The following is a 72089-nucleotide window of genomic DNA, read 5'->3' as shown; positions in this document are numbered from 1 at the left end:
CCTTCCAGCTTTAACATTCAATGAATCCTGATCTTTTTTGTAAAGCTGGATTTTTATGTGTGGCATCTGCTAAAAGTCGAGGCACACCATAACTGAGAATGGCCCAGACTGAAGATCACATGATCAGATTGATACAGTTTCCTGACCTCACATTAGCTCCCTGGAGTATTTGTGTCCTGAACTTTAACCCTTTAGCTTTTTTTGGTTATTAATTTAATTATTGCCCCAGATAGATCTATCAATAGATAGATAGATAGATAGGTAGGTGACATATATCTAGATATAGCTATAGATGCATATCATATATATGTAATTTGTTTTTCTTTGTTTGCCAAAATATAAAAATAGGTATACATAGACTGTAGCACTTAATAATAATTCGTATGTTTTGATTTTTTTTAAGAAATAAAATTTACCAAATGGGATAATCAGTCATCTTGTTTGTTATCGTTTAATTTTTTTTTCCTGTGTCTTTATTGTTTTTGCATATTTCTTTCAACATTCAAAGTTATTCTAGCCCCCAATAACTGATTGTGATTATTTACCATAGTTTTAAATCAATGATTTCTGGGATGACGATTAAACAAATTTTAAAATTTATTTTTCACATCATGATGCATGTCATGTTTTCAATAGGGAAATGGTATTGCTTTTTATGGCTCACAGGCATGTGGTTAAGATAAATTATTTGATGTTCTTGATCATGGAAATACAGAAACAATAATTAAAGAAGAGGAACTTAGGAGGTATTTTTGCAGTACCATCCTTAGGATGAGATGACTTTTTCTAACCTGGCAAATATTCTAGAGAGCCCATAAACAGATTTTTCTTTAAGTGTGGTCCCCAGACCAGTAGCAATGGCATTGAACAGATTCTCAGGTCTCACCCAAACTTAATCGGAACTTCAAGAGATGGGGCCCAGGAGTTTGTGACATAACAGCCTTCCAGATGATACTGAAGTACCTTACAGTTTGAGAACCACGATCATAATACGGGCCTGCCAACGGAATAGAATAGACGGTAAATCGTATTGAATGATTATCTTTTCCTACACCAAAATGTGATCTTTCCCTTCCACAATGCCCCAGCCCCTCACCGCCTGTGCTTTGATTTCCTCTCACGGTATATTGTATTCTGCCTTGTGCAGTCAGTGTTGTCTAATTTCTTTGATTAGACTGTAAGGAGAAAGGGGCGGCATCCTACTCATCTTTCTGCCACGTGTGTCACAGTGTCAGACACATAATAATAACTCTGTCAGTAGTTGTTGAATTGTAGCATTTGGTGGCAGGCCTGCCAGCCAAGCTCAGAGTCATCAGATCATTTTTGGCCAAAGTTATTAACTGTATGAGTTAGGTGTACATTGCATGCCCGTCCCAAAATAGTCCCTTGCAGGTGACTGACATTCATACTTTTAAGATTTATTGAAAGCATATAACCCATGTTTAAAATACAAAATCCACCTAGGAGGGATTAGGAAATAGAAGAAAGATCTAGAGGATGAGTTTAGCTCCACCCCCCCCACCCCCCCACCCCGGGCTGTCAAAGGGCAGCCTATAAACACTAGAAAGGAACAGGGTTGGGAACTGGGAACAAATCTTTGATTTCACAGTCTTGCCCGGGGCCTTGACTGACAGTAGCTGCTGCTTAAACCTCCATCTGTGGCTTCACGCCTTTTTAGAAGAGACTCAAGGAAATCTCACTCCGGTCTTATAGGGTATATTTTCAGCCTATGAGGAAAATTGTGAGCCATGAGAAACAAGTTCATCTCCCTTTCCCACACCCAAAGACAGAGGCTCGGAAGACAATAACATTCTGGAAAGAATCTGAAGACACACGGTACGAAACATATTTAGTTGATTATGTTAGGTGCTCTTAATACCATTGCGTGAAAACAAACAATAAACAGACCAGCCCTCTCCCTCCAAACAATGTTTATATTTATGTATGTGTTAGCCACTCATGTCTTGAAATTCTTTCTATACCATAAAACCCATGGCAAATTCTGAACAGATAAATTCATTGTAAGGAAATACAATTTAAAAAAGATATGGTTTATGTGGATAAAACCCCCCAATTTTTCATCCATATTTGTGATTTCATCTGGATCACGTTTTATCTGCATTGGCTCAGATTGTTTTTTCCCTGGGATACCGCAGCTGGCTTTACAGGTTCATTTACCGAGGAACACTTCCATCAAGTGGCTGGACGTGTTAACGACAGCTCATAAAAGAGGACGAGCAGCATGGTTTTAATTTTGAGTCTCCAAAAAAAACCACTTTTGTGGCTTTAAAATGTGCTTTGTTGTTTAAAGCTGCATTTTTTTTTAGCTGAGCCATCCTGTAAAGCTGCATTTTTTTATTTCTTTCTAAAACAGCATCCTTAAAATATTTGCAAAAAGACGAACTCGGGGTCAGCTTTTGAACCCCCCCAAGTATATATAGTGGCCACATCAAAAACATCACATATATAAAATAATTGATCACTGCTTATATTATACATTTGTAAAATTTTCATAAATGTATCCACTTTAAAGAAATTGGGATACCTTTTTCAGATATACCAACGCGACTGCCTATATTTTCTTCACACTGATAAGTCAGTTTGTGGAGGGGAGATACAGAAGAACTGGCAGGAGGTAGAATAATGTAGTTAAAAAAACTACAGTATGAAGCTTGACACCAGGCTGGAGTCTCCACTTTGCCACTAACTGTCATCTTGAGCAAGTCGCATAAACTCTCTGGCTTCAGCACTTTCTTTCTTGAATAAGTAGTTTTGATACGCTTACATTAAAACTGTTTTCCAGTTCATGATTCTGTGATTCTACTCGACAAGTGAACAAGTTCTTTAAAAAGGAAAAAATGTTGTTTTTCTTGATGTAGATTATTTTCCTGTGGTTTTCCTGTAAATATGCTTCCCCTGCCTCCCCACACCCTCCCCCAGCTCTAAGTGAAGCTTTGTTTGCATGACTCATCATGCAAAATTTTCTCTGCAAGAACCCAGAGATTAGGTGTGGAGCTCAGCAACCCTCCAGCACAAATGGCTTTCAAGCATTTTGTGGGCATTCACAGTTTAGGTATCTCCACAAATATGAAGTTGACGAATCTTTGCAATTGGTAAACAGCTTCCTGGCTCTGAGAGCTGTTTGTCTTAAAGAACGTTCCAGAATATATTAGAGAAAGATAATTCAGAATAGTCTGATGTCTGTAACATCTGAAAGGGATGGGCAATTTTCTTCCTTAACTACACCTTCTGCTTTATACATTTGTCAGAAATGAAAAGAGGGTGCAAATGCTGCTGGGAGTACAGTCGTGAGGTTAACGTTCTGCTGAGACAAAATTATGGTAAATTATTCCCTCGAGCTGATTTTGTGAAGAGTGAGCGATGGAAATACAAGCTGGTGTTGATGTTTAAACCGCACTGGAAGGACATGTAAATTCAGGTCAGTTGCTAGGCGACCTAGAGCACAGAGCTAATGCCCCCTCTCCCCTTCACCTCCCTCCGCCGTGTGCTCAGTGATGTTTCATCTCAAGAAACCTTGTCTTTCAGTCAACGATGACATTAAATGTATATATAGTCTGTCACAATTCAGGTGGACCAGTGCTTGGTTATTGCTTGGATCAATCCAGCTATTCTGTCATCTGCCATCTACACAGGGAGCAAGGGAAAGACAATAATGTAACGGTGCCAGTGACCAAGATGCTACAGGAAAGCTCAGAGTGGATCACCAAAAATTCAGTTTAAATACTCTTACTTGAAAGGCAGCTGGTTTGTTTGCTGATTTTAGTTCTAAGAAGGGTGCAGTAGTGGCTAACATCGCTTCAGCATGCGGAAGAGAGGGATGCCAGGCCCCAAGGAGAATTCTCAGGGAAGATGTACTTGAACAGGGCTTTGGACCCTGCTGTTCACAAAGCAGCCATTGCAGCCATTTGTGGGATTTCAAAAAACAGATTTTATGCTAAACACACACTTCTGGTTTGTAATTACCACGGAGAATATAAATTTGCATAACTGTAGAACTGGAAGTGTTTTGAGAGTTCTTCCGGCGCCCCCAACTGGTAGAAGACGGAACCTGAGCCTGTCTGTCTGCAGGGGCTATGGGCAGCCGGTTCAGAAAATCACGGCAAGGACTACTGCCTTTGTAAACACTGTCAAGCTTTGCCAATATCCAGGAGATGTGATATTCAGTGAGACAAAACAAAACAAAATAAAAAAACTACAGGCTGAGGAGTGGGTACAGTAGGTCTCATTTTACTTAAAAGAAACTCAGTCAACGAGAGGTATTTTGAATTATTTGAAACACAGCTAATTATCCAGAGCAGGAACACCATCCCGGGTTCCCAGTCCAATGCTCTTTTACAGCAACACCGTCTAGTCTTTCTCAGGAGGGTTGAGATGTTTTGTTAGCCTCCTGTTACAAACGGCCGCAATCGTAATCTTGTAATGCTTCCGGAATATTTTACAATATGCAAAGCACGTTTATATACATTGTTTTATTTGATTCTTACAAATGTGGGAACTATTCTTACCCAGTAGTATACTTAGCAAACAGAATTGATCTGCATTGTTATAAAAGTATAGCTCTAATTGTACTAGTTTGCTAGGTCTCTAGTATAACCTTGTGGCTGTGCCCCAACACCAAGGGCGATACAGTGACCTTGGAGAATAGAGAATTGAAACCTTAATATGGTTTGGAAATTTTTTGTTTGCTCCACTTCAGTGCTGAATATCCACAAATAAAATAAAACGTGTACTTTACTGCTTATCTATGGAAAATATAATAACTATAGGAGTTATTTTTGAGAAACTACTAGGTATCAGGCCAGACACACAGCAAGTTTGAGGACACTGTTTTAGGCTTAACTTGGAGTGAATTGGACTTGGGTTCAAAAAGTAGAAGAAATGAAATAAATGGATATCGATCAGTTCCACTCTTGAGGTTCACTGAACTTGATGAATATCTGAAAAGAGGTGGAGATATCTGAATGAGGAGGGCCTCTTAGGGTCGGTCACCCTTTCTCTATCTCAGGGCCTTAGCCTCTTCTGCTCCCGGGGTCTAGAAAGCTCTTTCCCTGGATGTCACTGTGACTTGCTCTCACACTTCTTTCAAGTGTTTGCTCAGGGAAAGTAAGGACTTCTCTGACCATATATTTGAAATTGCAAGGCTTTCTGGGGCTATAACACCTTCCCAGGACCAGCCTGGAAAGGGAGGAAGCTTTTTCTTATTTATTGGCTCAGAGGAGCACACCTTTTTCTGCTCTGTACAAGGGTGACTTATGGGCTGGCTGCGACACTAGACCTTCCCTAGTTTATTTTACTCTGTGGCACATATTATCAAACTAACCAACTATATATTTTGTAGTCTGTTTTTTTGTTTGTTTGTTTTTAAATTATCTGATTCCCCCACAGCCTCTCCACTAATATACAGGCTCTATAAAGGTAGAGATTTTCTTACATATCTGCAGAGGAAAAGCACCTGCAGTAGCTAAGATGGATCCCAATGATTTTCACTTCTTGGTATTCATGTCTTCTTTTTATCGCCTTCTCACACTGAATCAGGGCTGCTCAGTGGGACCAACAGAATATGGTGGAAGTGGTGGTGTATGACTTCCTAGGTTAGGTAATAAAAAGCATTGCATCTTCCAACGTGTTCTTCTGGATTTTTCATTCTGGGGGAAGCCAGCTGCCATGTCATGAGGACATTCAAGCAGCTCTGTGGAGTACACAGACAGGAACCAAATTGCTAGCTCCAAATTGTTAGCCAAGTGACCAAGCCATTTTGAAAATATATCTTCTAACTACCAGCCTTTACACCTTTCAGCTGAGACCTCAAATATCATGTAGTGTAGACAAGCCTTTCCCATAGTGTCCTGTCTGAATTCTGGACCCACAGAAACCATGAGAGATAATAAGTCATGATTATTGCTTTAAGCCAATACATTTTGGGGTTATTCGTTACGTAGCAAGAGACAACACATAGGGTGCTTGCTCCATAGTAAGCTCCCAATAAATATTTATTGAGTGAAGGGATAAATGTAAGCAGATTTATTTTCCTAGATTACTCAGTGGTCACAATATAATTCTGTTATTAACCTAAACAAAACTGAATAAAAAGCCTTTGCTCAACTGCAGCATTGGTTTGGAGTCTCAAGATGTAGGCTTGAATCTTGGATCTCTTATTCATTTGCCATTTGATCTTGTATAATTCACTTGTAGTCTTTGGTTCTTAGTTTTCCTAATCTGTAAACCAGAAATAATAACAAATATAATTATATTACTAACGGTACCACCAACCTGGAAGAGCCCTGTTGACATTGGCTACCCCTGGATCCGAGCTGTCTCGAAACCCATGCTACAACTCGCCTGATCCATTCTGTGAACCAATACATCTTTCCCATTCACGTCAGTTCCAGTTGTTGGTGTTAACCACCACAACAAGTATCTTTATACAAAGCATGACCACTCACATATGAAACAATAGCCAACAAAACAAAATGACATGCAATGAGTAAGATGCTATATGACAGGCTTAAGCATAACAAGCTAAGAAGAAAGAGACATCAGACCACCTTATCAGCTGATGTCAATGACGTCCTAATTCATCTGCCTGGGGAAGTCAGGGGGGCCCAAGAGATTCTCTCTTCACAAAACTTGTTTTCTATAGGTATGTTTTAGAAACCTTGGCTTCTGATTTTTGTCTCTATGGTTGCATTTGATACGGAATTGCTGGCTTACTAGCATGGAATTCATGTTTAAATGCCATAAGGGACCAAGGAACTGTTTGTGTCCCAGAGAAGATATTCCAAGTGGCTAGCCTGTGTTGTACACAGATGTCAAGAACACAAGCAGCCGGGCTTCTGAGCTTGCTGCCTCCTCCACAGGTCACCAGAAAGTACAAAAGGATCTTAGGGGACACTTGCCACAATATCATAGCCTTGTCAGCAAGCTCTTCATTTTGTTCCAACCGCAGAGGACACTGTCCTGAGCATGTTGTGAAACACTATTAAAAAAACCCATCTTTCAGGATGGAGAGTTTTTATTTTTAAGAACTGAGGATATGGGAATGCCTGACAGGCCTGAATAGACAGTGTGAAAGACGGCCACTGTGTAATTTGGCCTTCAGAGGCCTAGAGAGGCGGTGATTTGAAGCAGCGGTCTAGATAATGTAAGCAGGCCTCAAATCTGTTTTATTAACATTGGTCACATTACTTCTTATATGTTAGAATAACTTTGATGGGCGATTTAATTATGTAAACTGCTATTTGTTTTATAACGACAAATAATAATCTCTTAGTGTTATCTTCTGCTGTTCAGTTTTAGAAAGAGTATAGTTGTGAAAATCAGGTATTAAAAAAATAAGGATTTTTCTAAATCACTTTATCTCCTTTGTATCAGGAACCATGCCTGGAGGATTCAGATCATGGAATTTATTCCACAATGAAAAGATGCCAACTCTTCCACCTGTGGAGGGAGGTCAACAAACTTGCTGACCTAGGGAGGAAAAGTTAAAGAGGAAGTAAAAAGCCTCCAACTGGACCTTCTAGCCAGGAAGTCTTGAGCGGTTATGAGAGGAGCTGTCAGCTGATTGAGGAGTTAGATGCCATGTTCTCATCCTTGTTCATATACTTCTTCCAGGGCTGAACTTCGGCGGCAGCGAAGGGCAGAAGGGACTTAGAAACAATCAAATATGCCTGAGAAGGTCTGAGGACACTGAGATTAGTGGTCCAGCATCAGGTAAAATGTGGACCCATTGGAGAACTCCAACCCTCAGCTTAGGTCCATGTCCATTCTGACCCTAAAAAGACGGCAAGAAGGCAGGTATAGAAAGCTGCTGGTTCTTCATGGCCTTTATATGAAGCATGCGGGATGGAGGACATAGAGCTTCTGAGTGTAGATTGGAATAATATAGCCAAGAGGCTACAGTGTTCAAGGATATCAAAATTGGAAGCACATGACCAGGATCATGTGCACTGGTGGTGGGAGCCAGAAATCTGAATGCAGCCACATAGGACCAACTTAGAGGAGCCACTCTGCAATGGAAATTAGGGATGGCCCAGAGGACAGTAAGTCCACCTGAGGACCCCTGTCTCTCCTCCTGTGGTCCTGTAAGCTGCATTTCTGCCCCTGACTGATATTTACCTGGTATACACTGGTCTGGCCATGCTGGCTATTTATGGCCAAAGGCTCTTCTAATTGATACTGGCTGTTAAATATTAGTATTTTGAATATTGCTTCTATACTTGTCCCATATTTCCAGAAACCATCTTAGAAGAAAAGTCAGAACTCTCAAAGACAGAGAATTTTATCCAAAGAGACTGCTAAATATTTGAATCAGACTACACATGTTAGGTTGGACTACAATGAATTTGTCCTTTGTCACTAAGTAAGGTGGGGAACTCATATTGGGAGGGAGAGCCAGATCAATTAATTGGATATAAACAAGCTATGGCTTCTGTATGAAATTCAGTGAATTGCAACTTTGTGAAAAATTTTAGTGTACAGGAGACTGGAAAGATCTGGGGACTTCCATTCCCACTTAAATCCATTAGCATGTTAATGGACAAGGGTTTTGTCTGTTGGGTTTGTTGCTGTATCTCCAGTGCTCAGAATAAGTGTCTGGCACATGGTAACTCCTTGATAAGTATTTATTAAAAGAACTACAACTACAATGTGAGGCAGACTTGCAAAGCTCCCCCTAAGAATCCCAATACAATTTCAACAAAAACAGTGTCCCTAGTGTCAACCAATCTATAGTTGTCAGCTCGTTCTAGAAATGTTATGTTCCATTTTAGGCACCAAAATTGAAAAGGGGCACTCATCAATAAACTAGAGAGGACCCAGAAGGGAGCAGACAGGACAAAACAATTCTGAAAACCACCTCCAAATAGTGAACAATTAACACTACTTGAGAAAAAAAGTAATAATTGAGAGATATGATGCTATTTTCAAATGTTAGAGCTGTATGGAGCTGAGATAAATGTGTGATTGCATGTTCATAATTAGACCCAATGGAAAGAAATTATGGATAGGCAAATTTTGACTCAATGTAACAAAGAAACTTCTGAATCTAATTTTTCAATAATGGAATGGGTTCCTTTGTGAACCATCATGTGAGATTTAATTATATATTGTCTTGTGTTTTCTTCTCTATATTCATCAGTATTTGCTTCCCTTCTCCTCAATTCATTCGTACATTCTTGAAAGCAGAAGATGTTTAATTTGGAATGGTAGGGTTAGATTTAAAACTTTATTACTGTGGAAAATGATGGGGCCTGTTAACTGATTATCCGTAATCTCAGTCCCTAAGGTCCCAAGATGGCAAACTCAATATGAGAACATATCCTTGACTGTTGAGTCCAAATCTCATCTAATTATCTGATGTTCATCAAAAACAGAAATTACAAAATTTGCAAATGAGGTAAGATGTCATGAAGTTGATAAAAATGATGGTGAACTGCCCCAGTCACAAGCAAAACCATTTACCAATGAGGATTTGACAGGATTATTTCTGTTAATAATTGAATAAGGAAAGTTTGAAGACATGAGAACTTCATGTGTTTCAGTGGGAACTCCAGCCCCTGAGTTTAAATATCATTGAAATATCAAAGGATGAATTGAGGCCCTTGGTAAAACTGATGAAGCTCTTGAATACTTTTATTAATATGACCCCTTTTATATTAGTTTGACATAAGTCATTCACAAAGGGAAGGATATTGCTTTACGTTATTATGAAATTGGATCAGAAAAATTATCTTCCTTAGAAAATAGTAAATATTTTATTTTGTGGTTCTATGACTTATACAGTGCTATCAACCTAAATGTTGATAAATATTTAATGCAAGAATGTTCTCCATAATTTTTGCTTTCATTTTTCAAGATGAATTAAAAAAAGAATTTCCCCTCCCCGATTTTGTGAAATTTGGTCTTCATTTTAAGGAGAGTCAATTTTAGTTACCTTGTCTAGCTCTAATTATCCTCCACTAATGGAGAACTCCTGGATCTCTCTGTTTCCTCTACTGGAAATGCATTTTTTCTCTTAGTTTTGTCAAAAAGGAACAAAACATGTCAATAAATGCTATATGTCTACTTGTGTTGCCCATGTGGACTTCAAAGGAACAGGGTCTTATTTGCCGCCAAGTACTGTGTGGTGCTAAGGACATTATAAATAAAAACGAATAATTCTTTATTCATTTATTATTCATTTAGGCTGGGCATTGAGAACATGAGAACGACTCAGTTCCTTACTTTATGGACTCTACAATTCTGTAGTTATCCTGAGTTAACAAGTTATCTTTATTAATATGTTCAGTACAGAAATACCATTTTATCACAAATGTAATATTTGCTCATTGTAGATGAACTCAGAAAATAAGAAAGAGTTAAAGAAATCAGATTTAATCTTACCACTAGGAGATAAAAAAGCTGATGATATTTGGGAATAGATGCTTACAGGTTTTTCTTCCTATGTGTATGTATAGTACATACATTTATACATTTGTACATTATATAAATATATACAAATGATATAAGTATATACAATTATGTAAGTATATACAAATATGTATTTGTACATTATATAAGTATAGACATGTAAAGAAGATATTTATACTTTACATACTCTTTTATAAACTGCCTATCTCACAGATACTTTTAAATAAATATAGATCTACCTAGTCATAATGACTGAAGGGTGTTCCATTATGTGCTTATGCCATTATTTACTAACAAATTTTCTACTGTTGATCATTTAAATTGCTTCTAATTTTTTTACTATTATTAATAATGTAATCATCCACACATACCATATTTCCCCATGTATAAGATGCACCTTAATTTTGGGGCCCGAAATTTGAAAAAAATATATTACATAAAGTTATTGAACTCATTTTATTCATCATAAAATTCATACAACTCCTCATCACTTGCGGGAAATGCAAGTAAAAAAGTCTACAACCACTGTATAAGACGCACCCAGTGTTTAGACCCCTAAGTTTTCGAAAAAGGGTGCGTCTTATACATAGAGAAATACGGTACCATTTTATTCATTTATCCATCCTTTTCTTTTCAGGACAAATTTTTTGTGCTATGCTAAGCTTGAAATTTTATCTTCTCAAGACTTAAAAATTAAGAATATTAACAAATATGTTAAACGTTGAAAAAAACAAGCAAAACGAATCTACATGTTAGAAGTCAAGGTAATGGTTGTCATTGGGGGGTCAGGTGTGTATTTTGATTGGAAGGGGTCGTAAAGGGAGTTTCAAGTGTATTTGAACTACAGTAGACCCCTTTATCCACAGTTTCACTTTTTGGGGTTTTAGTTACCTACGGTCAACCGCAGTCTAAAAATATTAAATGGAAAATTCCAAAAATAGATAATTCATAAGATTTAAATTGCATGCCGTTCTGTATAGCGTGATGAAATCTCCTGCCCTCCCATTCCATCCCGCCCAGTACAAGACTCATCCCTTTGTTCTGAGTATGCACACTGTATATGATCCCTGCCCATTCATCACTTAGTAGCCCTCTCAGTTATCAGATATTTTGAGAGCAATCACATAACTTTTATTACAGTATATTGTTATAAATTTTCTATTTTAGTATTAGTTATTGTTGTGAATCTCTTACTGTACCTAATTTATAAATTAAAGTTTATCATGGGTATGCATGTATAGGAAAAAATATAGTTTGTATATGGTTCAGCATGATCCACAGTTTCAGGGATCCACTAGGGGTCTTGGGATGTATCCCCCACAGATATGGGAGGAATACTGTATTTTATGGTTTGCCTGGGGGTTGGTTACACAGGTATGTTCTTTGTAAAAATTTTGACACGCTGTATACTTATGACTTGTCACTTTCTATTTTCTTTTTTTTTTTAAGAATTAATTGGGGAGTTGGGGGAGCGGAACAGCATTCGGGAATCAGGGAAGGGGAACAGACAAGTTGCTGTCCTTTTGCTCTTCAGTCTAGTTGTGGAGGACGCCGCTTCACTGGCCAATGTTGGTATTGTGATCATTGTGCTCTTCCTACCTCAGTCAGATCAGTTGCCGCCCATTGGATGGCTGCTTATGGCATCACAAAAGCTCATGCTGGCTGCCAGCCACTCAGAGTAGCTTACCTCAGCCCACTGCAGCCCCACTGCATCCTATGCCATTGCCTGCAACTCACAGCAGCCCAGCTCCAGGTCGAGCTGTTGTTCCCCATCTTAGCTGTAGAGGGCGCAGCATCACTGGCTCTCATATGTGGGCTCCAAACCCAGGCCCTGCTGCTCAGAGCTGGCATCTAAAGCTAACGCCTAACAAACGTGCCACTCTGACGGCCCTCTACTTTCTTGTGTTTATGTTACACATCAGTGAAATAAGTTTAAAAATTATGTTATAATTTGTATCCATCTTTACATCCTTAGGTAAATTCTAAGAATCAAATACTGTTATATTTTAAGTTTTTTTTAAATTCATGCTGCTAATTATTCTGCAGAAAGTTTGTACCAGTTTTGACTCACCAACAATATCAAAATGTGATGTCTGCATTCCTATTAATATTTACTATCATAATTTTTCTAATTTTTAGTGATTTATAAATTTCAAAAATTGAGTATTTTCCTTTCTAAATTTTTATTTGGAAAATTTTCAAACATATAGAAAAGCTGGAAGAATAATGTAATGGACACCCATAGATCCTTCATTAGATTTGTCAATTTTTAGCACACAAACACACACAGACATATATGTGTGTATGTATACATTTATTTTTATATTTCTGAATTATTTGAAAAGAAGTTTTAGACATCATGACAATTTACCCTTAATCCATCACTTATGAATAAGAATATTCTTCTATATAACCATTATATATTACCACACCCTAAAAAATTAATAAGTCATAGTATTAATTAATATCTAGACCATATTCATATTTTCACAATTGTCCCAGTATAGACTATTCTAACAGATTAAAAACTACATGATTAAATAAAATTCATTCACTCCTTGAATTTAGCTGTTTTGTTTCTTTAGTCTCTTTTTACCTAAAATAGTCCCTTGCCACCATCATCCCACCCCGCTTTCTTTCATGACATTGACATTTTTCAAGTCTAGGTCAATTGTAAACCTTCTGTTTTTTTTCAAATTGTGTGTGACCTTGCTTGATTTTGCAGGCTCATATTGCAAAATTACTATAGATTTTCAGAAGCACGTGTATCAGCAACTGTAACAAATTTTTATTTTTGGCTATTGGTTAATAACAGCAAGATGCTAGATCTCCAGTTGGGCACCAGATGTTTTTACTGAGGGAAAAAAAAAAGCATTAAGCACTTTTAAAAAGCACTTTTAAATTTTACATTATTACTTTGAACATATGAGAAATAATAGCGATAGTTCCGTCTGAAATGTATTGTGAGGGTTTTCCTTCATATTGGCGTGGTACATTATTCAATGAATCAGTTGGTATAGAAGTAGTTTAAAAGATTTGAAAATGCAGTGACAGCCAAGAAGGATATTTTGAAGTTTGAAATGATCCTTATATAAATAGAACGGATCAGCATAACTTTGGGATAAAATTAGCCGACAGTTTGTGGGCTCTCCAGCATGTGCCTGTTTGCTTGGTGCCGCTCTCCTGATAAATCACAACAAAGCCTCCGGAGGAAGAGGAAGGATGGACGCCACCGCCACCCCTATCACTAAATCGGCAGCTGCCAAGTTAGTGAAGAGAAATTTCCTTGAGGCTCTCAAGTCCAATGACTTCGGGAAATTGAAGGCCATTTTAATCCAAAGGCAAATAGATGTGGACACAGTTTTTGAAGTTGAAGATGAGAATATGGTTTTGGCATCTTATAAACAAGGTAAAAATTATCGGTGGAATTGGTAAAATCGATAGAAAATGGATTTTCTATTTTTTTTTAATGCACAGCGTCAGTCACTTGAAACCAGGAACGCTTACTGTTTCTTTAAGTATGTATTTTAAAAATATTTCTAATTTCATCTTTTCTTTCTTTCTAAACGAGACCACATCACAGATTGATATATATATATAATATATATGTGTGTGTGTGTATAAATAGTTTTTCTTTTCTTTTCTTCTCTGACTCTATCTTTTCTTCCTTTTTCCTATCCTAGTGCCTGGAATTTGAAATCCCGGATGATCATATTTAGTAAAGTACTTTCCTTCTATTTCTAACTTTTCTTCTGTCTTTAATGACGTAGAATAGAGAAAACGTCTCTAGATTATGGCTAGTCAGACTGCTCAGATCTAACCCAGGTGGTGTGAGTGGCTTGGGGACAGGCTGCTAACTCTGTTAACACAGCTACTTAAAGATATATCATCTTGATGTTCATCTGTATGAACAAGAGGGGTTTTGCCCCCATTTGGAGGGTTAATGAATGAGTAAGGGTGTGTCTGGGGCACCTTGATGGGCTTCATCATTTTAATGCGTTTTCAGTGAAGGCAGAAAAGCTGAAACCAGAAAAACCAAAAAGTTAACTTTTTCTCCTTGAATAATGGATCCAAATGGTAGATATACTTAACACACATTATCTTCCTTATTAAAAAAAACTAAGGATAACAAAAATTAGAACCGATTTTTTTTTAATCAAGGGATTTTCTGGAACACATGCTTAATAAATTGGAAATAAATGAGAAGGGTGCAGATTCTGATTTCCCAAATCAGCTAGTTAACAGGGGAACTTGAGTAGCGAGGCCATCTGGTGAGCAGACTGCAAACAAACACCATGTTCAACATCACTTCTGTTTAAACAAAATAGATGAGAAGGTCTTGTGTATGGCATTTAGAGAGAGATAGCCATATGTTTTTTCATGTTTAAAATACTTTCCATTCATATAGAAATCATTGGTACCATCAATTTTCAGAAACTAATGCTAATGGTATAGATTTTTACATTAATTTACTATACTCTGATTTTGAGTTCTGAAGGAAGGCTAGTTGAGACTGTAGTTATAATTTTTACTTGAGGGCTTTACAATAAATTAGCATTGCTATTTTGACTAGATAATAAAGAAGAGGTCTATTTTTTAAAAAGCAGTTGATGAGAGACTGTTAAAAAGAGTGTATATACCATACAATTAGGTTACTTTTATTGTGTGGATTTGTTCAGTGAAAGACTGTCTGAATGCTAAATGCATTTTTAAGTTTTTGGTTTGTTTTTTTTTTAACTTCTATTTGTGCTCAATGTAAAATAACTTAGGTCCAAGTCAGTGGGTAATTTGTTTGACCCTGAGTTGTGAAGCCTGCCTTTTCTCATCTCCTGAGCATATGGAGGTTCTGAAAATGAAAGTTTTAGGGGCAGGCTCCAGGGAAGAAGGGTGTTGTTTCTCTTGCTTCCAATGGTGTCATCACCCCTGAAGGAAAAGAAAATGCATTTTAAATTCTTCATGTCAATATAAGCCAACTCCTATGGTCCTCCTAGAGCTCAATTTTCATTCATGCTAATGGCTGTTTTCATAGTGTTAGGGCTGTGGGCTGTGGCTTTCAATTAAAGAGAGAGCAAATTACCCCCTCTGGGAAAGGAAAGGAACTGTTCCGTTCTTATGCATGCCAGGTGGGTGTATGCACAGAAATAATAGGACCTGTGGTCATGTCTTCAGGGCTGATGCAGAAAATCGTATGCGTCTGTGTGCCGGTGCACGAGCACGCCTGTGTGTATAGAGAGTAATACACTTACTCTCTGTTTAATATGAATATGGCTACAAGAACCTGTCTCTTTAACCTTAAACCTAGATTAAATCCTCATCTTTCTTCAAAGTTTCCTCAAACTTCTTCAAGTCATCCAGCCTAATCATCAGATCTTTCAATATTTCAGTCAGAAATGGAAGTGGTAAATAGAATCCTAGTTGCTGGCCAAGCAAAATAGATCTAAGTGGTTACACTAATGTCTTAAGTCACAGAGGAATCCCCAGGGAACAGCTGTGAGTGAGTGAGTGAGTGACTGGATGAGTGAGTGAGTGAGTGGGTGAGTGAGTGATAGTTCCTTTTTGAATAATTCTAAGAAATGAGACTCTTTGTGTGGCCTTGAAGGGTACGTAGCTGGATTAAACTTTGTGGGACTTTATTAAATCACAGCAGACTTCTGGACTTTGAATTCTTACACACTAGCTTTTTATTTTTTCAAGCATTTTTGAACAGCTGTCTATACAGTATACAAAAATTATACAAATCACTTCAGTGTGCAGCTTGATTAATTTTCATAAAATAAACAAACCTATGTAACCATCATCCAGATGAAGAAACAGAGCATTACCTATTTACTTTTAAGTGGGGGAATCCTCAGGTTTCAGTTATTTTTTACTTAATAAGCAGGGCAATGTGTAAAACTTATAACAGATGCCATACTACCTTTACACTTGCTGCAGTCAACATGTATTTGCCCTGCAGCAAATCAACAATGGTACAATTAATCCCAAACCATTTTTTTTCTTTTAGGACATACCATAGTACTTTTCACAGAGTTTCTAAGAGCGACCACAGTTTTCCCCTAAGGATAGTATGCCTAAGCCAGAATGAAAGTCTGTTTACAATTTTTGGAAAGGCAACTTAGAACTCTATTGGTGAAGAAATCAACTTGGAATCTAAACAGTCCTCCCTCAGATCCACAGTCTTAACTGGTACACCAGTAATCGAAAGTTGAATTTCTAAGCAAACATAAAATGTGGCTTTTGTGAGGAAGGGAGAACGAAGCGTCTGGAAATTCATGCCTGCTTTCCCATCTCATTGAGCAGCTTCTCTTACCCATGTGATAGAGAACAGATTTAGAAGCCAGCATCCAGAGCTCAGTTTCAAACCTTGGGTCCTGCCTAGTCCCAGCACCTCATAATGATTTCTATAGTTAAAGAGATCTCGCTTTATTTTTTCAAATTATTTTAAACTTCATAATCGAACCTTCAGATAAAATTATACTTTATTAATTAAAAAAAATACCTCACACTTTATAAAGCAAACATTCAAAACATTCCAGTTGGCACTGGAGACATTTCCTAGAGAATGGCAGAGACATGGGTCTTAAAAGCCAAAATAAGTCAGCAAAATTGCATCTATCTACTAGATGATCACTTTAAAACGGGAATGATGTGAAGAAAAGTTAAAATAGACGAACAACTTTTTAACTGCCAAATACAATAAATAGTTAAATAGTCCAGGGATGTCAATGATATGTTTATTATGAGCCAAACATGCAGTATTTAGAGTGAAAGCAGGGTCTCTAAGAAAACTCAAAGCTATTCCGATTGGTTCTCAGAATATTGGAAACTGAACGTCCATAGAACTGTTTCCAACTACACACCTCGATTCTCCTTCAGATGTGTGAGTCCTGGCTTATTAGTGATAAAGGCAGGATATCATACTTACCTTTTGGGATGAAATTCCCTAGTCAGCAAGATTAGTCAGAATCCTTTTATTAATCAGTGTAATGTACTTTAAGTCTTTGTTTATGGCTCAGAGCCACAGGTTCTTTGGTTAGTAGTCATATTTTTAATTAAAATAACCAATGAATGATTTCACTGGAAAACTTGCTGGCAGGTACTCTATCTACTTTACTAAGTAGCAACTGCCATCCAAATATCTTGAAAGCTCTTACTTCTACCTTTTTAAGAAATAATCTCTTTTTCACCTAATTTTTCTCTTTGCCAGAAATTCGCTCTCCTGCTTTCCTATTACCATCCTAGGGTTCGTTTCCCTTCCTTGATGTTAATTTTTTTTTCTTTTATATTTTACCTGGGAGGCTTACTTATTTTCCCTCTCCTGGGAAAACTCTGAGATTTATCCTGAAAATATTAGCTATTAATAAATAGCCAAGGATTGTGCTGCAGTCTATAATCCTTCAGGACTGTGTAAATACGTGGACACAGGCAGAGCAAATGTCTGCTAATCCAGCCATGAGCAATGTGTGTAACCTTTGTCTGTAATAACAGAGGCTTCTCGGGTGTGGGTTCTTTGGACTCAGATAACATTACAGCTGATAACTGTGGTAGAGCCCCGGCTTAGCTGGAGGTTTACCAGAGATGTGTACATCCCTCAAACACTGGAGCAGGGTCAGTCCAAAAGATGGCCCAAACACTTTGCTCCTTACTAAATTTCGTGAGCCAGGGTGCTTACCACTCAGTCACTCAGGCGTCTCTCATTGGTTTCCGGTTTAAATTGAACACTCATACAGCATTAGTCTGCATATTTTCATAGGGGTAAACCTTCTAAAATCCCTTTAGAACTTTTGCCTACAAGTGATGTTGGTTTGTAAGTGAACTGCATGTAGCCTTCGGATCATCAACGGTTACTTAAAGATTTGGGGGAGACCAGAGAGTCTGAGTTGACCCCTGTGTACTTGTTACAGAAACATGGGCACTTTATGCTTTCATGCCTCTTAATCCCTGCAAGATATTTATCCTCATTTGTAAAGTGAAGGCTTTGTCAACACCCTCTCTAAATCCTATGCATGCTGATAATCTCTGACGTTGTAAAGGGTGGATTACATACACAGATTATGTGTTATGATCTGAAGAAAGTAAAAAGCAACTGTAGATATGATAAGTCCACATGGGCATGGCCTGGATTTGGGAGTTCTCTCTGGGGTTTCTGCACAGGAGAAAGAATCTGTGTTCTCTTTTCTTCTCAGTTAATCTCCTTGCTCAAGCAGAGATCTGCAAGGAGCCATCACTGCACACGGAAAGCAGACCTGGGGGAGCGTGTGAGTGGTTTGCATTAGGGGGAGGCAGTAGCTTCTTCACTCCCCTCTTACAGGCTTAGTGCCCAGCTTCCGCTCCACCCCTGCCCTCGGTGCAGTCTGAGCACAGAGTCAGAGGGCAGCCTGCCCTCAGCCGAAGTGAGCAGAGGGGTTCCTTTGAAAGGTGAATGCTAAAAATAAATCACATTCTAGGTTCTGAAGCTCTGGGACAATTCTGCTGTGGAGAGAATGGAGAGTGTGAAACATGCATCTTTCCCAATTAGTTCATCGTATTTCTGGCATGCTATGACTGCTGGTGGCTATATTTTGGAAAGCAGATTCAGGTCTCTTGACATATCAGCCTGGACACAAGTATGTTAACAGGAGCTGCAGGGCTGTGATTTCTGAAGATGGCTTTGCCTCAGGTTTGCTCCTCAGTGAGGGCCAGGTATAGTGGAAAGGACACTTTGGCTCATTTCCACACTTGGTACACAGTGACCTGTGGCCACAGCCTCATCTTAATGTGTCGGTTGTAGGTGGGTGGCCTCTTGGCTCTGAGCTGCTCCTGTCTCGGCAGCAGGCTCCGTTCCTCCCCCCACACCACCACCCAAGTTCTGCAACCCAGTTGCAAGATACACTTCAGTAGACCCTATCTGTACCTGCCAACCTGCCCTCTCCTATTTCTCCATTCAGCTCCCTAGGGACACCAGCTGAAGTGTCTTGCTTCCACCCACCTCCACACATTCCCATGTAGGTGAGATGCGATGTAGGCACAGTTCCCTTCAGGGGTTGGCTGGATTCCAGGACCTTGTGCTCTCCCAGCCCAATCTACCAGTTAATTATTATGATTATAGGAGACACAGATGAAATCGACTGAGAGGCTAAGGATGGCCGATTCATGTAATAAACAGGCAGGATACATTCTCTAGGTGCTCTTTGGAATTTAGGAGGAATTAAAAAAAAAAACATCAACAAGCAAATGCATTTGCATATCAGAGATGTGACCTATTATAGATAAATTGGGAATCTTTCCTTCCTCGTGATTTGTGAAACAGGCTTGCCGCTAAACCGATTCTGCTTCCACAAAGACAAAGACAGATGGAAACCCTGCATTGCAGATATCCATTAACTTATGGCTCTAGCAGGCTGAAAAAGTGGCAGTTTTCTCATCTGGAAAATGAAAGACTTGGACTGGATAATCTTCCCTGTAGCGCTCACACTCTGTGTACCTTTGATTTTACATCAAAATGGTGTTTTCTTAATCAGCTCTCTGCGGCTTCCTTTCTGAAATCAGTTTTCTTCCCATTGCAGAAGCAGGCATGAGTTTCCAATCAGTGGCTGCGCAGAGCTGCCTAATCCTTGCTACTAATCGGCAGGCAAAACGCACTCCGGTTTTCAGATCTGGAACCAGCTTCTTTCCAAGACGGTTAGAAGAGCCTGTCTTTGCAAATTGTTTGTTGAGGAAGTCTGAGGATTAAAATGACTGATTAAGTATTGGTGTTAAAGGTGATTCACTCATTATCAAAAGTAGGTTGCGTATCATATAGCTTAACAACTCTGCTTGGAATCCAGATTCAATATACATAGATAGAGAGGCATAAATGTATATATACACATATATTGTGTGTGCATATCTATTTACACACACACACACACACACACACACACACACACATTATAGGCACAGGGTTGATACTCTCCAGCCCAGGTGGTCTGTGATACTATTTGTCTCAGCCAGGAAAAGTCCATATCACCAAATTACCTTCCATTTTCAGTGTCTAGATTCTTAAATTAGAACCTTAGAATTTAATTCTATTCATTGAATGCAGATGTTTACTACATAAAGTCAAATAATCCTCAGAGGGTCACACTGTAAACCCTCTGTGGTCCATTAAAACTTAGTGTGGATTAACTTTGGATTTCTTTTTAAAGAACAGATTTGGATAATGGGAAAGTTGGGAGAAAGAGAAAGCAAAATGGCTCTAGAATTCTGATGGGATGAAAAAGGGATTAAAGTGTGTGTGTGTGTGTGTGTGTGTGTGTGTGTGTGTGTGTGTGTGCGCAGGTTTGATGGTGGGCTACAGAAAAATAAACTTCAGTTGGGTTCATTCATTTCCTGATGATTAATGAACATTATGCATAACCTTATCAATAGCCTTTTTTTTTTTTTTAAAGATTTTACTGGGGAATAGGGGAAGGGGAACAGACAAGTTGCTGTCCTTCCCTTCTGCAGTCTAGTTGTGGAGGACGTCGCTTCACTGGCCTATGTTGATACTATCATTGCGCTCTTCCCGGGTGAGGCAGTCGCTCGCCAGCCATTGGACGGCTGCTCATTTCGTGAGCTCATGGCTCATGAAGTTGATAAAGATTGAGGCTGTTTCTAATGGTTAGCCATTAAGAATAATGCTCTTGTGTAGTGCACGTTCTTGTCCATAGGCCAGGTTGCCAGGATTCTTAACTCCTGGGAACTTCATACTCTTTTCAAAGAGTTCTGTTCCGTGCAAATGGTGTTCCTGGAAATTGTGCAATACAGTGGACCTTATAGGGCATTTCACACATGAGTGATTATACTTGTAAGATACATACCCAGGGGTGGCACATATGTAGTGTTTTTCACTTAAATGAGATCATTTTAATTTAATACCTGATCACTAGGCCACTCTTAATGTCATCATCCCAAGTGCCCTCCTGATGATCGTCATTGGTGCCCAGAATTATTCACATATTCTAGTTTTATTCTGACTTCATTTAATCAGTGAAGAATACAACTTTTACTTCTTTTGTTCTGTGCAGTGCACTTTTAGTAATGTAGCTTAAGATTGTATTAACTTTTTGGCACCTCCATCCCACTGTTAGCTCATTTTGAGATTACTGTCAACTCAAATCCTCAGGTCTTTTCTCAAATAAATTACCATTAAACCATATCCTGCTTACCTTGTACTTGTATAGTGGAATTTTTATAACCTCAAAGCAAACCTCTGATTTATCCATGTTAAAATTTATTTTGTTGTTTCAGCCCTAGCGTATTTTCTAAGCTGTTGAGCTATCTCTGCATCTTCATTTCTCATCAATATTTCATCTTTCTGTACCTGTTTTCCATTCCCCACTCATAGTTACCTTAATACCATGGCTCTAGGTATTGACATTGTAAGGTTTATAATGTTATTTTTGCTATAGCTTGTCAAATATAGCAATTGTTGGAGACTTGGATGAAAAGAACTAGTTCAGTGTTTAGAAGTCAGAGGTCAGATAGAAAAAGGAGAGGCGAGAGAGAGAGAGAGGGAGAAAACATTTCCAACAACTAATGGGAAAAATTTATCTAAGATCTCAGTTCTAGGAACAACTATGCTTCTAACCAATTAATTTGTGTATAGCTGGTAGGCATAGTTAATTGTGCAATATATCGTGTTTTCTTGTTTATATCCTGCTATGAAGTTCAAAGGCAAATTTGCAATGAGGTTCTAGTGTATTAGATACACTGCGTATAAAGTCTGACAATTAAGTTTGCGAACTCATCCTAGAAAAAGTGCTACATACCTCATTGCTGATTATCACTATAGTCACCTTCAAAGGACTCCACTTGGGAATCTATGCACCAATGCCAGTGCCTAAACTACCCTTCAAAGCAATCCTGGAACTCTTTTTCTGGAATGGCCATCAGAGCTGTCATCATATTACCCTTGATGTCCTGAATGTCATCAAAATATCCTCTTTTCAATATTTCCTTTATCTTCAGGTAAAGAAAGAAGTCACTGGGGGCCAGATCAGGTGAGTAGGGAGGGTGTTCCAATACAGTTATTTGTTACTGTTTAAAAACTCCCTCACAGATAGTGCCGTGTGAGCTGGTGCATTGTTGTGATGCAAGAGCTCCTTTGGGACCATTTTTGCCATACCAAGATTTTCAGTTAAGATTTTCCTAACTGTTTCCCTATCGATGTTTACTTGGTCTGCTATGCTTCTCACAGTTGGCCAACAATTTTGACTCACAATTTGATTAATTAATTTTTGCAATGTTTTCATCAGTTCTGCTCATTACTGGCCTCCCCGACCTCTCTTCATCAGTGATGTGCTCTCTCCCCTCAGAAAAATGTTTAATCCATTTGTACACTGCCGTTTTCTTCATGGCATTATCCCCATAAACTTGCACTAACATGTCCCTTATTTTACTTCCACTCTTGCCAAGTTTAGCAAGAAATTTAATGTTTGTTTGTTGCTCTAATTCAAGCTCAGACATTCTCATGACGGCACACAAAAACATGCAACAACAATAATGAACGCCACTCAGCAAGACACCACCACACATTGACATGATCACAGCTGTGAGACACTGGTATACCAAGGTTATGAAACCTTACCGAGTTGTTTGTACAGTGCTGCCGATGTAAGCGCATGGTAGCAAGTTTGCGAATTTAATTGTCAGATCTTGAAGTTTGGGTATTTATTTTACCCTTGTCCTCTTTTTATTTTCCCACCTTATTTCTTCCTTGTTCTTATTTTTTAGATTATTAAAAAGTCTAGTGTAAAATTTGTGAGTCGCTTTAAATTCTCCTTTGAAAAAATGTATTGTATAAACTAACAAACAGGCAAATAAAATCTTGGTGTGACAATTTTTTTAAAGGCATCAAATACATTCACATCTAGATTGACAACAATAATAACAAATATAGGGAAAAAGCTGTGATGGAATAAAAGTTATAAGCTTATAACTAAGGGCTTTGGCATTATTGAAGACAATGATAAGGAGTTAAAAAATTCTTTAATATGAGACTCACATATAATAGCTCACTGCATAAAATAAAATGCAGCCATATAAATGCAGGTCTCAAACTCATATGCCTGGGAAAGCCAGGAAGGTAAAGTAAATAAAAGAACAATATCATAGAGACTAGTAGAGGCAGTGAGAACTTGAGAGCACCTGTCCCATTTACGTACATTCAAATATGATACTTAACTAAACATTTGTAGACCCATCAGCTACTGGCTTACAACTACTGAATCATCACCCTGCCCCCTGCCCCCCAATTTTATAAATGTGACCACAGTAGAATACTTTGTAAAAATCCTCACGAAACATGGAGAAATCCTAGGCCAAGAAGTTAAACTTTCTTTCTCTTTCTTTCTCAGGTTATTGGCTGCCTAGTTATAAATTAAAGTCTTCTTGGGCAACAGGCCTGCATCTCTCTGTCTTGTTTGGTCACGTGGAATGTCTTCTGGTGCTACTAGACCACAATGCTACAATCAACTGTAGACCCAATGGGAAAACCCCTCTTCATGTGGCTTGCGAAATGGCCAACTTGGATTGTGTTAAGATCCTTTGTGACCATGGGGCAAAGCTCAATAGCTACTCCTTAAGTGGACACACAGCTTTACATTTTTGTACAACTCCAAGCTCCATTCTCTGTGCCAAGCAATTGGTTTGGAGAGGTAAGTCTTTCTGGGTGGCTAACATTCTCATACACTTGCACACCCATAGTTTTGATACTTGGTAATTCTTATCTCAGACAGTGTAGTAGGTATTCCCATGCATGAAGCCTATTTCAGGAGGCCCTAAAAATACACATACAGATAGACTGGTAGATAGGTAGATAGATATGTTATGTTGGCCCAGGCCATTCAGTGGTGATCTCATTGGAATCATATTATCATTATTTTAATTGTAGGAAGCGCGCTAATTTACACATTTAACAAATATTTATTTAACTCCTATGATGTGTCAGCTAATGTGCTAAATAAGTGAAAAAAAAAGAAAGTAGTTTCTGCCTTCAAGGAGCATATGTGAGTATTCTAGGTGAGATAACTATTAACAAAATAAATTCATAAAATATAAAATTATAAATTGGGAAACAAGATGCAAAACAAGATGCTATCAAAGAGAATGTCATGAGTGAACTATGATAAAATGTCCAAGGCTTTACTAAAGATATGATATGTAAGCTGAATCTTTATGAGAAGTAGCTAGCTATTAAAAAAAGAGGAGTCTAGGTCTAGGGAATAGCATGTGCAATGTTGCTAAGGGAACAAAAACCTGGAATATACAACAAATGGAAGAAGGCCAGTGAGGCCAGAGTATCATGGTGGTGGGGTGGGGTGGGAGGAACCAGAAGGTAGAGGGAGTGTCACAAGATGACACTGGATGTGTTAGACCCCATACGGCCTGCTGGAGGCCAAAGTATGGGGTTTAGAAATGGAGTCACTGAAAAATTTTAAGCAAGAAAACGACATAGTTTAATTTACACTTAAAATCATCATTCTGGAGTTATGTTGAGATTGGGTTGGAGGAGGCCAAGAATGGAAGCTGGGAGACCATAAGGGAAGTTACTGCAATGGTGTAGTTGACAAGGGATGGTGATTAGCACTAAGGGGCATACTTGGATAAGAAGATTAGAAGATGGGTTTGCAATATGTTTTAGAAGCAGAGTTTATGTGATTTGGAGATGGGTTAGATATGGATTTGGGGGGGTGAAGGAAAAGGAAGTTTCAAGAATAATTTGTAGATTTCTGGCTTTAGAAAATGGGTGGCTAGCGATGCCAGTTTTTAAAGATGGGGAAACTTGAGGAACAAGCATGTATGTGGAGATCTTCATATCAGTTTTTCAAGCCAAGTTTACAAAGGTATAGTTTACACACAGTAAAATTCGCTCTTTTTGAGAAACATATAGTCGTGAGACCATCATCACAAGCATTTCAAAAAATTCCGATGTCTTTTGTAGTTAAACCCCTCACTCTTACCCTCACCTTGGCAACCACTGATTTGTTTTCTGTCCCTATAGTTTTATCTTTTTCAGAATGTTGTATAAATTGAATTACATAATATATAGTCTTTGAGTCTTGTTTCTCCCACTTAGCATAACACATTTGAGATTCATTCATGTGTTGCACTGACCAATAAATTAGACCTTTTATTGCTGAATAGAATTCCTTATGTAGATGTAAAACAGTTAATCTACTCCCTAGCTTTTGGCAATTTTGGAAAAAGGTTTATATAAACATTTACATACAGTTTCTTGTGTGGACATGTTTTCATTTCTCTTGGGTAAATACCTACAGTAGGATGTGCTTTTTGTGTTCTAGCTAAGAAATCTTTCACTAATCCAAGTAACAAAGAATTTCTCCTGTTTTCTTCTTGAAGTTTTTACTTCAAGAAGTAAAAGGTTTTACTTTTAGGTCTTTGAGCCATTCATTTTAAGTTATGTTTTGCATATGATGCGAGGTAAGGATTGCAGTTCATCTTTTTTTGCATATAGATGTCTAGTTGTTTTGACATCATTTGTTGAAAAGATTATTCTTTTACTGTTGAATTGCCTTTTATCTTTGTCAAAAATCAATTGGCCAAATATGTATGGATCCACTTATATCTATCTATCTATCTATCTATCTATCTATCTATCTATCTATCTATTAATGCTCCACTGACTTGATTGCTGTAATTTTATATTAGTCTCAAAATCACTTCTAATCTAGCAGTGAATCCTCCTGGATTACTTTTAAATATGAAGTTTCAGATATCTCTGAGATATCAAAGTGAGTAAGTCAAGGATGCGCATGACATAAAATCATGGATTTCAGAAAAGAGCCCTGGACTAAAGCTGTAAGTTTAGGAATTGTTGGACTATAGATTGTATTTGAAGCCAAGAAAATCAATGAAATCACTTGGATAAACAGTGTAGAGAGAGAAAAAAGAACCTAGGATCAAGCCCTGATAAATCCTTACATTTAGATGTTAACAGAAAGGAGAGGAGCCATGAGACTGATAATTGAAGTTGGAGAAAACTCAAAAGCATTTTGTTGTTGTTGTTGCATCACAGAGACTAAGAAAGGGGGTTAAAGAAGGAGAGAATGGTCAGCTGTACTGACTGCTACTGAGAGGTTTAAAAAAATGTTCATTAGATTAAGTGACAGAATTATCAAGGACAAAAATAGCTTTGGTGAAATGGTGGGTGTTGAAGCCAAATTAGAATGGTATAGAAAGGTGTCAATGGGAGGTTAGAAACTAGAGATGGCATATGTTGATAGTTGTTAAAAGAAGCAGTATAAGAATAGCATTAGAGCTGAAGAGGTGAGGGGGAGGTCACAGGAGAATATTATTTATAATTGGAGATCAAAGGAAATGTTTGTATGCTGAAGGAAATGGCTTATAGAAAGAAAACAGTTGAAGATGCATGAAACAGGATAACTGAAAGGTCCAAATCTTAGAGATGTTGAAACAGGGTGAACTTCAGAGACCATGCGACACGTCATTGTAAACAGATGAGCCAAAGTAAAAGATGGCTTTATGTGTCAGAGCATTTATAGATTTGGTTGTGGTAAGAGGAGGGAGTTTATATCCAATGGTTTTTTTCCCCCTGAATATATGAAGCAAAATCACCAGCCAAAAGTTAGAGTAGACATGGTGGGAATTTTGATGAGAGGGGGCGGTATGGAAAGGTCATGGGGAAAGAATGAGAGAACAAGCTTACAGGTGCTACGGTCTTCTCAGCCTGTGGGGGAAACATCAGCCCAGCCTTTTCTCCTTCTAGTCCGCTGTGGGAGGCAGGGCCTGGTACAGAGACACCTGGAGAAGAGCAGGTGTCAGCAGTGGGAATTTATCTACTTACCACAGGTGGCCGCCACCACCTTTCGCATTTACTTGTATATTTATTTTTAGATTCTGTTTTTATTTTTACCTATATTTTAAGTAATGAATTTAAACTTGAAGCTTTTTATTTCTTGATAGTTAAGAAATTATGTGTTTTTTTAATTATTGACTTTTTATATTGATGCCTTGTCCATGTGACTTCATCAACCACAGACTGAGAGCTGCCAACCCTTTCACTCCTCAGAGGTGTTACCACACACCTTTCCCAGAGGACACAGTTATTTCCCATCTCCTCCATCCCTGTCTACAGAGAGAGACTACCTAGAGATAGGAAGGAATAAAGAGGGAGGGGAAAACGGAGCAATGCTCCCTGTAGGGTGACAACAATGAATTAGGCTGATTACAATCAAGGAGGAAGAGTGGAAGTCCATTAAGATACACTCACTCTTTAGAGTCATAGCATCAAAGGTCAAAGCCACAAAGGAAAGAAAGATAAATTAGATTAAGCAAAAATGTTCAATGTCTGTGTGGCAAACAGATCATAAAATTAAAAGGCCATCATACAATGGAAAACATAGTTCAGACTATACGACCACGGCCTCACATCCCCAATATATAAAGAAATCTTAAACTTAAGGAGGTGAACAAGTAAGAAAAATAAATAAAAGAACAAAAGGACCAGGCATTTCAGAAAAAAAAGCATATAAATGGCAAATAAAGATAACAATGATCACCTGCATTGGTAATCAGTAAAACAGCAATTAAAATAACAATATTAGATGATTTTGTTGTTGTTTATTACATTAACAAGGATACAAAAGATGATAATACATACGCTGACAAACACATAGATGTCACACACTCTTAAAGGAGTGTCAATGGGTACAACTGGGAGGGCAATATTAAAAGCTTAAAACCTTTAACTCACAAAGTCCACCTCTAGGATTAGAGACTAATCTTGAACCTGTTGGCTCCAGGCTCTCATTTATACAGGGCCTCAAATTCAGCCTTTGGATGTTATCTCCAAATAACGTTATACATTGAGTCAGAGGTAACTGATGAGAAAAAAAAAGGATATTATCATGTAACAGAATTGTGACTGGTCACATGATTTATAGTACACTAGAAGTTAAGAGACTGTTTCCTAGTTCTGTAAGTCTTCAAAATAGGCTAGTTATAATGTATTTTATTTTATAATTTTTGCACTAGAAGGATTGGTTAAGAAGTAGATTTAAAATATACCACAATTTAAAAATGTATATATTGGCATTTATTATTTCTTAATATAGTTAGAGTCTCAAAAAGATTGCCTGATTTTTTTGCCCTCAGAGAGTCATTTATAATTACTGAAAAACTGGAAAATATTTTCATGTCTAGTAGAAAATTTTTAACCTGTATTACCTCCATATCATACAGACATTAAAAACGATGTTGTCCAAGAATATCCTCTGACATGGAAAGATTTTTTAAAATAAGTTTATAAGAGAGCATGAACTGCATAAGCTTATTTTTCTAAAACATATATTTGCTATTATGCGTATTGGAAAATAATATCCAAATTATCAGAGTCAAACTTAGTATCATAGTTAATGTTTCATTGTAGCAAAGCAACTTGAAAAAGGAAATTTGTTATTTTAGATCCTTATTCCTAGGATAATAAAAAATATATTTTTAAGAGTGGTACCTGGCAAGTATTTCAAAACAAAATAAAATTGTGAATTAGATAATTGGGGATAAATTTTACCCACTTTGTGGATAGAGAAACAGAGAAAAGGAGAAGGTAAGTGCTTGGAGGTGGGTTGCCTAAACTGGAAACTCTAGAAGACCATGAGCACCTTGGTCCTTTCTTTTGCATTTTTGTCTTCAGCCTTTTGGACAGTGCTTGGCACATGGGAAGCACTCAATAAGTGGTCTCTGACTGATCTGGGAATGGCTCCAGGAGCCCTGAGTACATGGATGGAAACTACTACCATCTAATCAATGGAAACTGTCATGTTCATGGTTAATGAAATGCTGCTGTTGGTCAGTTTTACCCGCTCTGTCTCTGGGGAGATAGCTTAAGGATGAATTTTCTCTCTCTTGGATTATGTGGTTGGCACTTTGAGGAGAAGCCATATCACCTTGTGGCTGGACAAAGGGAATTGAGACAGCCTACAGACAAGGAAAATAAGTCCGGGTAACATTAAACTCAGGACCAGAGAAGTCCATTAGCAGAAAAACCAATGCCATGGCAACTGAAAACCAATGTAATTTCATTTGCTATTTAATGGGCTCTTTGTGGAAAAGTGCTCTTTGTGGAAAGGCTAATTGAGGCCAAAAAATTGCATGCAATTTTCTCTTAAAGGATTTTCCTCTATTTTTTTTTTCAACGTTGCAGAGCCTGCTTTGTCCTCATGCTGGATTTTGTCTGCTAATTTTCTGTTGGCCTTTCTACTTAATGCCCCCCATCTTCTGGCCTTTGTCTCCTTTGCTATTAGTATAATAGTGTTCATCAGCTGAAAAGGCTTATTTACCTCAATGAAAATGTCCTCTCTGTGAATCATGCATTTCCCTACGAATAAAAAGAGTCAGGTCAGGTTTAGCTGGCTGAAAAGCAGCATATTATGCCTACCTATTTCCTCTTAACAGAGGAAAATACAAGCTGCTTGCTTTACTCTGCATGAAGCAAACCCTGGCAGTTGGAGGAAAATCTGTGACTGCAGGAAAAGCATAAAAATTCAAATGTGTCCTAGCCGAATGCAGCATGAGGCAATGTAAAGGAGACCATGCATTTTAAAAGACTGTCCTCTGGTTCTTGGTGTGACAGTGACACAAGTTACCCACATGTTAGGGAAGTCTCTATTCAATGGTGCAAACGTGGTAAGGCAACATGTCACTGGGCTTCAGGTTAGTCAAGAAAAAGATATGCTTGCTTGATAGATCCTTGTCTCACCAGCCCATCACCTTCCATCATTCTAGATCTTATGTTATACATTTTAAAAAATGTATCTATTATTAGTTTTAGGTGTACAAAACAATGCAATAGTTACGTTATACATTTTAATAGAACAAATCTGACTATCCTAGTCATTTGCAAAGAACTTGAGGATAGTGGCCCTATCTGATGTCCTGTTAGCACCACCTGTACCATATGAATTTAATATTTTCTTCAAATTAATATTATTTACTAAATTTAATTCTAAATTGATTCATCACTATAATAAATATGGAAAATCCCTTGCCATACCCAGAAGGTAATAGTAACAGTAAATAACGGGCAAATTCTTGGCTTCCATCTTCCTGGGACCTTCTTCTCTCAGATGGCAAAAATGACTCTAAAAACCCTCGTCTTCTGGTTGCTGCTTCTTCTAGAAGCGTTGTCTCCAGTCATTCTACTGTGAATGAGTGAACTTAAAGTTCATTTTCAGGCTACCTCTTACATCCAGTCAGGCACTAGGTACTCCAGTTTGAAAAGAATGTCCCCACACAAAATCATAGCACACATGGGGAGGCGCTACCTTAAGCAATGCTTTGTAAAGTCGACGATGTATTTAGTGTTGAAATTTTAGAAATAGCCTCTTTTTTTTTTTTTTTTTAGCTGAGCCATCCTGCTACCTGTTGGCAGCTCAGCGGCTGCTCAGCTCGGGCTGGACTCGAACCGCTGTTGCTCAGAGCTCAAACTCTTGAGCGAGCTCTTAACCAACTGAGCCACTCGGCCGGCCCAGAAATAGCCTCTTTTGAATCAGAAGTGAAATAAGTTTGCTGCCCTCACCACATCCCTTCAGCTCTGCCCTGAAGGTCCTACCCAGCACAAAGAGAAAAGAAAAACAAGAAATACGAAGATTGGAAAGCAGAAAGTAGCACTGCCATTTTTTTCACACATTATGTTTATCTACATTAAAAGAAACAAACCTAGAAAAGCTAAGGTCATATGGTTAGAATTTGTAATTGAGTTCAGCAAAGGTACCGCATTTGAGATCAATATACAAAAATCAATTGCACTTCTATATACCAGAAACAAGTGGCAAGAGATTATAATGTAAGAAAAGACAGATTTATAATATCACAAGAAACTTAAGGGGTCTAGAAAACATAGTCAACAAAAGAGTGGAAGAAATATAGAAATGGATTAAAAAGACATTTAAAAAATACCTTATTCAAGGTTTATTATGAAAAATGCAGTTCTTGATTACTCCCTTCTCAGAAGCAATCACTTTCATTTATTTTAGCTGATTAGTTTGATATTTATCTCCATATTGCTAAATAAGTACCATTTATTTATGCATAAAATTGAAAAGAATAAGTAGCAATATAAGCAATTTTCTGATCATCTACTGCTTCATCATAATGGAAGGTAAGGATCTGCCTCATCTTCTTCCCTTACCCCACACTTGTGCAGGTACCTTTCCTGTCCTCCATTCTCACAGTGTGGTTACATTATAACTATGAGGCTTGTACTAAACTAGGATCATTTTTCCTTTTTTGTACAAACTTTTGTTTTCCCTAGAATTGTCTTTTTTTTTCTTTAGTTTTCTATGTACCATCACTATCAACCCCCAACTTTTTGCCAATAGTTTTCATCTTTTCTGAAAATGTTTCAATTCAATGGGTATTTTATCAGTTCTATTTTCTGACAAAAGTCCCTCTGGGGCCTTCAGACCTGCTATGGCCACTGTCATCCTTGGCTGTCTGCTGATATTTAAGACTGAGTGACTAAAAGCTCATTTGGAAGCTAGATGGATAGGTGGGGTTAGCGGACCACTAGTTTCACTGTGGGGGATCTGGCTGGACCTTTTATTTGAGGTATCCCTGACATAGCATCTTTAGATCTTGTTTCTGACATTGGCGAGATTCTTCGAAGAAAACTCTACCAGGCTTTTTCCTGGAGAGTCAAGGCGTGATTATAAGTATTGTAGGTGTTGAGTTGGGGAAAATGACTGGGAATGCAAAAGTGGTGTAAGTGCTCTCTTGAATGCTCCGCCCTCTCCTCTTGGCCAAGCTAACTTCTACTCCTACATAAGGCCTTAGTTCAGACATCAATTCCAGAGACCATTCTTTGTGAATTCTTTAAACTCAGTTAAGTCCCTAGGTTATTCTGTAGTCTCATAGCAACTTGTACTTTTCCTCTGTGGCAATTAATATTTTAATTGTTTAATTCTTTTTAAAAATATTTTATTGGGGAACTGGGGAAGGGGAACAGTGTTGGGGAATTGGGGAAGGGGAACAGCCAAGTTGTTGTCTCTCGATCTTAGTTATGGAAGGTATAGCTAGTTCAACTCAAAGTCCAGCCGCCATCCGGCCACCTGTCGGCAGCTCACGGCCGCTCAGCTCAAGGTGCCGTGTTCAATTTTAGTTGTGGGTGGGCATAGCCACCATCTCATGTGGGAGTCTAACCAGCAAACTTGTTTTAGGAGCATGTGCTCTCACCAGCTGAGCCATCCTGCCACCTGTTGCCAGCTCAGCGGCTGCTCAGCTCTGGCACAGCTCTCTGGCCCATGTGGGAATCGAACCAGAGACCCTGTTGCTCAGAGCTCATGCTCTTAACCAATGAGTCACTTGGCCGGCCCTTAATTGTTTAATTTTTGATACTGTTACCTCTCTCATTAAACTATAAATTTCATGATAGCAGAGTTTGCTAAGCATAACCCAGTACCTAGCAACCAACAATATTGGTTGCTGATTGTTGAATATTTATTTATTTATTTATTTATATTGAATGTAGTTTTTAAAGAAAGTAACATTAGTCATTGAACAGATTCTGTAAGAAATTAACATTTAACATTGCCCTCCCCCCACCAGCCTTTGTCACTATTTTGAATATTTGTTGAATGTTTAATTAAGAACAAGTGCTAGCACTAGGAAGGAGATATGGTTGAACCAGAGCAATTCCGTCACCATTACTGGCAAAGTGACTCAGTTTATGGTCTACTGCACTCATTGCTTCTTTTCTCATCTAAAGAGAGAGCATGTCAGGAAGGAGGAAGATGTCAGAAATGTCAAATACAACTGAGAAATCCAATAAGTTGAGAGCTTAAAAATTGCTATTGGGTTTAGTGACATGGAAGGACTTGGAGATGGTAGCAATCAGTTGAGTGATGGATACAGAAATCAGAGTGGAGGGGATGAATAACGGAAAACAAAGTTGTTTCTGAATGTGAACAAGCCTTTAAAGAGTATTTGTGAAGAGGAGGCAAAGGGGTCGATAAAGAAGGAATGAGATTTTTTTTTCTTTTAGTTGACAGAAACCTGAGCATTTAAAAAAACTGGTGGCAAAATCTACTAGTGGAACAGACATTGACGACAGAGGAGAGAGGAAGGAAAATTTATGGTGTGAGGATCGTGAGAAGTTTGGGAAATAAGGTATAGAACCAAGCAGAGGGATTGACTTGGGAGAGGGAACAGCTGTTCTAATGTAACTAGAGGCAGAAAAGGAGCTGATGGGAGTTGATATATGCAGCACTAACACTTTAAGGAAGTTTCTGCCTAAAAGGTATTGTCTACGTAAAATAAGAGGTGAGGCGATCTGAGCGTGAAGAGAGAAGAGGGTTAAAGGATTGAGGAGTGAAAAAGGTCTGAGATGATTATTATGGAGAGTGGGGGAATAACACAAGCAGAGAGACAGTGGATTGCTGAGTAGCCTTGAGGACCAGTTGAGCTTTTGTGTTTGACTTTGTGCTTGTACAGATGGCACCTCACCTGTAGTGTGATTGTTGCCATCCCGCTCTCAGCTGCTTGGATGCAGGCACTGAGACAGTAGATAATTGGGTTCATTTATAGCACCAGGTAAGTGCTATGAAGTGTGGAAGGTAGTTGAAGGTTTTGGCAAAAAAGTTATTGAAATGATGGAATATTGGAACTGAGCTGGATAGGGAGGGAGGGAAAGTAAGGCACACTTAATGGATAAAGAGAACGCACAGAATGGGGTTCTAATGAAACCAAGATGCAAAGATGGGCCGGGCCGTATTGTCAGAGAATTGAATGTAGGAATTCATAATTTCCGGAGGCAGATCAATTAACGGTAATGACTCAGTCCAGGTATGACTGTGGGTGGGAGTCACCAGGTCAGAGAGGAAGAGAAAGTCACTGGAGAAAATGAGATCCAGACACTGAGAGGCGAGGGCATTGGACTGTCATCTGTGTGTTTGTTAAAGTCACCCAGAATTTGTGTAGGGGGGGAATAATGTGAATCAGGTGCCAAAACCTTTAGAAACTGATGGGAGAAATAAATATATTCAGGAAGGAGGGTAAATGGTACAGATGAAAAAGCAGAGCCCCCAAGAAACAAGGATGTTCTTTTAATTTTTATTTTTTTCAAGAGAATTAGGGAGTAATGGAAAGCAGCAAGGGGGAGTCAGATATATGAAAAAGAACACCCAGCTATATACCGCAGGCCAGAGTTAAGCATCCCGCATCCGCTCTTTGAGCTTGGAACAGGGCAAAGCTAGTTTGGTTGCCATGGTGACGAACGCCCTGTCTCTGGGCTCATTAATCCTGTGTTCCAAACTAAGCACTTAGGGATAGCTCCTGAATAAAATGCAACAAAGCTCTGCATACTGAAAAGGGCACATTCATGTTAAGCAGGGAAAAAAGGTTTTCAATTTCATTCATTAAACTTGAGTAAATAATTTAATATCTTTGTGCGTCAATCCTCCCAGCTAATGAATAAGGATAAATGCTTAATGGAAAATCTAGCCTAATAAAGTTAACAGCATTGGCTTTCCATATAAAAGAAATTGACATTGCCAGAATATATGCATATGAAGGGGGGAAAATGGAAAGGAAAATAATGTATATTAAGCACCTATGATGTGACATGTCAGGTACTTTAAAATCAAATGTCTCATTTAATCCTTGCGACAATCATGTGAGGTGGCATATTATTCTCTTCATGTAAGATGAGGACTCAGTAGCTCAGAGAAGTTAAATAAGGCCCCAGTTTACATGATTGGTAGGATTCAAGCACACCTAATCCTATCTAGTTTGAGTTCATAACGGTCTTACAGTGCCTTGCTGAATATTGTATACTGCTTATCCTTCTGGGACATTTGGCTAATTAAAATTTTAGCAGAAAAATGTGTGCCAAGGTGACAGTGGCTATAGAAAAGAGAAATTTAAGTGCTGCATTAGAATTCCATTCGTTAAAAAAAAAATCACTATCATAAGATGTTTTTAAAGGTGTTTCTTAAAAAAAAATTATGAGAACACTTCTGGGTATATTAGAAATGTGTTTAATTAAAAGATATGAAGAACTGTCAATGCTTCTCCCAAAATGTGTCCCCCGTCCCCCAAAGCAATCATTTATCCCCGCTTTCCCATTTCCTAATACATAGAACGTTTGGAGTTGCATAAGCAGACCCTTGACACAGAAACTGATTTTTCCTTCTCTGTGTAATGATTTTATTCGGATTTTCTGGATTTGTTCCAACAAAGGTGTAGCTAACTGATTGATCCAGATATATTTAAAACCCATTAATTCGTTTTCCTTAAAAATTTGAACTCCTTAATTAAAAGCAATGCTTCAATCAATTTCTAATTTCTACCTCTAGTAATGTGATATAGCAAGGTTTAAAATAAATAGAAGCCACTAGGTGCAAGGTAAATATCCCTGTCACTAAATGTAGCTGTTAGCATTTTTTTTTTCTTTTTCTTTTTTTAAAATCCAAATGCTAGTTCTTTTGGTCTCACCTATATCAGTATCCCAGGCCTATTTTCTTAAATTTGGGTTGCTAACTGCTGCCCAGGTGATTCCCAAGTGCTCTTTCAGTGGGAAAGTGTTAATTACAGCCTCCTTGCCCTCTGTTAGTATTATAGGTTTCCTTCTTCAACGCTGTTCCTCTACATTAAATTCTCCTATCAAAGGCCACATGTGACTGGCACTGGGAATCTTCAGCCTGGGTGTGTTATCTTTGTTTTATAACTAGAAGCCTCTGAAATGGAAAGATGAAATTTCCTTGGGCCTGCACTACTTCATTCTTATTTTCTATCAGCGCCTCTCTAATTTGTTTCTTACTTAGAGGAGCCTGGGTCTTAGTATCCTCTGAACATTTTAAGCACCATTTAGCCCAAGATATCAGATTTATAAACAGAAATGCAAGTGTTTTCTTTGTAACCTCCATAAGTAATAAATAACTATGGAAGATAATCTGAACAATCTTAGAGGAAGACTCTAGGGCCTAATGTGGGGGTAAAATGGGTCAATCAAACAAGAGCCTGAGGCTCCCGTCTTGTTTTTCCATTAAGCTAACCAAGAAAGCACACAAATCTGTGAAATGCTAAAAGCACCAGAACTGGAGGATAAGCATCATGCGCCACCCAGCTTCCCCACGTTTCTACTAATTAGAAAACTAATGGGAACAGAAGCAGGATGGACCCCTTTCTTTTCTAAGATAAAACATCACCCTAGCAGTCAGGAGAGGTATTAGTTCACCCCACCGAGGGCCACAGAGGGCTAAAGACTTCTGGGGAGGCCCTAGAGCATCTTTGCTTGTGTTACCAGCAACCTTCGAAGTCCCTGCAGCCCTCAAACACACTCTAATGACGAAGGCAGCACCAACCAAAGAGCTGAGAGGTAAAGGCAGGAAGGAAATTCACTTCTTAAAGCCAAGTTGAATGAACATGGGTGGGGGCAGGAGGAAAAAATTGAATAAGAGCTCCTGAGAAGGTCAGCTTGGGCTTAATAATTAAAAATAGTAACAACCGGATATGGCACTTCTATTGCGTGCCTGGCACTTTATACATATTTTCTTTTAATACTTTCAACTATCCTATGAGGTTAGTACTATTATCCCCATTTGCAGATTCAAACACTGAGCTGTAGACAAATTGCTTGAGGTTAAGACCGGGTATTCAATGCAGATTGACCTCGATGCAGAGCCCGGCTTTCCCCACTAGGTGGCGTGCTGCCTCTCCTTTGCTACTAGGAATCCTGACAGTAATGTACCTGGGCCTTGGGACTGCGCTGTTGCCTTGTTCTGTGAATCTCATCTCCATTGTAGACTGGATGTATCAGCCAACAAATCTGCCACTTGCTCAGTTCCTTCTAGAACTGCCTTGTTCATAGCCTGTGACGAAGGGAAAACTTAGGTTGTTATGCTCTGTAACAGTGGATTCTTCCCCACCACAGCTGATTAGACCAGGGGCGGTCTTCAACCCCAAAGGGGCTCAAATATGGCTTGATACGAAAGATAAATTAAAGTACAGTGCTTTACAGCATAGTACTGGAGTAAGATTGCCTGGGTTAAAATCCTGACCGCCCCCTCCTCATTCACTTCCTATTTGAGTGAGGGCAAGATTTAGCCTCTGAATCTCAGCCCTCATTTACTAAATGGAGATATTGATGATTATGTAAGCTGATTTGGGGGAACTCAAACAAGAGTTCATGGATCTTCCTGCGTGGCCCTTTCCCCACCCTTTACCTTTATATCGTCTAGAAATGCATTTCCCACCGTCCGTTGTATTAATCACTGATTTGGGTCCTGTAATAGATGTTAAGAGACCATTTCCTTGGTCAATAAGTTTGGGAAAACATATGTTAAATTAGACATTTCCTCACCATAGGACTGATCAGGATTTTTCATATGTTAATGTGAATTGTAAATATGTAAAGATACACAGAATCCACAAATTTATTTAACCACAGGGCCTTTCGTTTTGATACATCTTACAGTACTAATGTGCCACAGAACAGACTCTGGGAAACACTGGGATAGAAGAATAAAATTGGGGCTTATAGCTAGAAATAGAATGTACATTTGGTGCAGCAAGAGCTGCGTTTAGGATAGATCCAGGACGGCAGAGTAGACAAACACTGTGCTTGCCTCCTTCTGTGAACACATTAAAATTACAACTAAATTATAGAACAGTCAACCTGGAGAACCATCTGAAGTCTAGCCGAACAGAAGTTGTAACTAAAAATATAAAGAAGAAGCCAAGTCGAAACTGGTAGGAGGGGCGGAGATGCAGAATGGGCCCCAACACTCACTGTGGCAGTTGAGAATCAGGCGGGATACCTGGGCTGCGAAGGTTTCCCCTGGAGGAGTGAGGGGCACCGGCCTCCCCCACACCAGGCTCCCTTGGTGCGAGGAAGAGGAGCCCCCACAACATCACAACATCGGGGTGTGAAAAGCTGTGGGGATTCCAATCATTGGGGTGGGAGGGGAGGCTGTGGGAAACCCAGATGTCCCCTTAAAGGGCTTGTTCACAGACTCACTCACTTGCAGGCACTCACTTTGGGCTCCAGCAAAGGGACAGTAACTCGGGGGAGCCTTGAAAACATACGGGGGGCCGACTGAATGAAGTGTGTGGCTTCAAGGGAAGGATTGGAAGACAGTATTTTCCTCGTGAGGAGCCCTTCTCCTGTGCAGCTGGCAGGCAGGCACCATCTTTCTTATGTTGAGCCCACTCCCACAGGCCAAATCTGAATCTTGATCTCAATGCCTACTGTATTAGTGTTTTCCAAAATCACTGAACCCACATTGAGAGAGAGCACTGCGTTAAGGAATTAGCTCAGGAGATTGTGAAGGTCCATGGATTTGTGAAGGTACAAATCCAAAATCGGCAGGGTAAGCCTGCTGTCTACCCAGGGAAGAGTTGCAGTTCAAGCCAAAAGCAGTCTGCTGGCAGAATTCTTTCCTGTACAGAGAGGCCAGTCTTTGTTTCATTGAGGTCTTCAACTGATTGGATGAGGCCCTCACACATTATGGAAAGTTAACTTGCTTCACTCAAGTCCACTGATTTCAATGTTAATCTCACCCAAAAAACACCTTCAAAGAAACATCTCGAATAATGTTTGACCAAATATTTGAGTACCATGGCCCAACCAAGTTGTCACAAAAAATTAACCATCATACCCACTGAGATCTGTGTTGGACTTGTCACCTACAGAACTGTAACATACTAAATTTGTAGTAGTTTGTTGCAGCAGCAATAAAAAATGAATACACTCACTTGTTCTCATCATAAGCACTGTCATCTACTCTAATGCTAGTCATTTCCTACTGAAGACTTGGGTCTCTCAGTTTTGATCCATTTCCTTAATTCCATCACCCAGGATGGATTTCAATTTTGACATAGATTAGTAATCTAAACTCTCCCTCACAGCTCCTGAACCTCCTTAACTCTAATAACCTTCATCTCACTCCAGGTCAGCCATCCACTCACATGATCACATCTTGGCCCTTTAGATTGCTCCAGTATTTTCACTTCCTATCTTTTGACCATCATTCCCTCTGTTACACCTTACCAGTTCTTCAACGTCATAGTGACTCCAATTCCTTGCACCTCTTTTTATCCAGGTCTTCCATGTCTTCCTAGTTTCATTTCTTTCTCTCTTCTATCTGGGCTTCCTGGTTGATGACCTGAACTTCTGTCTCACCAACATTGTGACTTCTTTGCCACAACAGGGTTCTTTGGGACTAACACAGACCTAGGCTAATATACATCTCCTACTTACTGTTAAATATCTATAAAAATACATTAAAGCCACAAAAATGAAAAAAAAATAAGAAAATAAAAGAAAGAAAGAAAGAGAAACAAAGAAACAAAAATAAATTTAAAAAGAAACAAAAACAAAACAAAACTTACCCCCACAAAAAAAAGCCCTTTCGCAATAGCTATGTAAACTAAACATATGAACAAACTATACACCAAAAAATGAGTGAAATTTCTATTTATAATATCATCAAAAGAAGAGAATTGAGATGTACATTTTTGATGAGATGCCACATGCTATATACCCTCTTAAGCAAAACAGAACAGATGGGCCCCAAGAGTTAAAAAGGTTGACTCCAACATTCAATCTCTGGCTTCAAGGTGCACAAATTCTCCCTCCTTTTAACTTATCAGTCCGTGTCCATTGAGAATACAACTCCCAGCATGCAACATGTCAGGAATTAGAGAAGATTCTATATTCTCAGATGATTAGTCACTACTTGTTTTATAGAGCTTTCAAGTATGAAGATGACAAAAGGAAATCCAACTGGGAGTCAATGAAAAGTACACTGGCCCACAGGGAAGGAACATTATCCTGACAGCTCAGGAGAGGATAATTCTGAAACTGCCTTTCTGCAAGAAACAGACACACATTTTGAAGTCTTATGCTTAAGTCCATCCTAAGCAGATCATGGGCTGAGATAAAGGCAGAAATGCAAAGGGAGCCGGGAGAAAGAATTTCTTTCCTCCATCAACCTCAGGCGATCTCCTCAACTTTGATGTAGTCATACTTCTATTATAGTTTCACCAGTGTGGACATAGACAGTATCACACATGTAGCCCTGAGTAAAACAATGCAAATCCTCTACAGACTGCATTAGTAGGAAGTCTTTCCCCCAAATCTCCTTTCATGATATGAATCCCCAGCAGGGACTTACTTCAGCTCAAGCAATAGTACTTTCTGTAAGCCACTGGGTACAGAAGGAACCCAGGTGTTCCCTCTGGACTAAAGCCATCCTCCCTCATGCTCCAGGGTGCTGGCTGCCCCAGAGATGGGCCTCATTGCCACTGTGTTGCTGTGCTGCTGCCGCTGGGAAGGGCAGGCCCTCTCTTGCTTGACTAATTCCTGCTCATGTAGTTGGTTTCTGCTACCCTAGTGTCCCCTTGCTGCTCCCCGTCCCCCTTTCATTTGCCTCACGAATGGGGGTATCACTCCCATCATAACTCCACATCTCCCTGTCTTATTTCAGTCCCATCTCCATGCTCCCAGGGTCATTTACCTCCACATCTAGGCCATCTAGGTCTCCCCCGGTTCTGAGTCCAGAACAGATGGAATTTTGCCCCAGGAGTACAAGAAATCATTCACTTTCTCCAAATGTGTGGTCTTAAAAAACAAAAACAAACAAAGAAACTTCTCAGGATTCAACTTTTTTTTCAGTTGAATAATGATAGCAGCATTCATTTCCTTCAGCGCAAACACCTTCCCAATCATAAGATAGGGTCTAACCTTATGAGCCCAACAAGATCATCACAAAGTAGTATAATAGTGCGTTTTCCAAAGTCTGAGTTCTTCAGTCTTATCTATGGTTACTTTACTAAATTTTAATCAATGTTTTTTTTTATTATTTGAATGAAAAAGATAAAAAACTAAGTAGAAGGTGACTGAGCTCAGTGCTTACATCTGGATTGTTCACGTCCAGAAAGATAGCTTTTCCTTAAGGTTGAGTAAATTAAAAATAAACATACGAATAAATAAACATGGGCGCTATGAGAAAAAGGCTGTATCCCAAGGGATGAAAAGCAATATTCTGTGAAGTTGACAGATAAGCTTTGATATGAAAAAGATTTGCTTCAGGAGACAGAAGGAAATAGTATGTGATATTTGCTTCATGTTTTCAATATGTTTTAAAAAAATACAGGTAGCTGTTAAAGAAGAAACTTTTTTATGAGAACAGACTGTGAAAAACGGCTTGGTTTAATAAGCATTTATAGAGCCAACCTGTTTTTCTATTCCTTTATTGGCCTTCAGCCTTATTTCCTGGATTTGTTTTTCTTTCCCATGTTTAAACATTGGCAGGCCCCAGGGCTCAGTTGAAGACACACTTTTTCCCATCTAAACTCACTTTGGTGATTTTATCTGGTACCAAATATTACGATATAGTACCCACTCCCAGATTTGTACCTCACAGCTTGACCCTCTCCTCTGAACTCTAGCTCATCTACCCAGCTACATATGGCCCATTTCCACTCAAACTTACCATGTTCAGACTGAAACTGGGTTTCCTGTACCTGCCTCTGTGTCCTCCATCTTAACACACGACAATTTTGTTTTTCCAGTTGCTCGAGGCAAACGCTTAGAAGGCATCTGTGCTTCCTCACTTTCTCTCACCCCTGACACCCCATAAGCCCTGTTGGTGCCATGAAACTATATCTCCAGTCAGACCACTTCAATCCACCTACACTGAGATCACCCAACCCCCAAGCCACGTTATTTCTTCCTGGACTGTAACAGTAGACTTCCAACAACTTCTGCTTTCACATTTGCTCTTTTTTATAGTCTACCCTTCATACAGCCAGCCCAAGTGACCTTTACAAAAGTAAACTGGATCATTTCCCTCCCCAATGCTTCCCCTCACATTTAGAATACGGTCTCAAGTCTTTCCCATGGCCTTCTGAGCTTGACACTGTCTGAGCCCTGCTTGCCTCACCAGTGCTGTTTTCCACTGCTCCCTGTGTTCCTCACCTCTTCTGTGCTTGCCTTCTTTGTGTTTTCTGAACACATCTAGCTTGTTCCTACCCACCTCAGTCCCTCCCCTTGCTGTTTCCTTTGCCAGGAAAGTCTTTCCCATGCTCTTCAGATGGTTTACTTCCTTGCTGCACAAATATCACATCCTCAGAAAACCTTTACATTCAAAGTGTCATCTCCCCTCATGATTCTCTATCACTTTACCCAGCTTTGTTTTTCTTCATAACATATCCCAACCTGTGACTTTCATATACGTGTATGTGCACATATATATTAGCTTTTGTGTCTGTTTTCTTCTTTAGCATATAACTTCCATGGAGTTAGGGACATTGCCTGTCTCATTTACTATGGTGTTCCCAGAGCCTAGAACAGTAGTGGGAAATAGGAGAGGTTCAACAAATACTTGTTGGATGAATAAATGTACCAAGCACTGGGGACACAAATGTACCAAGCATTAGAAGTAGCGTCTGTTCTCAAGGATCTTAAAATGAGAAAGAAGACACCCAAATATGTTATTCATTAGAGTGGGATAATAAATTTTTTACAGTAGAGAGACAAGAAACAGAGCCTGGGGATAAAGGAAGGTTTTCTGGAAGATATGGCACTGGACCTTGAAGGATGAGTCAAGTTAATCAGTCAAAGAATAAATTAAGGTCATTGCCGGTCAAGGAAACAACATAAACAAAGGCACATAGGTGTTTGCATAGAACTACAGGATGCTTAACAATTAAAGCAAAGTATGAGACAAAGAACAACAGGATAGAGGCCTGGAGAGGTAGGAGCTGGATTTTGAGTGTCTTCATTTCTTATGATAAAAAGCTTAGACTGTATCATATAGAAAATAGAAGGATATTACAGGATTTTAAGAGAGAGGGCAATATGGTCAGATATGCATTTTAAATATGTTACTCTTAGAGATACGGAGGTTGGATTTGAGAGTATAAGAGCCTATGGGGGAAATGTAGATGAACAAACGGGGCAGTGGTAATAGGATTGGAAGTAATAGTGCCAAGACTTGGCGATTGATGCGAAGGGGCCAGGGAATGAAGATGAAATAGAAATGACAGCTGAATTTTTTACTTTCAGGTTGATTTCCTGAGGCCACAGTGATGCTATTTATTGAAATACAGCTTTTATGAGTGAGAAGATTAAGAAGGAAAAGAGTTTAGTTTGGGGCATGTTAAGTGTTCGCACTCAGTGGGTCTCCAGATGGATTTGTTCAGAATGGTAGTTGTATAAGTAGGTCTGAAGCTCAGGGGCTCCAGAGAGGTCATATGTTTCTCAGCTGCGTTATTATAATATAATTCACTTACATACAATTCACCAATTTAAAATGTGTAATTCAGTGGCTTTTAGGATTTTCATAGAGTTATGCAATCACCACTACAATCAATTTTAAAACATATAATCAATCACCCAACAAGAAATTTGTATCCTTTAGCAATCACCCTCTGTTTTCCTCCAACCCCTGCTCCCCACCCTCTTAGCCCTCAGCAGCCACTAATCTGCTGTCTGTCTCTACATACTTGCCTATTCTGGACTTTTTCAAAAATGGAATTATATAAAATGCGGTCTTCTATATCTGACTTCTTTCACTTAGCATCCTGTTTTCAATGATTTTTGAAATGATAAAATGAAACAATATATTAGTACTTCATTTATTTTCATTGTTGAATAATATTCCATTGTATTGATATACCACATTGTTTATCCATTTATCAGTTGATGTATGTTTGGACTATTTCCAAGTTTTGGCTATTACGAATAATGCTGCTGTGAACACTCATGTACAAATATGTGTGTGGACATGTTTTCATTTTTATTGAGTGAAATTCCTGGGTCATATGGTAACTCTGTGTTTAACTTGTTAAGGAGCTGCCATACTGTTTTCCAAAGTGACTGCACCGTTTTATAGTCTCACCATCAGTATATGAGCATTCCTACTTCTCCACATCTTCACTAGCAATTGTTATTATCTGTCTTTTTATCATAGCCATCCTAGGGGGTGTAAGATAGTATCAAACTGTGGTTTTGATTTGCATTTTCCTGATGGCTAATGACAGTGAGCATCTTTTCATGTGACAATTTATATATCTTTTTTGTAGAGATGTCTATCATATATTTTGCTCATTTAAAAATTGAGTTATTTCTCTTTTTATTATTGAGTTGTAACAGTTATATATTTTAGATACAAGTCCCTTATTTAAAAATTGTAGGTAAGAATAATCAATCAGAGGTCACTGGTGACCTTTGTCAGAGCAGTTTCAGTGGAGTTGTGGGGACAGGAGACAGGTTGTGATGGACTGAGGGGATTGTGAGTGGTAAGGAAGTGGGTGCAGAAAGCAGAGACCACACTTTTTTTTTTTTTTTTAGTTTGGCAAAAAGGAGATCAAAAGAAATTGGAAGGTAGCTAAAAGGCAGAAAAGGGTTAGGAGAAGCCTAAGTATGCTTATAAGATGAAGGCAAAAAGTTGATGGAAAGAGAGATGCTGGATTATAGTAAAGAGGTATTTGTTGAGTAACATTCAACTGGGCATATGATCTGCTGGGCATATGATCAATTGTAAAGATGGAGGTATTGGTCTTAAATTGAGAGAGAGATCCCTCTTCTCCAGAATGAAAGGGTTAGAAGGTAAAGTAGGTATTGAATTAGTTAACATTTCTGTTTTTTTACTGTAACCCACAGAAACTGAATTCAGCTGTGGTAGAAATAACCAGTGGCTCATCAATATCTAGTAGTTTTCCTCTCCAGGCTCATGAAAGATTGACCACACTTTCTAGTCGAGCCCCTTATAGTTTAGCAGAATCACGTGATTCTTCCTCCTGATGACATTTGAATGAAAGAAATAAGAGTCACTTTGAGGCTTAAGCTGTGAAAAGCCCGTGTAGGATTTTTAAAGCCTAGCTTTTCCCTATGGTGTTGTGACAGTGGAGGAAACCTCAGGTAGAGATGGTGAAGACACAAGACCAAGGTAGCTTGGATTCCTGAGAGATCAAATGAAGACATTGGCTCTGGAACTGCAGTGGACTGCGTGAGGGTGAAAAATAAACTTTTATTTCATTAAGCCACTAAGATTTGAGTGTTGTTACAACAGCATGATTTAGCCTCTACTGGTTAAATCCTAGCCTAAGGAAAATTTAGAATGTATTGGTAGTCAAGGAAGAGTTGAGTAACCTAGCTAGGGGAAGGGCATAGATGCAACTGGGCAACTAGAACCAGTAATTCATACTGAATTCAACAAGGTGGAGATGTGTAAACCTTCAACGGGAAAGCCACTGCAAGAAGGATCAAGATATTTGGTAATGGTAATTTAATTTGCCCCACAAAATTTGGAATTGTGAGTGTGAATGAGCCGGGTGGGTCATCTGCAGCGGTATTGAAGATGTCAGGACAGAGATCAAAGAAAGACTGAGCCAGATTCCTCGTATGTCTCTGGTGAAAATGGGAGAATGAGTGGGAGTTGGTGAGACAGTAAATACGAAAGGGCACAGAGTAACCTCAGTGGGCGACACAAGCTTTAATGGATGAGGGATTGTACCCAAAGGTAAAAAAGTAATGGTTCAGGAACACCATTGCTGATCTAGAAGAAAGTAGTTCTGAACTCCATACCTAGGAGAATGTGAGAATTAGAGAAGCGAGGCCTTGGAGGAAATGAGATTTCATTTAAGACAAGGCTACAAAAGATACAAGAAAATATATTTGCCATAGATTGGAGATTGAAAGGGTAAAATTGAAACTAGAACAAAGCAGCCAACTGAAAATATGCCTTGGTGACAGTTAATACAAAACTTGACACTGCGCAAAATTGCATCCTCGACACAGAAGCAGACTTGAGAAACAATCCCAGAACACGCAGAAAATGAAAAGCTCTGAATATGAAAGAAAATCTAATCTTTAAATAATAGATGTTTCTGAAGAATGCTTACTGTTAATAACAACCGAGACAATATATGTAGAACTCCTAGTGAGTGCTTCAAAAATAGCAGACATTATTAATATTTTCACAAAGGAACACTGAACAAATGTGCTGTCTTTTACCTGTACAAAAGCCTATAGAAGCATGTTTTTGAACTAAGGCAGGTGAAGTTCAAGTTGATGAGGATGAAGACATCTCTGACAAAACAAGCAGCTAATGAGGGTTCTAAACTTCTACCTGAAGTTAATAAAGTGAACCAATTTCCTTATCAAGTTCTATTATAACCCATGAAAATAATCCATGTTTTTTTCTCACACATATTAGGGGCCACTATAACCAAGGAGACTAAATACTTTTCACCCTGTCTTAGTGCTGTTCTAAGAAAAGTGTAATTTTTTAAGGTGGTGCTAGAAAGACACAAGTAATTGACTATATTTTCACATATGCATTTGAGAAATGAGGTTTAAAAATTGTGAGAGATTTCTCATCAATGACCATAACTAGACAATTTGTGGGTGATGCACATTTCAAAAAAAAAGAGGTTTTATAGTTTTTAATACATAAAGAAATGTTTCTTTTTTGAATATGACCAATATTTTAAAACAGGGTAAAAGAAAAAATTTTTTTGTCTAAAAAATATTCATGTGGAGATGAAATGGGTAGGTTTGGTTTCTGGCAAAATAAATGAAAAAATATATAAGCCTAGCTATGGCTTTAATAAAATATCAAATTTCAACAATAAAAATAGTAAAAGTATACAAACAAGAGAATAAATAAAATGTAGATTACTTGTGAAGGAACAAAAAATGTGATAGGTTTCCTTTCTTCATAATGTTTAGTATTAGAAAAGAGTAGAACAAACTCATGGAATACTGTGGAGAAAATCACCCAAGAATTCTACACTTTTTAAATATTACTTTCAATACAGATGACAATAGAAAAATAGTCTCAGATATTTGTGTTCTTAGAAAATTTTGCAAAAGTTGCCCTGACTGAAAAAATTTACTGGACATATGACTATTAACTGGATCATGCAAAATACATGAAATATATTCACAAAACAATTTTATTTTTGTTTTCTAGTGTCTCTTTCAATTATTCAGAGGATCTAGTTTCTCTTCTACTGTGGGAGGAAAACTTAGGTGGGTCCATGTCTTCTCTGGTAACTCTTAGGTAAGAAAAGATATATAGTCACTGTGAGTCTCACAGGTCGGTCTTGGTTCAGAAGGTGGATATCCAGGGTGAATAATTCAAGTTTGGTTTAAAGTTGAGCATCCTATCCTCTCCCCTTGCTCAAGTCTGCTGCAGGCTGGAAGCGTACAGCTGTGGAAGGGTGCGTAGTTTCTTTCTGCACTCAGCACGCCTGCTGCTTCTCGCCCACCTTACTGATGGTGGTTTCCAACTCCTGTCGAGCTGATACCTGGGAAAGAGGGAGAGACAAGGAGAGCAGGGAAGTTCCTTCTTCTAGGATCTAGCTCGGCCACCTTCTGGAGGTGGCAGATGTTTAAAGCACTGAAACCCAATTAGCACATAGAAACAAATGAAAAGAACTGTAGTGAATACAAAATCAAATGCAGTAGACAAAATTGTTTTAGAAGGATCCCTTTTGTTATTTTTGGAAATAAACACACCAAGATTAACAGCCCTAGATTAAATTAATACATTTAGGGAAGTGGAGGGCAAATGATAAGTAGGAGAAACAATGGGATGAGGTCCTGATTTTCCATTAAGTGCTGTCCTCCCGGGACACACGCTGCCCACTGTTCAGCCATGCTGCCTACCGTGAGCCTGTGGGTCAGCTCACACTGCAGGACCCCAGCTTTCTCTAACTGGGGTAGAACTTTTCAGGCAGCTGGTGAAATTTTAAATGTAGCTACAGATCTACTCTATCTCCTTTCATAGAACTTGTCATTTATTTAAATTTAAGTTCTTTGCCTTCAATAAAATGTTTATCATCTTATCCATAATGATCTTATTGATACCCTGAAAAATAAATAAGAAAAACACAAACAACCCAATGAAATACGGGCGGAGGCTATGAATAGTCAATTCATATAAGTGGCAATCCTGTTGCCTGTAAACAGAAGACACTCAACTTCACTGGTAACCAGGGGAATGCAAACTAAATCAAAATATCCTTTCATACCATCTCATTGGCGAACATTAACTGTTTGACAGTATCACACGTTAGAAATGATGCTGAACCTTTAAACTGTACTGATGAATATATAAGTTGATATAACCACTGATGAATATGATTTATATAATTAAAAATGTTCATACTACTCAGTAATTCTATTTCTGTCTCGCAAGAAACTCCTGCACAATTTGAAAGCTAGTTGTTGTTATGAAAAAGCTAAAACAACTGTCTTTAGTAAAGGAATGGCTAAACCATAGTTTAATTATACAATGTAATTCTATTCAATAGTTAAAATGATAAAAAAAAATCAGCTCTCTATTTAAAATCATAATGGTCACTGATCTAAACATGTTGCAAAAGTGAGATACCACTTCTAGTGTTTTTAAGAATACAAAATAATAGTACATATGTTGTTTATGGGTAAACACACAAGTAATAAAAGAACAAAAGTTTACAAGACAATTAAAAAAATAAACTTTAGAATAGTAATCATCTCTGTGGGGAAAGAAAGGGAGGGAAGAAAGGAAAACTGGGCTGGGCTTTTACTGTAAAATTCTATGTTGGAAAAAACTAAAGCAAATGTGACAAAAATTAATATCTGTCAAATATGGGTAGTAGTATATACATGTTTGTTACAATATTTTCTGGAGTTTTCTGTGTTTTTAAATTATTTCATAACTTGCAAAAAATCAGATTTGATATTAATGTAATAATAGATAGAGGTAGTAACAACAGATTTCTAACCTATCTCCATTTTACATATAAACACAAAATACTTTTGAATGGTAAATAAATACAGGCATTTCCAGGAATGCAACTACTGTATAATATAAGGCAAGATCTACTCAGAACTTTACTAAGATTTTTCCTCTGTGGAGTAACATTCATTGTGGCAATAATGTTTGTGGTATTGGAATTATAATGCAAAACACCTCTGCCAGTTCAAATATGTACCTGTTAGGATTCTACACATGGGATTTTACAGAGCAAATCACGATTTCATTATGTTATCTAGGGTAGTGATTAACATATTGAATTTTACAGCACCTCAATGTAATTTACTTGCATGATATTAGCAATCATAACTATGCAGTGATAATTATTAGAAATTACTTTCATTTTGCCTATACATGTTAGGTAGGCGTTATATTTAGTTTTAAAAGATTATGTGTGAAGGTCGATGATATTATCTATGGATTTTACTGCAGAATAGGAAAGGCATGTCTGAAAGTGTTGAATAGCCATGGTCTGGCCTCAGCCTCCATCTCCCCACTGATGTCACCGCTGACATTCAGGATCTTCAAGAATACAAGTGCATTTGGACAGGGAGGATGGCCAGAGCTGGTTCAGGGATATGCAGTGGGGGTGTGGACTTCATGACTCTCGGCAGACGGAGAGGTGACAGTTTCTGCAGTGACAGAGACCTCTCGCTGCTCTCACTGTCATGTAGCTTTGAGGTGACAGAACTGGGGGGAAATGTGGATGCCTTTGAGGGCCAACTCGTAGCCTGTAGGGAGTGGAAAAGCCCAGCAGATGGAGCCACAGCGATGACCCGTGTGCCATCAACCTAACAGCATTTGGAAGCAGTTTCATTTTATTTGGAAAAAAATAAGGAACTGTGAGGCTTCATAACTAAGATTCATGAAATTGATTCTATCTGTTTGGGGGAAAATTAAAGGATACTATCGCACAGTATGGGAGAACAGAAAAAATTTAATATTGACTGGCACTGTGTCCCTCAGTAATCCTGGCTTCAGGATTATCTTTGCCTTTGGGCCAGGCCTGGCTGGCCAGGAGACATTTCTTATGGCAAGCTCCCATTCTTTCTGTTCAAAATCTTATCCTATCTCTCATCTTCGTCCCATTCTCAGTGCATGCAAATCTCTGTCTCCTTTACACACAGATGAAATCTGAAAAGTCCTTGGTCTTTATCAAGCAGTGCAAATTAAAATTTTTATCTGTCTCATTTGCTACCGTGCCAGACTACTGTTGGAGACCACCTTGCATAAACTAAAAATTTCATGAAAGGCCTTCTCTCATTAAAAGGCACTTTACCTCAGAAATAATTTACCCTATTCTTGTAGAATTAAAATTGTTGCAAATTTTTGGGGAGTATAGTTTATAAAAATATGAAGAAAACCTTTTAGAGAAAGAGACCATGTTTCTGCCTGGAAAGATTCTATATTGTAAGAACATCAATTCTTCCTAAATTGATGTCTATACCAAAATTAGTTCCAGATGAATCAAATGTTAAACATTTTTCAAATCTATAATAAAATAAAATTATAATTTTTCTGGATAGTTATGCAATCTCTGAAAGGAGTAGGTCATTCTAATATTTTTTTAAAAACTCATTTGTTTTGAATTTGATTATCTAAAATTAATATCATTGTATTTTTAAAAAGTCAAAATAAACTGGTTTAAAAATTTATAGCAATTATAATAGCATATCATAGGCTTACATCTTAATTTAGTAAAAGGCTCATATAATTGTAGACAAAGCAGAAAGTCTTCAATGGATAAAAGGACAAAATTTTGGACAACTAACCAAAAAAGAAATACCACTAGTTAATAATTACAGAGAAAGTGTTCAAACTCTAATAATCAAATAAATTCAAATTTTTTTTAAAGAAGACCATTTTTTACTTCAAAACTAGCAAAAAAGATTTATTTTAATGTATAACAACACATTTAGTGAGTGAAATAGCACTCTTCCACATTAATGAGAAATATATAAATATAACTTTTGGCAGTTATTCATAAAGGTCTTTACAATAGCTTAGATGTTTCAGTGTAATGACTCTATTTTAGGAGAATTTATGCCAAGGAATTAATCCTAACATTTACATACAAATTTATTAATTATAACATTAGTTATAAGGTCAAACTTTGGAACAAAACCTTCATGTCCAGCAGTAAGGTAAACTCACTCTATGGAATAATATGTAGTTATTTTTAAATGATATTTAAAATGATTACGTAATTGTAATAACATGGATGGACCTTGAGATTATTATGCTAAGTAAAATAAGTCAAACAAAAAAAGTCAAGAACCATATGACTTCACTCGTATGTGGGATATAAAACTGAAAGCAACACAGGGAAAAGACAAACAAAAAAACCAAAAACTCATAGACAGACAGCAGTTTAGTGGTTACCAGAGGGTAAAGGGGGGCAGGAGGGTGGTAGAAAAGGGAAAAAAGGATTAAATATATGGTGATGGAAGAAGAACTGACTCTGGGTGGTGATCACACAATGTGACATATAGATGATGTATTATAGAAATGTACACTTGAAACCTATATAATTCTAATAACCATTTCCACTCCAATAAATTTAATTAAAAAAATAAAATGATATAACAGCATAGAAATGCTTATAGTAGTAAACAGAAGGCAATGTTGGTTAATAAAAATATTAATACATGGCTAACCTAATTGTTAATTGGGAAAGCAAACATTCAAACACAATGAGATGTCATTACACACCTAGCAGATTGATTAAAATTAAATAGACTGAAAATACCAAATGTTGAGGAGAATGTGGCACAAGAACCCTCAAGCACGGTTTAGGGAAGGGAAAACTGGTACAACACTTGTTTGACACCATCTAAGGAAGTTAAAAAATGTGTAAACCCAATTGCCTAGCCATTCCACTCATAGGTATAGAACCCAAACTCCTTCACGTGAGCACCGGTTGCAAGCATGTACAAGAATGCTCATGGCGGCAGTGCATAGAATAGCCTGAAACGGGAAATGCCCGTCACCGGTAGGATGGAAAATTGTGGCTTACTTGTCTTGTGAGGTACAACACAACAAAATGAACAAACGAGACCTAAGCATTCCCCCCATAGATTATTTTCACAAACATAATGTTGCGTGAAAGAAGCAAGTCATGAAAGAATGTATTTATTATTCCATTTATATAAAGCTCAAAAATAAATGAAACTAAACTATCCTGTTTAAAGATATATACAAAGGTGGTAAAATTATAAAGAAATGCAAGGACATGATTATCATAATAGTCAGGATAAGAGGCAGGACGGAGGAAAGGTGAGGGAGAAAGATACAGAGGAAAATGAAAGTCTTCTCTGGGTCTGGGAGTGTTTGACCTCTTGCCCTGGGATATGATTACATGGGCGAGGGCTTTGTGATTATTTTTAAAACTGCACATATGTTTTTTATATATCATGTAATGCATGTTATATGTTAGGGGTTGAATTGTATCCTCTCCTCACTCCTGAAAAAGAAGATATGTTGAAGTTCTAATAATCCCCAGTACCTCAGAATGTGACCTTGTTTGAAAATAGGTTTGTTGCTGATGTAATTAGTTAAGATGAGTGGGAACAGGATGGGCCCCTATTGCAATATAAAACTCATATCCTATACAAAGACACATAATAAGACAGTGAAGACACAGAGACTCAGGAGAGCGCCATGTGAAGGTGGAGGCAGATCGCGGAGTGACACATCTACAGGCTAAGGAACACCAGGAGCCAACCCAGCTGACACTTCCAGCCTCCAGGACTGCGACTAAATTTTTGTTGTTTTTAAGCCACCGAAGTTTGTGGTATTTTGTTACAACTGCTCTAGGAAACTAATACATTGTGCTTCTGCATTACAAATGTACTTTTTTAAATTTCCCAAGTATTTATGTTATTGTCTTTAATTACTTGAATAAATCACAAAATCTAAAATAAAAAAGTAGTCAAATCATACCACTTTTTATATTCCCTGGAAATAGAAAGGCCCCGAGAGACACATTTCGAGTACTATAAAAACAGGGATCTCCTATTCAGAAAGGGAAGCTGTGTGGCGTGTCTATTGTACCAAGAGGTCAAGGGTCAATCGTCAGTGTCCAAGTACATTAAAAAATAAAGAATGTGGTTTGTTCTAAGTTGGCCTGTAAAATTTTCATCCAGGCCCTTTGATTCCCTTCCTTACTGGAAATTCTCCAGTGTTTGAAGTGACCCTGCACGCGGCTTCTGGGAAGACATTCTTATTCATTGCATTTCACTCCAGAGAAAACAAGGGCTGACCTGAAAGGAGACCTGACCCAGAACTTCTCCAGGGCAGAATACTGATGAACACAGATGGCTCTGTGAATGATGATCTTTGGGTATAATTCTGCTTTCTGCAAGTTAGGGAGGGTACTGACAGTTTCAGAGTTTACAGAGCAATGTGCTCTTGGAAACCTTACCGGGGGATGATTTGGTATAGGATACTGAGCATACTTGTAGCAGTGTTGCCTTTCTCCAATATGTTCCATATGATCAGAGGATGCCCATAAAAAGGGGCATAAAGGAACAATACATAGTAACCCGATTTTTTGAATTAACAAAATGCAACATGATTTCTATATTGCTTTCAAGTTTTCAAATACCGAAAGAAAGAAAAGTATAGTAAATTTTTCATCTAGAAAACCAAGGAGGTAGAGTAACACAGTGGTAAGAGATTTTGAAGCCAGACTATCTGTTTTCCAGCCTTCGATCTGTTGCTTCTTAGCTTGGTGTAGTTATTAGCCTCTCCAAGTGTACATTTCTTCCCCCTGTAAAATTAGGGTAAGAATTGTACTTCCTGCAAAGGATGGCGAGATTCAATGAGGCACTATATGGAAAGCCTTTAGCTCAGAATGTTGCACATGGTAAATACTTAATAAATAGTTATTGCTGGCATAATAATAATAATAATAATAATAATAATAATAATAATAATAATCTTTCCAGATTTATACTTGAAGTAGCTATATGAATTTCTAGTAGAATTACCAGAGGGTTAAGGGGGAGGCGGATAGTAGATAAGGGTAAAAAAAAAAATTCTAGTAAAATTGATAATAGAGTAGGTCCCCCAGGGGTCATTTGGTTCACCCCATTAAATTATGCAGAGAAGAAAAATTTCAGCTTCTCTAGTTGACCATTCTAGTACTTAACATTCCCTATCAGAAAAATAAAATTCGGGCCGGCTGAGTGGCGCATTGGTTAAGAACTGGCTTGGGATGCCAGAGGGCCCCGGTTTGGATCCCACATATGAGGGCCAGTGACACTGCCCTCCACAGCTAAGATGCTGAACAACAGCTCAACCTGGGAGCTGGGCTGCTGTGAGTCACCAGCGACGGTGTGGGCTGCAGCCCTTGTGGCAGTGGGTTGCCACAGGCTACTGTGTGTAGCCAGCAGCCAGCGTGAGCGGCCAGCAGCCGCTGTGAGCGGCCGTCCAGAAGACAGGACTGATCTGCCTCGCCCAGGAAGAGCGCAAAGATGGTGCCAGCTTGGGCCAGTGAAGCGACGTCCTCCACAACTAGACTGAAGAACAAAAAAACAACAGCAACTTGTCTGTTCCCCTTCCCCCAATTCCCCAATAAAATCTTTAAAAAAAAAAAAAAAGAAATATAAAATTCACTTCAGTTTCCTGGTCCATCAGATAAATTGGTCAAATTAAATAATTTCTAAGGAGCTTTCCAAGCACTAAAATTTTCTGTTTTTTTTATAGTTGGTTCCATTTTATGTCCTATAATTTCAGAAAGCATTCAGCACACAGCCAGAAAATTATTTTGGGAAACTCTTGTATCTTTTATTTATTTATTTATTTATTTATTTATTTAAAATTTTAATTTTTTAATGAAAATGTATTGGGGTGACAATGGATAGTACAATTACATAGGTTTCAAGTGTACAATTCTATAATATACCATCTATATATCACATTGTGTTTTCACCACCCAGAGTCAGTTCTCCTTTCATCACCATATATTTGACCCCTTTATCCTGTTCTGCTATCACCCCTCCCCCTTTACCCTCTGGTAACCACTAAACTATTGTCTATGTATTTGAGCTTTTGTTTCTTTACTTGTTTGTGTTGTTCCTGTGTTGCTTTCAGTTTTATATTCCACATGTCAGTGAGCTCATATGGTTCTCGACTTTTTCTGTCTGATTTATTTCGCTTAGCATAATAATCTCAAGACATGGAAATGACCAAAGTGTCCTTCAATAGATGATTGGATAAAGAAGATGTGGTACATACACACAATGGACTACTACTCTGCCATAAGAAAAGATGAAATAGTGCCATTTGCGACAACATAAAATTTTCTATTTCTAATACCCATTGTCAATGTAAATCAAATATATTACAATCTCTAAATCATTGTCTTTCAATGAGTATTTCTATTACACTAATTTCCACCCCTTTAATTGAAAAACATGACCTTTAAGCTAGTTTGGTGGTCAAAGTGTTTGTGGTTTTTGTTTTTTCCCCAGTTGTGTCCAGGGTTGTCTCGCAGACTTGGGTGGCTCTAATATTGTCAGTTTTCAGTCAGAGGGCTCGGTAACTTTCATACCACGAAAGTTTGCTTGGACCAAACTTTCAGGTTTTTCTGCTTTGAAGGAAAAGAAATACATGATTTTGTGAAATATTAAAGAAAAAAAACCCTGATGATTTTTACAGTCACTTGTATGAGCTTCACAGGTTGTGACGTAACCTTTATTTTCAATGACATTAGCTATTTTATTGATAAAAGCGATTAGTTATAGGAACCAGTTTGTATTTCCCACTTGGGAGTAAGATTAAAACTCAGGAAACAATTCTCCAGCCTTCCAGTCCCCACCACGTCCCCACCTCCCTTCTGGGTTCATTTACTAATTGTCCAGGAGATGGCACTGTTGTTTCAAAGGACTCGCTTCAGTGGGGACCAGAAATGGAACTTGGAAAAAAGAGATGCTGTATGGCGGTCAGAGGTTAAAAGAGAATCAGCAACAAAAGTCCAGCTTAATCAACCTTGGGTATGATGGCAAAATCAGTTTAAATGATTAGCTTCCTCAATCTCCCTTTCTAGGGGCAAATGTGAACATGAAGACCAACAACCAGGATGAGGAGACACCCTTGCACACAGCTGCCCACTTCGGCCTGTCGGAGCTGGTGGCCTTCTATGTGGAGCACGGGGCCGTAGTGGACAGTGTGAACGCCCACATGGAGACCCCCCTGGCTATTGCCACCTACTGGGCCCTCCGCTTTAAAGAGCAAGAGTACAGCCGGGAGCACCACCTCATCTGCCGTATGCTGCTCGACTACCACGCCGAGGTCAACGCCAGGGATGATGACTTTAAATCCCCGCTCCACAAGGCAGCCTGGAACTGCGACCACGTGCTCATGCACATGATGCTGGAAGCTGGCGCTGAAGCCAATCTCATGGATATCAATGGCTGTGCCGCCATCCAGTACGTGCTGAAGGTCACTTCTGTGCGACCTGCCGCGCAGCCTGAGATCTGCTACCAGCTACTGTTGAACCACGGGGCTGCTCGAATATACCCTCCACAGTTCCATAAGGTGAGGCTGTGTCCCCAGGGTGCCAAGTGGAGAACTGCGTAGTCAGCAGGGTAATGAGGACTCAAAGGGAGACTTGGTCAGAAATCTCCAAGTAACTTGAACATCTTTGAGGCATGAATCTTTGGGCTAAGTGCCTCTGATGCTCTAAATGTGACCTTCCATTTACACATATAACCCTAGCTGTCTCCTTCTAGTCCAAGTTTGTTTGGAATCTGGGGCTTAGAGTGGGGAAATGAGAACAAGAGTGGCAGATAATTTTCCATGTCTTGTGTGAACACCAATGAACTGGTAGTGGCTTCCTGAGGGTCTGAGTTGAGAAAGATCAGAAGGCCACTGTTAGTCTGCAGGAGAGGTGAATGATGTCAGACGGACGTGTACTCGCCATCTCTTGAGCAGAATGTCCGATATAAAGATGACTGAGCTTGCTTTGGAATTAGCTGACATAAAAGGGCCACGCAATTCTCCAGTTTAGTGAAAGCTAACATTTATTAAGTACTAATAATTATATTTATTATATATAATGAATTCTACTAAACACACTGTTATAAGCATTTTACATTTCATAATTTAATTCACTTAATCCTTGTCACAATCCTATGAGGTAAATGACATCATTATCCTTATAACAATACTGATATGACTAAGACATGGTACCTACCCTCAATTATGTTAGAATCTAGAAGGAGAGATAAATACATAAAGGGATAATTTTAATATGCTGAAAGAAGAAAAAAGGGTGCAATAAGCACATGGAAGAGAGAAAGTTTTGCATTAGGTTAATGATGGTATTTAATTTGGAAATCAAAATACATTTAAACTTAAATCAAATGACACCATACCTAGAATCCCACTCACTCAAAAAAAAAATCAATTAACATGAAGCAGAGGTGTTTCAGGTATGAACCAGCTAACTAATGTAGGGCCACCGAAAGCTAGTTGACAAAAGTTTTACTGAATTTACAGCTAAGTTTTACCTCTTACCTTGGTACAAGATCAGGGACTAAAGTCCTGCAGTGTGAGGCTTAGTTGGAAGAAAAGTGCCACTAAAGAACTTAAGGGGCATGAACGCAGTCAGGGCAAATTCCAGATGGGCAACCCAGAGAACGTTCAGATATAGAGATGACGAGGACAGTGCGTCCTGCAGACTCAGTAAGGGATCTTCGCTTGGTTGTCCGTGTTTTAATGGAAGATTAAGTAATCTTCCCCCTTAGAATTATATATAATACTCATAATGCCCTGGAAATGTATAAAATTTGAATAGATAATTCCACATGATTATGATGAGGAGGACTAGAATAATAAATGATAATGTTACAATAATTATACAGGTTATTTTACTTTATTTTTATAATGATATAAAGATAAGCATTGACATTATCTTCATTTAAAGGATAATAGCATTAAGATATTTTCCTAAAGTCACAGAGAGTAAGTGGTGAAGTTCATTCATTCATTTATTTAGCAGATATTTACTGAGCACCTACTCTGTGCCAGGCACTGTTCTAGGTGTTGGAGATAAAGCAGTGAACACCAACAATAACAAAAACAGCCTTCATGGAATACACTTGCTAGTGGGAGTCAGGAAAAAAAATGAAATAACAAACAGTTAAATATACTCTGATCTGTTAGGAGCTATGGAGAAAAGTAAAGCAAGGTAAAGAAAATGGTGTTTGTATATGTGCTATTTTACAAAGGTTGATTAAAGAAAATAAGGACGTGAAATTTCAAACAAGTCATGTGAATGCCTGAATGGGGTTGTGTGTGGGGGGGGACATTCTTAAGGAAAAGCAGGTGCAAGGATCGTGAGTTAGGAGAGAGCTAAGCATGTGTGACGAGCAGGAAGCCACAATGGCTGGAGTGGAGGAAGGAGGAAGAGAAGTGAGAGAGGTGTATATCAAGATGGTTTGCAGACCATATCTAACCTTGTAGGCTGTGGTTATGTCCTTGCTCCTTTTTGCTCTGAATAAGAAAAGACATCACTGAAGAATTTTGAGTTGGGTAATATAAGTCTGATTTATATTCTAAAAGGATCCTTTTGACAGCGTTTTGGAGACTAATGCTAGAAGAGGCAAAGGTATTGCAATCTAGACACGAAATGAGGGTGGCTTAGACCCACAGTGGTAATGGCGAGGTTTGAGGCATGCTCTGAAGAGGGAGTCCATGAGTTTTGCTGACTCATTACTTGTGGGCTGTAAGAAGAGAGCAGTCAAGGATAACTTCAAGGTTTTTTACCGACGGAATAGAATCAAGAGACTGTTTCCTGAGATAAGAAGAAGGCAGGTGGAACTGATTTTGAAGAGATGATCAGGGGTTTTGCTATGCTTAAGATGCCTACTAGTCATCCAGGTGGTGGTGTCCAATAGGCCGTTTGATATATCAATCTGGTGTTCAGGGAAAGGTCCTGGCTAGAGATACAAATTTTGGAGTCTTCATCATGGCATAAGTCAGATGCATTAAATAAATGATGACTACACTATTGTTATTATTACGTATCTGCTGAATCAGTGCTCCTGGGTTTGATTTACCTACAAGGACCTTTCCAACCAAGAGAGATAATTTGTGAGGCTGTCTAGACTCTAAATGTTGAGTTTTATCCTGAAACTCACTGCTGGTTGACTGTGGATGGAACAGATCTCTACAAAAGTAGCTAGAAGACCCTCTCCTCATTCCCCTTTAAGAGCCAGATTAGAAAGAATGAGCCTTTAAACAGAGTTTCTGTTCTCCAGTAAGAAGTCTTGCAAATACGAGGAAGGTCCCCCAGTTCCTATACACAAAAGCAGTCGTCTGAGGAGGGTGAGGACCCACGGCTTAGTAACCTGGGGTATGAGTTCTGGCTTGGCCATCTACTTGCTGTATGATTTTTGGACAAGCTCTTCAATCTCTCAGATCCCAATTTCCTCATCTGGAAGATGAAGGTAAAAATATCAACTTTTCAGGATTGTCTAAGGTGTTATGTGAGTAAAGCACATCAGTCATTGAGACCAATTGTGCTACTCAACCAAAGTGTTTCCTTTTCTCCTCCTATGCAAATGTACTTGATCCAGTGTAAGAGTGTCTCCTCCTAGTCTTACTTTGGTCGCTCCAGTAGCCTGTAAAATAGGCATACAATTATGTGTTCCAAGGAACACTTCATCTACCGTTAGAATGTTCTCTTTCAGTTCTGTTGTGCTCTTCTGAGTTCCTCTAGTTTGGCCATATGCCAAAGAGATTCAGAATAGAGTTGACCACTGGTGGATGGTTGGTATTATAAACATCTTGTTGCTACCCAACAGACAGCGTAAGAGAACTGGCCCCCTTCCAAAGGGGAACTAAAGAAAAACTATTCAATTTACTATGCAGATGCTTCACAGTGATTTAGAATAACTACTTCATAGCCCGACTTTCCAAAGAGAAAGTCATCTTTATGACAAGTAAATGACTGACTCATTTATCCAGAAGATAAAGTGATGCGTTCTCTTGTGGATGGGGAATTCGGTTTCCTTATTTACGAGAAACAAGGTCAGAGCTGAAGATGTTGTCTTCCAAATACAAAGCACATTTGTAGAGGGTATATTTCACTGAAAGCCAATGTATAAATTACATAAGGGAAACAAAAGGATTATGGGGCCTGCAATTGCTTTCCATGGTACAAGAGGACATTTGATTTTTTTTTTTCCTCTCAGCATAATTCAGAAGGAAGTGACATCTGAGGGAGCCAAGATTGGGTTTTCTAATAGGGCAGGAAAGATATTTTTCTAGGAGAATGAAGGGTATGTGAGGTTTTGGTGGAGGTGAGCATCATTTTTGCCATCGAATAAGGCTGTATATGAAGTCCAGGGTACAAGAAGTTTCTTTGATTATTAAGTACCTTTCCACACACAAATATTAATATAATATAAAAGGGCAGAGGTAGCTTTGGAATTTGTCTGCTGAAGTGGCTTACAGGTGCCATTTGTATTGGAAGGGTGGCAAGGAGATTTATCTTGATTCTGTTTTGTAATCTGTGCTTTTAGGGGTCGGATGAGAGGGAAGGTATCTGATGGTCTCTCCAGTTGCCACCCCTGTAGAAAGAGCTTTTTTGTCCAATTGCTCTCCCATGAAGGGACTATAGAGACCCCAAAGACACACAGAAGGTAAAGTTCATTGGGCATCTTCTCTTTCTCAGGCCAGCAAAAAGGAAGCTGAAGTTCCTCCTTTCTGGGTGCATACCAGTCCTTTCTCATGTGATGATCAATGTTCCTGGCACTCAGCATGTAGGGATGATTTAGAACTCGCTTTCTCTTAAGGGTCTTTGTTGTTGTTACTGTCTTGTGAAATAATTCATGAAGCCAGAAGAAGGTGTGTCCAGCAGCCTTAGTTCTGGAAGCAGCCTGACATGCCAGAGAAGATAGCTGGGTGGTTGTCAGGACAAAGGAGCTGCTGGGAGACCTGTCTTCTGTCAGCAGAAAACTTAGTAATCAGTGTCAGCAGAGCCTAGTTACAGCAGTGGGAGCTTTGGACTTGCAGCATCCAAAGACTGCAGGTTAAGAACTACTTGATTTTTTATTTTTTTATTTTTATTTTTTTTTACCCTAACGAAAGGTAAGAAGTTATCTTCCTGTGCTATATGGGAGTATGCCAAGTGCAAATCAAAGCACCAAATGTGTGAAATTAGGTTCCTAAACTGGGAATGAATTACATTCCTGTATCCATAACTTAGTTTGAACTGTTTCTGAATAGGGGCTGGGAATAGGGTTGCCAGATAAAATACAGGATGCTCAGTTAAACCTGAATTTCAGGTAAATTATAAGTAATTTTTAGTGTAAATGTGTTCCACACAATATTTGGGACACACTTATACTAAAAATAGTTCGTTGTCTATCTGAAATTCACATTTAACCTGACAACCTGTGTTATTGTTATTTGTTAAATCTGGAAAGCCTAGTTGGGAAGTAGGTAATACGTTGTAAGAGGAGAGTAACTTTTAGCCACATCTCTTCTGGGTCTTCATTGTTGGTAAGAAGCGGGAGGTCAGGAATACTTACAGACAAATGACCTATGTTGTCAGTTTCCTAGTAGACACTGAAAGCATGTGCAGAACCTCATTTCGAGCTTCCTGACTTCTTCATGCCGTTTTGTTTTTATAATTCCAGCATAAGTATATTCTTGATTCAGGCCTTGGACTAATTTCAGCTATCATCTCCATACTGGTGACTCTTCAATTTAAATCTTTATTTTGGCTTCGTCAACTGATTTCCAACATACTTCTTACCATGGCTCATCCTTCCAGAAAGGATAGACCTGCAGGTCTTTCGAGAAGGATGCGTATGGAGATCTGGATGGATGCTATTTTCATATTGTTAGCAACACCTTTGCATTCTAAAGGGAATTCTTTTGAGAGTTCAATAAGATCCAACCTGAAATAATTGTCGTAAAGAGTTTCTTGTTTTAAAATATGTGTGCATTGTTGATTTGTGTCCTTAAGCCATTTATTTCACCAGTGATGACCTACACTTTAAAATAAGACCCTGAGGCTATATTTGAAAGAGCACTAATCTCAGATGAAGACAACCCAACACCTTGCTTCCTCTTACTGTGTGCCTCTCTGGATTACAATTTCCTCATCTCCAGCTATGACACTATGATGGTGTTACTGACACTATATGGTGTTATCACGTAACTAGTGTTCAAAGCGATTTAGTCAGCCTGGAGTTTTGTCTGTCTCTTTTGCATAGAGCTACCCATCTGCTCTCCTCATATCCCAGCTACAGAGGAAAGAACAGCCCCTTTTGCCTCACATTTCCAAGACCAAAGTTCTGGAAAATTACCTGCCCACCCTGATAGCCATGTACCCAGATAGAAATCCTTTGAGCTACACTTTCTGCAGATTCAGAAATGCTGACTCTTCAGAGGTCCCATAGCAACGGATCTCTGGCTCCAGCCCACCTTCTTACCCCCTTATGGGTTGATGATATGGGATTACTCTTTATTTGTTTAGCGGCTGACAAAGCCATGGTTAGCAGTTCAGTTTTGTGCACTGTGCGCAGAATATGTATGTGAATGGATCCTCTCATTAAACAAGTATTTATGGGGTGCTCATGTGGACCTAGTCACCGGACAGGATGCTTCTGATGCCTTCACTGGTTTGGAGCTTCCATATATACATTTAGTCTGCAGTGGCTTAATGATTGTGCTTCTTAAACGTGAGGACAACTGAAAGTAGATGTATGTTGGTATTGGCTCACAGTAGCTCAGAAGAGCTGATCGCTGAATTTTTTGAGCTTATTGATAAAAAACACAACCATTATGAAAAATTAAATCATACAAATGTACAATGAAGTATACTAAAAACAAAGGTAATAAATATTCAAAACACATTGCCTCCTAATGATTTTACTTGGTGTGTCAATGCCCTTGATGTTATTTGCATCTATTGTGTCTTTATGGTGGAAACACTATATAGTGATGTTACTGTACATCTCTTCCCAACCATACATTCATTCAGTAACTACACATCAGTAGCTTCAAATGCCTCGGACCGTGGTCCTCTACCTTTTCTATTTATACCCACTTAGAGACCTATTGAGCCTCATAGCTTTAGCCAGCACATTCTTTGATAGTGCACAAATTTCTGTCTCTATCTTAGCCTCCTGTTGGAGCAGATATCATGCACATTGTTAGCTGACACTAGGACATTGCATATGAACTATCCTCCTGCTCATGAGCTGCTCATCCCTAAATTGGTAGACCCTTTCAATTTCCTCATTTACATTCGTGGCTCCCCTATTTGTCCTCGATCTCAGGCTTCAAAGTTGCAGTCTTTACTCCCCATAGCTGGTTAGTCATTAAACCCCACTTATTCTTTCTCGCAGCTTCAGTTACTTTTCATTCTCATGACTAGCAGTGAAGCTGGCTGAGAAGCCATTGGGTTGCACCCATTCAGCCTCCTCACTGCTCTCTGCCCTGATAGTCTTGTTTTCGCCTTTGTCCTTTTTGCTCATGGTGTTCAGGGGCCACCTGATGATATTTAAGTTAGTCCCTGATTATTTACTGGCTTACATTGCACTCTTTGAAATATTTATGTCTGTTCTCTTCAATGAGGTTGTAAAAACAAAAACTAGGTCATAAACTTTTCAGAATTACTGTCACAGTGCGAAACACAGTGCTCAAGAAAGGTGCCCTAATGGAATTAATTGATCGATTATAACCCTTTTTTGTTAAGGATATGTAAGAGCCTTCTATTGCCTGTTAAGTCAGTCCCAAGCCCTTCAGACTGGCACTCCAGGTGTACTGCCAAATAGCTCCATCTTACTGGTTCTTATCTTTAGCTCTCTGACATGGGCCCTCCATTCAAGTTGACCTCCGATCAGGTGACTTTAGGGCCCACGTGAGCACACACTTAAATGGGTGTTGGAATCATCATCTGTCTCAGTTTCGCCTGAGGCCACGAGACATTAGGTACTTACTAAGACATTGAAAAATGCAATGTTAGACCACCTGTGAAGGATGGGTAAAGGAGGTGGGGAAAACCAGTTTTGTGACCTTTTGCCCAATGACAGTAGTTGAGGTTGAGAAAGACCTGGAAATTAGGAAGAAATTTTCCTTGCAGAAAGTTAAATGCAGAGGCATGCCTTCCTTTTATTGGTAGGTTTGGGGGCGGGAGAGGGGACGTCCTCTTCATCTCACTTCTAGTGAGAGAGGATTTTAGAGAATGCTGCAGAGAGCTTGATATATTCTCTGAAGTTTCAAGGGAACATGGAACTGATGTGTAACTCACGACAAGAAAATCTAAAGAAGAAAGTCTGTGGCTGGAGCTGCTTGTCTGGTGGCAAAGGAAAGAAAGGTAACTAAATTGGGAGTCAAGAGTGCTTTTGCTGATGATGGGACAAAAGTACAGGTTCCCTGTGAACCAGTTGTGGGTCAAGTTGGATAGCCAGTTAGGCCACTTAGAAATGAAAACAGGCCACACCCAGAGGACTTCTAGAGATAGGGCCATCTTGGCAGAAAGAAGTCAGAGGTCTTCTGATGGACACAGAAGCTGCTGGAGAGGTGAAGGGGTTTCAGGGGAGGGCGTGCATTTCATCAGCCTCTCACCTTCTTCATTAGCACCTCTTTTTCACTTGCTCCTTGATGGTGATAGAAATTAGTCTGATTTTATTAATCCTCCCTGGGGGCCGGCAGTGTGTTTGAATACTCAAAAGGCGTGCGACTTCTCAAAAGCATTTCAGGATTCCAAGGAGCCTAATAGGTCCATAAGTCCCTGATGTCTCTGTGAGTGGAACGAATGAATCGTACATGTGCATTGAACAAATGAAACCCTGTGCTTCCTCTGCAGGTGATACAGGCTTGCCATTCTTGTCCCAAAGCCATAGAAGTTGTAGTCAACGCCTATGAACACATCAGGTGGAATGTAAAGTGGAAAAGGGCTATCCCGGATGACGACTTGGAGGTAAAAACCATAACGGCATGGTTTTCACCATGTCGTATTTCCAGACTGCAGTGGAATTGTAGAAAATTCTAAATTACAAAAATGTTTTTGAGAGCACTTTTAAGAACTCCTCAAATGCAACGAGGCAAAGTTTATAAAATGCAGGTGGGAGAGTGTATAGATGCATCAAGTACTTAGTGCTTGGGAGTGTGTCTTGGGGGATTTCTTCATTTAAATTATATAAAGGTGGCAGCTTTACTTTCTTCCCATCAATATAGATGACCTAAGCAACAATAATATTTGGGATTGCTCATGTGGAAATTTTGCCAGAAGAGTAAAGTGTTTCATGTAGATGATTTCATTTACTTTTAAGTATCTTGAAGCTGTTAGTAGGCAGGAAACTGGGAACCGTTGACCCTTGAACAACATGGGTTTGAACTACATGGGACTACTCATAGGCAAATATTTTTCATCTTGTAAACAGATGACAAAAACTTATGGATCGATAAATATAGTACACTACTATAAATGCATTTTGTCTTATGATTTTCTTAATAACATTTTCTTTTCTCCATTCTTACTTTATTGTAAGGATGCAATATATAATACATATAACTACAAAATATATGATAATCAGCTGTTTATGTTATCAGTAAGACTTCCTGTAAACAGTAGTCTGTAAATAGTTAAGTTTCGGGGGAGTTAAAATTTATACATGTTTTTTTGACTCCACTAACCCTCATGTTGTTCAAGGGTCAACTGCATTAAAAACCCTGTGGTGGGTCAGCCAGAAAGCCACTGGCAAAACCGAGTCCTCGCTCTACACATGGACTTTGCCGCCTTTGTAAACCAGTTCTTCTGCCAAGCCACCTGTTCTTGGTTCTAGCAGTCACAGGCTGTCTCCATTACGTGGAAGGGTGTCAGGTACAGGGTGCAAAGCTCATTGGGTTTGGAGGCCAATGGCACAGCTGCAATCTTATTCTACTTATTAGCTACCTTACCTTTTAAAGTTTACGTAACCTGCCTTAGCTTAATGAAGTTACCATTATCAGTTAATGATAATTAACTGACCTAAATGTACTTGTGTGTGTCACACCAGGCACATAAAGGGCTTAAAATAATATTTAGATTAATTTAAAATTGCTGTTTTAGTTTACACTGGTCCAGACAGTTCACGTAAGTGTATCTTATCTCATTTCCTGGGTTCTGATTATAGTATAAAGTACTATAGCCACTCTTGTCTCTTTTCTCCTTGCATACCACCCTCTCGGGTCCCCATCTCAATTTCAAGTTTAATTTTGTCTTACTATCATAGATCCTAGAAAGCTACCATTAAGTATAAAGCCGGTCCTAAAGTCATCATTGTTGATTTCTGTGGATGTAAACTGTGGGGAGGTTCTGACTTTAACCTGTCTTCCCTTCCTTTGCAGAGATACTGGGATTTTTACCACTCTCTCTTCACTGTATGCAGTAACTCTCCAAGGACTCTCATGCATTTATCAAGATGCACCATTCGAAGAACATTACACAACAGATGTCACAGAGTAATTCCTTTGCTTTCCCTCCCATTGTCATTGAAAAAGTACTTGCTTTTAGAGCCAGAGGGAATAATTTATTAAGCCTTAGGAGACAGAAGTTCCCAATCCCAGATATTTAAGTGGACTCATTGGGTAGACACAGTTTGCATAAATAAAAAGGTACTTGGGTTGATTATAACACTTCAGGGATTTCAAAAACACTTTACAAACACTGTGCCATTAATCCTAGAGTTTCATGGTGAGGGGAAATAAACAAGAAGTAAAGTTAAGGTATTCTCAAAGACAAGCATGTATCCAGAAGATACTGATCTAACAATAATAACTAATATGTATAGTGCTCTTCCTAGGTGCCTGATATATTTTTGTAAAAATTTTCATATATTATCTCATTTGAAATGGGACCCAGAGTTTTTTACAGCCAACCTTATCAGTGATAAGTTTACATTACCTTTCACTACCTAGCAGGCTTTGTGATCAGGGCCTCTTAATCTTGGTGTCTTCCCCCCATTCCCACTTAGTAAAAATCACTGTCGCTAGTTTTGCAAACTCCTATTCCCACACTGAGCTAGTCAACGTATTTTTAGTGATGAAAGCTCATGAGCATAGTCAAAACAAAGAAATCTTTGAATCAACCTAGAAACAAAAAACAAAGACCAGTCCACTTAGTAGTCAAAACTGGACATTTCAACACTCTCTTCATTGAGCCAGAGACTGGAGATGCAACGTGAGCCCACAGCGAGGGCTCCTGCCTTCCAGGGTCTCACCATTCAGCAGAGGATCCGGACATGCAAGCAGGGAACTGCCGTGTCAAATGTCAGGGGCGAGAGTACAGGTGCAGACTCATTCTTAGTGCTTGCCTTTCGAAGTCATGTTTCTAACATGAAGTGTGGTTTTTCTTTTAAGCATGAAGATAAAGAGTGAAGGGATTGTGTGAAGTAGAGGGGTCTCCTGCTTCTGTGAGCGGAAATGTACCCACTTGAAGTTTCTCCGTGTATCTAGGTATTGTTTTCTTTTTGTATGATTTCCTGTTTAGTGTGAAGGAAAAGGCTTAAGTTGATTACCTTGGTCTTTTTATGTAACAGACCAACTGACATTTCAGAACATTTTTAGCAAGAAAATAAGGAGTGCTTTGCTGACAATGGCTGGCTACAGAAAGCAAATAAAAGGGCCTTTTTGAAAATGGCAAAAGTTTGGAAATGTTGGAAAGGTACGTGTGTTAGTCAGGCTTGTGATTAGTTTGCAGAAAAAGAGAGAAATAGAATGATGAACCTCTGGACCTCATGATTTAGGAGGCCAACTTGCTTCACTTTTTTGTTCTCGTTGATCACTTAGTATTGCTTTTTAGATGTCAGAGCAGAAGAAATTAAGCATGAACAAATCTATTTGCCACTTGTGAGCAGGTTTCTTTTATTTGTGTGGTTCTCTATCTTATTTAACTTTAGGTGCTTGAATTTTGAGTAGAGAGGATGTCAAATATTCCACCTAGAATGTGCTTCTACACTGAGATTCTCGTATTCCTGGTGCCATGTAGAAAAATCATAGGTGGACACAATCATCTTTCCAGAGGATCAATTTTACTCAAATATTTTGTATTAAAATGAGACCTATATTATGGAATAGAGTGCTGCATTTGTAGGAACTATTTATATAAAATACAATCCTTCAAAAAATAGTCTGCTTGCATCAAGTTGTTAGAGCATCCTGGAATGCTGAGCGGAGGTGCACACTGCCTTCCGCCTTCGGGAATATTCTGGTACAAAATTCTGTGATGCACTGATTTAGGCAGGAAAACTGATGCTGAGAACAAAGAGAGAGGCTGTTCCTTGCATAGGGAAATATCGTTTCTCAGTCTGCTTGCTTGTGCTGTAACGTTTTGTGTTAATCTAAGGTGTAATACAGGACTACTTGCTTTGAATGGATTATTCATGGACTTAAAGTTATTTTTCCTCATCTTTGAACTTTATTTAGAGGAGTTAAATAAAGCTCTCCTGTTTCCTTTCACCTTCGTGCATTGTTTATTTACCGAGAAGACTTTTTCCTAACTGACTTTTCAGCAGTTAGACCGAAGAACACTACATGTCTCATGGCTTTCTTCAACATTTAGGTAGAAAAAAAAAATGAGGAGATGTGCCTGGAAATAAATAATATTTCTAAAAGAAAGCAAAGGGTCAACACAAAATGCAGGCTGCTGTGATAGGAACAAGGTGTTTTAATAACAATAAAGATATTGTACCATGTCATTCTCTCCTGCCTGTCACCACCTCCTTCCTCCTGGGTTTTTCCCCTTCATTCTCACCATTCGCACAGTCCCGGGCAATAGCAACAGAGGAAATGATACCCTCACGATCCCTTTGTTACCGCCTGTAAATAGTCATTTAATGGCCTGAAAAAAAAAATCCCCTCCCTTCTGGAAGTCGCCTGTGAGGAAGCATCTTTGATATGAAACCAGTCTCGTTTTCTCCCCTTCTCAGGGCCTAGACACACTCGTGGTCTATTTTTTAATCACCTGCCACTTTGTCCTGCCATCCTAAACCCAGTGGCTTCTAATAAGAAATGCGGCAGTCAAAAGCTGATTGTAGGGGTGGCCGGGTGGCTCAGCTGGTCAGAACGCGTGCTCTTAACAAGAAGGTTGCCAGTTCGACTCCCGCATGGGATGGTGAACTGCACCCCCCGCCTCAACTAGATTGAAAGACGGCAACTGGACTTGGAGCTGAGCTGCGCCCTCCACAGCTAAGATTCAAAAACAGCTACTTGACTTGGAGCTGATGGGTCCTGGAAAAACACACTGTTCCCCAATAAAGTTAAAAAAAAAAGCAGCTGATTGTGGGGATAAGGAAAGTAACAAATCATTTGCAGCTGGATATCAATGTGTGTGTGGGGGGGAAACAGGTGAGGCTTATATTTTTGTTACTCATCTGATTGTGAAATTTTAAACTGTCATGTTCAATGTTTTTAAAAAAGAATCTAATTATTTATTCATTTTCTTTGAAACGCAAACACCATAGCTAATAGCTGTAAGGAATTCATTGTTGCTTTTTTTTTTTTTTTTTTAGGAGTCTACACAGATGCCTTATAGTCAGATGATACGAGTTTTGGCTCTGGTGCTATCTATCTGGATTCATATATCCTGACTCCCAACCTTATTTAACCTATTACCTAGGGAAAATTACACCCTTACTCCATGCCTTAGTTTCCTTATTTGTAAAACGGGAATAATAATGATACCTAGCCTCAGGACTTTTATAGGATTGTTTTAAGGTGTGTGAAAGAAAAGGTTTTCCTCAACCCTCTTATGGTCCCTGGCTGGGTCTGAAACTTAAACTGACAAAGACAGACGAACATGAAAAAACTCTCAAATGTATTTAATATAAATGTTATGTGACATGGGTGCCTTCATAAGGAAACCAAGACCCCGAAGAAACAGGCTTGAGTATTTTAATGCTAGGTTTGATGATGAGTGAGCAGTCGTGTAGAAATATGATCGGCTAATGAGTACAAGGTCATTACAGTAAGCTGGGGAACCTGAGGCCTGTTTGTTAGGATTCTTCTTGGTTTCCCTTTGCCTCAGATGATAAGGACGCTCCTTTCCTCCAGGTGTGGGGAGGGCACCTCCCACAGGAGGGTTTTATGACCTGTAACAGGGGAGAAGGGGGCGGTGTTAGATTGGCCTTCTTGCTTTTGCTGCTTTCTCACACTCCTGCAGCTTGAAACAGTATGCCAAGGTGCAATATTATGGGATAGTGTGTCCTGAACCCCATCAGAGGGTTAAACTGTGAATACGTTAAAGCACATAGAACAGAGCATGACATTCAGTAAGCGTTGCAGTATTAATATTGTCCTTGTTGTTGTTATCATCATTATTTAGGGAGAGGTCTGCACCAGTGGGGTAATTAATGTATTGATAGCATGAAGCTATAACTGAAGGCGATACTTGGTCGATTTCTGTTCACTTTAGGAATTACCTGTTGAATTCCTATCATGTGCCAGGCGCTTTACTGGCACCTGAAAATCAATGGGGGAACAAGACAAACCAGCTCCCTGACCTTCTTGGGCTTTTTGAAGTGGAGGATGGAGGTGGAAATAGCACAGATCTTGGGGAAATGGCAAACAGGCAAGTTGATTAATTTTCGCAACTTTGCCGTTTTGTAAGTGGGTTTATCAATGATATAATGACTCCTTTTACTGTTTCTTGAAGGCTTTCGGAGTCACTTGAAAATGTGTCATGCGGACAGAGAGGGTTGATCAGTTGTTTCCATCCTCAGTGAGGGAAGCAGTGGAGGAGATTAACTTTGTAGTAGCCGGGGAATAGATTTAGCAATGAGGTTCTTAGCAGTGAGGGCTATTGCATATTAGAATGAATGAACAGGGAAGGGTGGTGCATTTCATTCAATTATTCTCTCACTTTCAAGAATTTATTCAGCACTAATACATACGGGGTTTGGTGCAAAATGTGGAAAGAAGAGGGAAGTGTTGATATCAAGTCACTGCAAGATTCAGTAGATGAAAAGTTTTGTTTTACTAAGAAGGGAGAAAGGAAGTATACAGTGTTTATTTTTTAAATTAGATACTTTCTAACTGGGCTATTTTTCTGTCAGCCTGCTATAAGATGGTTGATTAGAAATGAATTTCAAAACCTATATTTCAATGATAATTCACCTTCATATTTTTGGTCACACCTGTCACCAGTGAGAAGCAATGTATGAAATACGCAAAAACATCTTCTAAGAAGTAGTTGATTTCTTTCTTTCTTTTTCTTAGCAACACTAAGTAAATCAGATGTGTTGAAATTTCTTTTTAATAATTGGTTTTCTCAGCTACAGTTATGCCTAAATGATAATGGATAACAAATACACAAATATATTCTAACACAGCTAAGAAAATAAAATATTGATGCCACCTTGTACTTCCTACATGAAAGACACCAGTGGATTAGTTCTTACTGCTTGTAAAGCACAGAATTGACAAAACAGAATTATCATCAGGGGACTTTCAAGGCAATCTTAGAAGTAAGTAGAAGATTGGTACAGGGAGATTTCTCAAAGTCCAGGAGTCCAGACACTAACCAGAGTCACGAGGGAAGACGGTTACTCTTGACAAGAGGCAGGAACCAATGGAGATTACCATCAAGTTGATTCGGGAAGCAAACCATACACCAATATTGAGCTGCCCTTCTGAACACAAACTCTCCCCTGCTCTGCATCCTAGCAGTATGATTTCCACAGGCTGCACTAGCTGAGCTCCTGCCCCGCTGGCTTCCTGGTTCAGTCTATGGGAAGATCAACTGGAAATGAAGTACAAGAGGAGACGGGGATAGGAACACTTCCTGGCTACTCCCCTGCTGGGCCACCTCTTGGCAGTGGCTGAATTCCTTTCCCAAGGCCAAAGCTCTTGTTAGGAGCC

At 38.8% G+C, this 72089-nt stretch overlaps 1 protein-coding gene across 1 annotated transcript; it reads left to right on the top strand.

The window, feature by feature from the left end:
• The first annotated feature begins 13584 nt into the window (after positions 1-13584).
• ASB4 (ankyrin repeat and SOCS box containing 4) lies at positions 13585-68793 on the top strand. The gene is made up of 5 exons (XM_019662067.1): positions 13585-13837; positions 23787-24086; positions 56275-56765; positions 65059-65172; positions 66582-68793. Exons 1-5 carry the CDS (start codon positions 13651-13653, stop codon positions 66768-66770), a joined length of 1281 nt encoding a protein of 426 aa, XP_019517612.1. The 5' UTR covers positions 13585-13650; the 3' UTR covers positions 66771-68793.
• The last annotated feature ends 3296 nt before the right edge of the window (positions 68794-72089 follow it).

The sequence above is a fragment of the Hipposideros armiger genome, unplaced genomic scaffold, assembly GCF_001890085.2.
Source record: "Hipposideros armiger isolate ML-2016 unplaced genomic scaffold, ASM189008v1 scaffold_365, whole genome shotgun sequence".
In the NCBI taxonomy this organism is placed as follows: Eukaryota; Metazoa; Chordata; class Mammalia; order Chiroptera; family Hipposideridae; genus Hipposideros; species Hipposideros armiger.
Note: the sequence above shows the minus strand (reverse complement) of the source record. Positions and strands in the feature narration are given on the sequence as shown.

Excerpts from the sequence above, each read along its gene's own strand:
- ASB4 (XM_019662067.1), top strand. The coding sequence starts at position 13,651 with ATGGACGCCACCGCCACCCCTATCACTAAATCGGCAGCTGCCAAGTTA. Across the intron at positions 24,087-56,274 it reads CAAGCAATTGGTTTGGAGAG|GGGCAAATGTGAACATGAAG; the intron begins GTAAGTCTTTCT and ends CTCCCTTTCTAG. Across the intron at positions 56,766-65,058 it reads ACCCTCCACAGTTCCATAAG|GTGATACAGGCTTGCCATTC; the intron begins GTGAGGCTGTGT and ends CTTCCTCTGCAG.